This window comes from Seriola dumerili, unplaced genomic scaffold (assembly GCF_002260705.1).
Source record: "Seriola dumerili isolate Sdu_G_001 unplaced genomic scaffold, Sdu_1.0 BDQW01000242.1, whole genome shotgun sequence".
Lineage (NCBI taxonomy): Eukaryota > Metazoa > Chordata > Actinopteri > Carangiformes > Carangidae > Seriola > Seriola dumerili.
This window is the reverse complement of record NW_019174497.1, coordinates 1,113,273-1,172,072: the sequence shown is the minus strand read 5'-3', so window position 1 is coordinate 1,172,072 and position 58,800 is coordinate 1,113,273. Positions and strand designations below refer to the sequence as shown.

Here is a 58,800-nt window from a genome sequence, read left to right as displayed (position 1 = left end):
TTTCTAATACAATCATTTTGAAGGAAATGTAGCATTACATAACCACTATTGTTTTTCTTTTAATAATAAATCTAGGTCATCGCTTGAATAACATTGGCATTTTGACTATATGTACTATGTGAAACTTACTATTTTATTTTATAAAATTTCAGAGGAAAATGTTGCACTTTATCCACTTTATTACATTCATCAAATTGTCTGGTTACTTTGCAGAACATGATTTTTATACATAACACCATGATATCAGTGGTGGAAGAAGTATTCAGAACCTTTACTGTACTCCTTTATCCTTTAAGTAGTAATACTGCACTATAAAAACAAAAGTCCTGCATTCAAACTGTTCTTTTATTTTAAAGTACACTGATTATTTTCAACAAAATATACTTAAAGTATCAAACGTAAAAGTACTCATTATCCAGAATAAGCCATTTCAGAATGTTAAATTACATATAATAGATAAGTGCATTTTTATTACTGATGCATTAGTAAATATGCAGCATTTTAATGTAGCTGGTCAATATGGAGCAAATTTCAACTATTTTGTATTTAATTTATAATTATGCATATGCACAATTATGCATCATCGTTTATAAGATGATATGTTTACGCTGTAAAATCTTTATCACCAAAATAACTAATAAGTGGTAGCTTTCAAACACATAACTGAACGTAATGGAGTAGAAGCATAAAGTAGCAAAATAAATAAAATAAAAAAATATAAATACTCAAGTCAAGTACAAATATCTCTAAGAATTGTTATGATACCAATTGCAAGTAGAGTATCTGGGTAATATTACAGTACACACTTACACACTGATGGGAGTTTATATTACTATTTACTATTACAATATTAAATAGCCAATATTTAATCTTTAACTGACAATCTTTATAAAAAAGTATTTTAAATATCACAAAACAAACAAAATTAATTACTTTTTATTGTTGAAAATGGCAGCAAAGTAAACTTATTAGCATTTTCCTTTTCTCATTACATACAAAATCCAGATAGTTTGATTAAATCGAAAGATTTGCAAAGTAAAACATTTTTTTTTAAGTCAGATGAAAAAATTGCATACATGGGAATGATGACTGAGCTGAATGGTGTTGTTATATCAGTAGTAAAGATGGCATTGGTCAAAATGTGTGCTTCTTTTTAGACGTACAGAGGGATTCAAAAGTAGGCAAATTAAAAATTATATAACCATGAACAAATAAAGCTGCATAATTATAGTCATTTTAACTTAGTCCTTTTAACAATTCAACATTCACCATTTCATGCAAAAAAGGTGTACCTGGAAACTGAAAAAAAAAAAAAAAAAAAAAAAAAAAAAAATACAGCAAGTTATGACATGTCAAAGTTGCATTTCTACTTTTGAAGCATCTTTCCTCTTTAAACTGATACCACAGTTTCAATCAGCTTAGTCAAATGATGTTCAAAAGTTCATAAAATGAAATGAAGCCGCCGATATGACCATGGATATTACTGGAAAGGACATAAAAGATATAAAAAAAACAGGCCAAGGGACTGTGGCTCTGCGACAGCACCCTTCGATATGACAGTTAATTATTCACTCTTGATAACAGAGTGCAAGACTTACTAGAGCAACTGAGTCAGTAACTAAGAGTCACTGCAGTTTGAGCAACCTGAGACACTATGAAACCTACATTCTGACACTCATATTTAACAGTTAAGGAAAACAGTATATGTTGTGAACTTTGCCAAAAAATACAGTCCGTGAGATCAATTTTTTCATCCCTGGTTGTGGTCCGAGTGATCAAAATGAAGGAAGAGGAAAGTCACTTTTCGTTTCAGATCTCGCTGTCAGATGTCTCACGGTTTTTTTCCCATCCCTTGGCTGATATGTTGAAGCCACTCCTTCAGCATTTGAAAGCTTGGTCGAGCAGCAGGATCCAGGTTCCAGCACTGTTTCATGATGTTATAGACCACTTCAGGACAGCCATCTGGACAGTCCATTTTGTATCCCTTCTCCACTCTAGGCACTACATCTTTTAATGGCTACAGAAAAGAGGAAAGTTGTTGGTACAAAGTGTTCCATGGACAGGAGACAATCTAATCAATTTTGATTAAGTAGTATGAACCTTCTGTGTCACACAATTTGCAATTTCACACACACGATGTGATTGGTGAAAAACGCTTTCAACCGACTAAATAACACGGCAGATGAAGAAGTTGTTTGTTTTTTTTTAAAATAAAAAATTAAAGTTTTGCTCTTCTAAATCTTGCAGTACTTGGGAATTTATTTCAACATTTTTATTGTCTTTAACAGTTATGGATTTTTCTGTTATGTGCATTACTTAAATTAACATTTCAATCTTTTATAGAAGCCACAAAGTATATCACTATTTTCCCATAAGTATAATAATAAATATATTCTCAAGCATTAATGCTAAAGAATATAGACTGTAAATCATTGCTAATTGATTAATCTCTGACTTAAAATTCCTCCTTCATATTTTCTGTATGCCTCACAAAAAGATATTGATACTTACAATTCTTGGATAAGGCACTCGGCCAAAAGAGTAAATCTCCCAAAGCAAAATACCGTAGCTCCAAACGTCTGATTTGGTGGAAAATTTCTATCAGTTAAGAGAGAAACATAGATGTCAGAGTTTCTGTCACTGCGTGGTTGGTAAAAAAAATGGGAAAGCACACTACTCAGTATGGTCAGCATTCCCTCTAAATAACAGTGTACCTTTTCTCTGAGGGCCTCTGGTGATGTCCATTTCACCGGAAGCTTAGCAGTATCTTGAGTGGAAGAGGCCTCCTTGGTCAGACCAAAGTCACTGACTTTAGCGATGTTGTCTTCTGACACCAGAACGTTTCGGGCTGCTAAGTCTCGGTGGACAAAGTTATTTGCCTCCAGGTACGCCATGGCTTCACAGACGTCTCTGTGCAGGTGCAGAAAAGAAAAGCTGAGAACCTCAAGGATGTTTCCTTTTAAACTCTCAATCCTGGCCTCAAGTAATGTGCTGAAGAAATTTTCTGATGATACCACAAAATATGGGCAATCTTAAAGATACAGTGTGGAGTATTCTTATAAACAAACGGTTTACATTCAATGTTTCTCATCTAAGATGCGTTCACCTGACAAGCAGGCCGAATGCATTTCCAATGAGTCAACATTTGTGAAGCTCATTTCTCTTCATCTTCTCCTTGTTTACTGGAGCACTGTTGCTGTTTTACATTGCATCATAACCACCAACTGTTGATGTGTGTAACTGCCTCAAACTGAAAGACAGCTTGTCCCTCTCATTTGGTAATAATGGTTCATTTTGCAGGAGGGCTACTCCCGCAAGTCTATTTTACAAACACATTAAGCAAGAGTTTCCAATCTTAGTGAGATTTTCCTAAAGTCATTAAACCGTATTAACGTAATTAATAAATATTTTAAGATGTAAATGAGAAAAAAACAAAAATGGACAAAGCATTAGCTATTTGCATGCTGTAAAGAAATTGCTTTGTGGATTCATTAGACCAATTATAATGTGTAGTATGAATTTTGTTTCACATTCTGTTGCAGTATGCACCCCAACACGTATTTGCATTCTGATCTTCTACAGTTGCAAGAGTATCATTTCACCTCTGTGCTTATGTGCATGAGCCAAAATACACACAAATCTGCCACCTGGTCATCAAAATAGTGCTCCACGCCCCTAGTGGTCAAAAACTCCACCGTCTACCTTTAATACAGTATGACTCGAGATATTGTGGATAACTGCAGAAATACGCACAGTGCAAAATTAAGGAGAGCGTCTCCACCAAGTACTGTCCGGCCTCTGGAACGTAAGTAGTCAACTAAACAGCCCTGAGAAAAACAAACAAACGTGTGACACATTCATTACTACGTCCTGGATTTTGACAAATGATCAGCTGGTCAGACAGTCAGCCACCTACCTTGGCCATGTACTCCGTAACAATGAACAGACTCCCGTTTTCCTCTACTATCACTCCAAGCAGCTGCACTAGGTTATCGTGCCGTAGTTGCCTGAGGGAGGAGGAAGAGCACACAGACATGTTATTTTGGGGTTGTTTGTGTTTCTAAAAAAAAAAAATGTATATATATGTATATATATATATATGTATATAAATATAACAAAATATTTAATGACCCTTACGTCATGACAGAAGCCTCTGCAATAAAGGCCTGTGCTGTAGCATCATTTTTTATGCACTTCACAGCTACTTTAGTCCCTCTGTAGTCTCCAACCATGACATCTGGAACAATCACAAACAATAACAATGTGCTGTTGGTACACAATCAGGGAAACTGTATTTATCTGACCCTGAACTGAAGAAAAGGTGAAATAGGTGAAAAAATCATATGTTCTGCAAACAAAATGTATTAATCTGGTATTTAAATGTAGTTTAACCAAACATTTTACTAAATTAATCTTCATGGATATGAAAATTGCATTAGTACATGTTCATAATACATTTATGATCCCTGCAACATGTGAGCAATAAAATAAATTGGATCACTTGTACTCTGCAGTGTAAATTTAGCCAAGGTTTAAATGTGAACTTGCCTCCAAACTCTCCTTTTCCAATAACCTGCTGCAGTTTGAGGTCCTTCCTGCTCATTGACCAGCCACCTGTTGGCCATTTGAAGAGAAAACAGCATGCAGCTGAGACACAACAGGCCCATACATGCTTCTCATAGACAAAAGGGTTGCAGTGTCACAGTCACATGAATTGTAAAAGACTGAAAAACTGAGCCTTACTCCTGGAAAATTCATCCTGAGCGGCCACCGTCCCCTCCTCCACCTTTGGCTTGATTAGTTTGGTGCACAGGCCATCTGCATCTTTGGTGTAGTGCTAGATACAAACAAAGACAAATTAAAAACCAACCAGGAGAAATGAGGAGTAAAATGAACATAAAGTGGAAACGAAAGCATTACATCACTTTGGAGGAGTGTCAATTACTCATGGCCTTGTACCATCAAAGAAAATGTTTACTAGAGCACGAAAAACACCAGAACCACATACAACTGTACCAACTTCTTTAACACTAATGGAGCTTCAATAAACATATATATGATGAAAAAAATCCCACCAACATTACAGTTTAGAAGCAATAAAACTCAGTGTGCAGCGCTTCACAATGACCAGTAGAGGGCTGTCTGGTCTAATGAGAAAAGACAGAATGGCTGACTGATAAGGTTTCCCCCTAAATAGGTCATACTGAACTTACACATCTATTTTACTCTGTAGAATATTTTGTTTGCTGCTTGCCAGAAATGTTTCACACAGGAAAAGGAGTCATTTTAAATTGATATGCACTTCTGTTTTAGGGTAAAATGACTGGCGTCTTTTTGAGGTTAGAACTCTGAACCTCAGCATACTGTTCACTCTTCCTCTTTGACACTTCCTGTTCATTATTTGTTCCAGGAACTGTATGTGGTCTATGAGGTAGCACAAAGACACAGGAACTCTAAAACAGGAAAGTACACCATACATACAGTAGACTCAATATAGCACGAGAGCAAACATCAGAAGCACCTAGTTTTATTTAGAAAACAAAAACTAATATTGTGTCTTACCTCAACCAGCTGCATGAGATTTTCAAAAAACCCCTCCTCATCAATAGTGAGCTTGCCGTTGTGGTAAATGATGCGGTAGTGCTCCACCTTGCCATCGCAGCTCACACACAGGGTGTAGTCACCGGGGAAGTTGGTGCTCTCTCGCACTAAGAACAGGCCTGTTTCAGGTGGGTGAAGCAGCTGCTCTGCCCGATCCCGCGTTATCTTCCCGTGAAACCATCTGGGAGTGGAAGAGGCAGAGAGGCATCAGTACATCCACAAAATAGACCACCACAACTCAGTCACCAAAACTCATCTTAATCGCAGTGAATTAAATAAATATAAACAAAATGTTTTGAAAATGTAGCACAAAAATCCTTAAAATTATGATAATGTGTAGACTTGAGAAACCTAATGATTGAAATCTACATTGATCTTTTCTGCTGATTTCCTCTGCCTGCATCAGTCATTACAAAACATATTTCTCCTCTTATTTTTACTAATTTCTACGAAGACAGTTCGTACCTGTACAGACAGGTTTTTTTTTGTATTTTATTTTATTATACAAATATTTAAAAGTACTTTATATGTATTAAGTGCTATTATAACATATACATTTAATCTTATTACATTTTGGATAGGGCCTCACATGTGGAAGCTGGTTTATGTGGTCCCCCCTGTAAAATCGAGATCAGTGACCTTAACATCCCATTTCCAAGCTGTCCCTTTTCTATTTTTCTATCTATGTTCTTGTAATTTGTGCTCAAGTGATTATGTACTGAATATTTGCCCTATTTATTTTTTGTCATTTTGGGAATTAATGTTTTCTATTCAGACTCTGAGGGTTTAAGTGTAATATTTCATTGGTTTCTTTTGATATGATTTATGATGTTCCCTATTTATTCTTAAAATGAATCTACTTTCTGTGTAATAATTTTTGTGACCTTATGGTTTTTCCCATTGTCAACTGATTTAAATTTTTGTGCAGTAGGTCAAGGGGAATTAGCCTTAATGAACCCTAATAATATATTTTCTTTCCTTCACTTCATCCTGTGTGTGTTTGCTTATTTGTCCGTTGACTATTTGGTCCATAGTCCATGGCTGATGTTTCTGTGTGTGTGTGTGTGTATGTGCAGGCTCATTGTCATTTGTTGTATGAAATGCCTGATGAAATATAGCTACTGAATAAGTTCACCCTAAGTGTTGACAATGTGCAGGAGCTGATTTTTGCTTTGAACCAGTTGTTCTGCTTGTCAATAATCAGCTGAAAGTATTATTTTCCTTTCCCCACATCAGTCTGGTTTAATGCCCATCACTGAACCATTTCAGCTTTTAGTTTTAATTGATCTGATTAACAATTTAGACAATCAAGAATGCTGTACCATCTGAATTCCTGCCAGTCAATAAGGTAATACTGGCGAGGTCCATGTTGGGCCTGTGTTGTTGATTATTTTTCATTAGCCTTTGAGAAATTTTCATCTGTCCTTGTTTAATGGTCCACTTCATGATGTTATCATTTACCTCAAATGGGGCCTTAATGCAAATAAAATAAATACTGTTATCAATCAGAAGTATAGATTTCAGTATTTTGCATATCCACCGTGACCACTTTTATTACTGAAGAAGTCACAGAATGTACAGTAAATTCATTTGCATCTGCCTCCATGAGAAAGTTACATTTAAATATAACATAAAAAATCTTGTCGGAAAACTGAGACAAAAGCTTTTTTCTCCACTGAAATCCAAATAGCTTTCCTCTTAGTTCTAGGAAGAGGCAGATTTGTCATTTTATAAAACATAATTCTGCCTCCACTCAGAGGCCCTGTACCATTTTGCTCCCAGATTAAATACTGGTGATATTTACAATAATGAGAACAGCATTTTATAAGAGAAGGTCATCTGGCGTTCCTCGACTTGTGTCGGTTCTTTTAACATTATTATAATGCACTTGTAAAAAGGTGTTGCATTTCTACCAAGATCGTTTGCTCACAATGACCTGGTTGCATAAGTGTGCATACCCTTAAACTAATACTGGTTTTATTACAGCACTCAGTCTTTTTGGTGTAAGAGTCTCAAACATTCCAGATCCGTCAAATTGTGAGGGCCTCTCCTGTGCACAGCCCTCCTCAGGTCAGGTGGATTCAGGTCTGGGTTCTGGCTGGGTCATTCCAAAACTTTAATCTTCATGTGGTGAAGCCATTCCTTTGTTGATTTGGATGTATGCTCTGGGTCATTGTCGTTTGTAATTCCCTCCACCTTGACTAAAGCTTGAGTTCTGGCTGAAGAAAAGCAACCCTAAACCATGATGCTGCCACTACCATGCTTCATTGTGGGTATGGTGTTCTTTTGATGTGCTATGTTGTTTTGCACCAAACATACCTTTAGGTATTCTGACCTAAAAGTTCATAGTCAGTCTCATCAGACCATAACACATTTTTACACATGGTTTTGGGAGACTGGATGCATTTACATTTACTCATTTTGTAGAGGCTTTTATCCAAAGGGACAAGTGAGGGACAACACTAAAGCTTCAGTGCAGCAAGAGACCTTGGTGTAAGTTCTAAGTACTACATCTATTCAATAAGTGCAATTTATCCGGAGGTTTGGGTGCGTTTTTCTTTGTGAGAAAAGGCTTCTGTCTTGCGACTTTACCCCATAGCACAGACAGATGAAGAATACGGGAGATTGTTGTCACATGTAGGGAGCAACCAGTACTTGCTAGAAATTCTTGCTGCTCCTTTAATGTTGCTGTCGGCCCTCAGGCAGCCTCAATGACCAGTTTTCTCCTTGTCTTTTAATCAATTTTGGAGGGACGTCCTGTCCTTAGTAATGTCACTGTTGTGCCATATTTTCTCTACTCGATGATGATTGTCTTCACTGTCTTCCATGGTAAATGTAATGCCTTGGAAATTCTTTTGTACCCCTCTCCTGATTGATACTTTTCAACAGTGAGATCCCATTCATGGCCTTTGCAACTAAGAAGATGTCAAGAAAACCCTACAGGAAATGCTAAACTGGGTTAATCACAGTCACTTTAATCAATGGCAGGTATATAATACTATTTAACATGAGTTTGAGTGTGATTGGTTGATTCTCACATCTAAATATAAGAGGGTGTGCACACTTACGCAACCGGGTTATTGTAAGTTTTTCTTTTTCATAAATGGTTTCAATTTGTTTTTCACTTGAACATTATAGGTTATAGGTCACATTAAAGGTGGAAAATGTTCTAAAAATGAATCTTTCATTCTTTTACATCACAAAAACCTGTCATTTTAACAGGGATGTGTAGAGGTTTTATATCCACCTTAAGCCTGTCATTCATACAAATATGCACATGCATGCACACGGAAACTTGTCATACGGACAAACAAGGAGATTTTTGAGATTACTTCAGTCTGAGATAGAAAACAAACAACAGGAAACTGTGCAGAGTTCAAGCAGAGCTGCATTGGAAACAGACACAAGTGCACTGCAATTACAACACAGCCTGACCCAACTGTGGTCTCCATTCACATAACTAAGGCGTCGGTGCCCCGACAAATAGGCCATCTGCCTTCAGCAGCTACACAGCCATAGGACGAGGGTAAAGTGGAGTTATTTTAGCCATCGCTGCAGACACCACACAAAGCTGATGTGGAAAAAACTTTTCAGATGTACTATAGACAGCAAATAAAAAAGCCTAATTCCGTTTGCTATGAAAGTGTAAGATTGCATTGGCCATCGGAACTAAATAAGCCAGAATATTCTGCATACTCACGGCATAAGACTCAGTTTGCCTCCAGATCTTACACCTTCCCTTTTCTGAACATAGTTGGCCGGGATTGTTCCCTCACGACCTGCAGAATTTTTAGCTTTGTACCAGTTTGGATCCTGAAACACAAAATGTCAGCAATGGCTAAAATGAATAAATATTTATGTTGTAATGTAAGTAACATAACACTGAAGTCCTTCCATGTCCTTTCATATTTAGAGACAATAAGTGTCAGTGTCAAATTCACATGCATGAGAACTAAAAAGAAACACTCTATCTTTATAGGGCAGAGGTGTAGCATATGAAACGTTACCTTTGTGACGACAATGATAGTCAACACATCTCCTTTGTTAAAGGGCAGGTCCTGTTCTGATGTGCCTTTGAAGTTGTACCTGGCCACACACTCTGTGCCCTGCGGCCATGGAGTCTGTGGGGACGTGGGCAGATCCCTAATTAGTAAACAAATCACATTTTTGTTTCTCTATCTATGTTCTGACACGCAGCCCTGTTTGTCCTCTAGAGGCCTGTCTTACCTGGACCTCTGTCATGATGAGGCGGTTCGATCCTCTCACAGGTGGGGTTTTCTAGCTGCTACCATTAGAGCTGGTAAACACACACACACACACACACACACACACACACACACACACACACGCGCACACACACGCACACACACGCACACACGCACACACACGCACACACAGAGAGAGAGTACCTATGAAGAAAAAACAGAACTTACTTTAAAATATGACAAACCTCATTCAAAGGTATTCACTTAACCACAAACATATGCTCAGGAAGACAGAGAATTTGGCGTTTTGCTGTGCAGGGGTGCATAGTAATTCACAGCAAACAAGTCAGCTATTATCATATCCTTCTAGGCTGGCATACGATCAGGCAATGTCAGTAAAAATAACGTGCTAATACAGAAAGCAGAACTGACAAGTCTTCTTCTTTAAATCACACTTTCACAACTGGGGCAGAATGTTTCCGTGACGCAGAACAATAGTATCTGCATAAAGAGCGGCTTTCAGTAGAAAGATGGACCAATAACACAACTTAAAAAGACAGAAATATACTACAACATACATTTTGGAAAAATATTCTAGCTGATGAATAAAAGGAATGAAACTTCATCTGCTTTGTAGTTTTGTATTTCATATGGCAACACTGTCCATTTTGACCTAAAATGGACACACACTGGTTCTGAGCCCCAATGACTGGGCCGTGCAGGAATCATGATAGCTCTCCTCAACACTGGAATGCAAACTTGTGGTGAGATCTGACCAGGCCCAAGGGACTCATCCAGCCCAGCGCTTCTTTACGTCAGTAGAGCAGCCACTGTGACAGTAACCTTAATCACCCGAGGCAGTGTTTCCATGATACTTACACAACAAATCAGAGCAGAGGCGTCATAATGAAATGATGACCTATGGATAAAGTAATGCTTAACCCCCCCCCCCCTTCCAAAACCCTGCTTCCTCTCTTCCTGTATCAGTTCCCATGGAAAGGTGACAGGGCTCAATGGTCAGGGAAAATCCTGGCTTTGATAGCTCTCTGTCTTTACACGAGGTCACATCCTCTGACATGTCCATCACTATGAAGTCAGCTTCCTGTATGAGAGCCCAGATTTAGAATATACTCCAATATGAGGGAGGGGATCTTAGACACATGAAAAAAACAACACAATCTGCTGATTTCGTTGCCTGAACACATCATTTTAAATGCAAGTTTGTTCTCTCACAAACATTACCTTTCAGACAAAACCTTGAATAAATAACCTCTTAACAGACACCACATGTGAGACTAAAAACTCCCATGTGTCCCAGAGAGGACTGTCATCACTCAGTATGATGAGGATGTGGCACAGTCGTCCCCTATAGAGTACTGCAGCTGTCTTTCTGCATCGAGGGACAAAACTATCTGGACACATTTCCCACGCCCATCAACACAGCAGACGCCCCCACTGCGCATCCCAACCCATATTTTCTATGCTTCACTTTGACACATTCCACACTGCGCAGAAGGTCACGAGAAAAACAAGAATAAGAGTCCACAGCCACGCTTAGCAGCTTTGTGAGGCTGGAGCGATCATTGTAAAGAAAACCAAACTGTTAAATGGATAGACCAAAAATATTTTTGGCTCGTGTCATATTCAAAATGAGGTAATTTCGTCTCGTAACAGGTTTAAAATAGCTGTAAGTCACGAGTAAGTCAACCAAAGTGACTCTCTCTTTTCAAATTTTTTTGTATAAATACTTTTCTGGAGGCGTGGATTGTTAATACTACCCAGTGTTTCACAAGAAAAAAAGAATTATTTAAAATTATTAGAAAAAAAATGTTTTGCAATGTCGGCCTGGCAGTGTTGCTTGGTTCAGCACGTTGGTTAAGGCTGAATTAACAGCTATTGGATGGATTGTCATGAAATTTTGTGGAGACGTTCCTGGTGTCCAGAGGATGAATATACTTCAGTGATCACCGACCAAAGTCGTGGACCAACTGACCAAACGACACTGCCATCCCTGGAACCATGCTAGCTAAAAACTCATCTAATCTAATCTAATGTAATCTTTGAACTCCGATTTGATCCATCTCTGTATGAGTTGTAACTTGAAGCAGGAAATCACACTCATAATGCTCTGAAAATAGTAAAGCTATCAGAATTCCTGATGGCAACAGAATATGTCTGGGCAAAGTCCTCGGTGAAGGAGAAGAGTGATCTCACTAAGTGAGGAATGGATCAACTGGCCCAAGGCTGACACACACAACGGCACTTCTTAATTCATCTGTTTTGGGACAGTGAATGCATCTCAGCAGCAGGCCACCAGCAGCTGACTGGATGGGACAGAACTCAGTCTGTCATGGAGTCACATTGCCATTTCCAGAGAGCTCTACATGGAAGCACAGCTTGCCCTTTTCAGGAAGCGCACAAGGCTGCCTTTGTGAGTCAGTCGCGTTTCTGGGCTTCTGATGACCCCTGTCTCATCGAAAAGTCCATCGTCCTCGGTCTGTCCAATGAGTAGCTTTAAGCTCAGCCTCAGTTCTGCAGGGCTGGAAATACAAATTATTCTTCATATTTTACCTCGAACAAGTACAATCAACTTGCATCGACTGTTGATGTTATTATCATGAGAATTCCTCTTTAAACATAGTCCATGCTGTGTCATGCCCAACAACGGCTTGACACAGTGATTGCTGGCAGTGGATTATTACATCCGATTGAGAGATATCATCTACTACAGGAGCAGCGGTGCGTGACATAAGTTTTTGAAACAGGAAACCAGTAAGCTGAGTTACAGACTGAATCTGAATGGAGTCAGAAAAGAGCACAATCTCTTTGAAGTCCATATTTAACAAGTAACTAATAAACGGACGTGTCGCATCACTTGAAACAAATCTCATATAGCTTTGTTTGAGGTGAGAACAATTTTGCATATTCTTGGCATCCCTAACAATCACACTGTTCAAACCAGACCGGTTCATCAACATTTGGCTCTCATGCAAGTCAGTTGTAGTCTGAACTGTACAAATCAGTGGTAGCATGACTGCACGAAGCAAGACAGGACAGGAATGTAGAAATATCTTCTTTGGTCTTGTTTAAATCTGCCACTCCCTCGTCTATCTGCAGACAAAACCTGAGGTGAAAATGCTGCTACTTTTTGTAAATGCTGAGGTGAGGATATAGTGAAGTGAGGGGGACCAGAGGTGCTGTGGACGGGTTTCCAAATGTGTCAGTATCACTCGAACACACCACGGTGAACTAGTCTGTTAAAAGTTACTCTTTAGAAAAACAAGGCAACCTTCAAGCAGTTGTCCTCAGTGATTGAACAAAGTACAATTACCCCAGTACTTTACTACAGTACATTTTTGGAATACTTTTACTTACGTAGTTATATTTCAGATAAACATTAAAAAAAACAATAATCTTGGACAGTAAAATGTCTTGTTAAAGATTAAATCAGTGGCTCCACCCCTTTTTAGCTTGTGACCCCTTAAAAAACAGCATCTAGGGCCCCTTGTCACTTTTCAGATGTCTTAGATGAGATACTAGCAGTTCCACCAGGGAGACATTTCCCTATAAACTTGTCAGATTTAAATAATTGTTCACGGCATAAATTATCCAATATTTCACAATAAAAGGGAAGTTTCAAAAATGAACACAAATTTGTGTATCTAATATTTTCTTCTTCGATCAGATATATTTTATGAGCACTTGGGGGGATTTGACCTCCAGGTTGAGAACCAGTGGACTAAACTAACTACATATCTGTACATTGTTGTTGAAACTAGCTTCACCTCAAATATGTAAACAGTAAAAGGTTGCGTACATATGCATAAGTATGAACAATCTCATGGTGTCATATATGATAATATCAATCACAGGGGTCATTTTTTTATGAAACAAGTACTTCTGTGCTTTTATGTAAGTATTTTGAATGCAGGGATTTTACTTGTGCTTCAGTATTTCTACATTAATGTATCAATACTTTTACTTAAGGAAAGGCTCTGAATACGACTTCCGCCACTGGATATCCTGTAGTAGGTATGTCACAATAAACATTATGTCTGTGTTATTACAGCTCTGTACTCCTGTATGCCTCCTCCATGTGCAGCAGGGTGCCGGGGTGATCCGCCCCTCATCCTGACCCTAAAGCTTCAGGATGCTCTGCAGCTGCTTTGATGATGCTGCCCTGTTATCATCACTATTATAGCAGCAGGGTGGCAGAGCAAAGTGGAGAGTGAAGGACACAATGATTTTTGTCCATATCCACTGAGGTTTCATCGTGGTACACAAACAGAAACACTGAGTGGTGGGAAAGGAGAAATGTACAGAAGGAGAAGGACGGAGCACATGCCAACAGTTCACCCAGCTGGGCCTGACAGGCTGCAGATGTTCTCCTCGGAGGAGGAAATCACCTCTGCCTCTGGGACAACAGCTGGATTCTGGTGCTGCGATAGTGTTCGCTGAAACAACTGTGGGATCTAAGAGAGGAAGTATGAATCTAGTGGTAGGCCCTGCAGCACAAGCCATCATTGTATCACTTTAATGACTGACAGTTTTGCCTATGAGGCTCACAGGCTCATACAGAGCCTAATATTGCACCCTCTTTATCATAAATCAACATAAAACTAAACTCTGCAAAACAAGGTCGTTTCAGAGCAACAGGAAGAGAAACATCAATGGTTGTCAGTCAGGGGAGAATCCAATTTTATTTAACAACCAGGCAATACAGTAAAACTTTACATTTTAATGATATCCAAAGTTCAAACATAGTGAAGGTCTTAACGCATATGACACTTTGGGTAATTGGTGATTTTACCAAGCAAATATATCAAGAAAACACCATGCAAGGCAAAGCTGCTATGCCTGAGCAGTGGACAGACACTTCCTTGCTGCGGTGCCTTGCACACAATGCAGTGCAATGTTGCTCTGCTGATGCAGCTATGCATGACACATTACAGGGTAGCAGTTACACTTTGCTGTGGTTTCATGAGCTCTCTTCATCTTGTTTCACCAACTTAATGCTTCTTTACAGTTTTGTCACACTCTATAAGAAGAAGTTCCGATGGAGGAGGCTCGAAGACTGCCAGCACCAGACTGGTTTCAGTCTTTTTCAGAGAGTTTCTGACCAGTGAGGGAATTCCTGTCTAAGCTGCAGGGGCATCACCCTGACATAGACCCAAAAGGGCTTCAGTTCCTCTCTCTGACAAATAGAGCTTTCAGTCAACTTTTGTTTTTCTGTTTGACACTTTTGTTTTAGTGCATTGGTGGCTTTTCCAAAAGTTTTGATTAATTGTTTCCTGAGAATGACAAACTGAATGAGGAGAGGCAAAATCAAGCTGACTGGTATTAATATTCAATGAGAAACCCTCTGCAAGTCACACATTTCTGTGGGTGAAACCAGCTTAAGGGGGGCAGTAACACCTTCAAATAACTGTCAAAGATCCCAGGGTTCTGTGACAGATTAGATGCATGTGCAACATCTTTAGTCAGAAGAGTATCATGGTCATTATCTATACCATTATCTACCATGTTGTGACAGAGCTGCCTGATGTAGCTGCTGCACCACAGGAAGCCAAAGAGAGTGACCTAAATTTTGAAGGAGTACGTTAATAAGGCCAATTCTATCATGAAATCACATACTTATGAAGCCTAATTGTTTTACTGTGAAGCACTTTGAGCTGCATTCAGTGTATAAAGGTGAGTACAGGTAATCGTTTGATTATTGTGTCTTTGTCACTGAACACCTGCAGCGTCCAAACCCCAGAGCTCTTTGAAAAGCTGAATATAAGTTCATCAGAGCTTAGTCACTTTACATTGCGTTATTGATCCTCCTGAGATCAAATCTATACGTGGTGTAAAGTGAAGTAGACAAGCTGACAGGTCTACAGTTTATTTCTCAGGAAGGTTTACCACGACGCTGCAGCGCCACTGTATCTAGAAGCCATGGCCACATTTCAAAATAAAATTCTTACCTGTCTGCAGGCAAAATGGAGAGATTTAAGGCAATAACAGGTGATTCAGCTACTGGCCGACGTCCGTTTTCATGTGAGCGTAGGCAGCCAAACTACAATTCACCAAATAAATAAATAACCGTGGCTGATACCGAAGCGCAAAACACATGAAGTCCTGATGAGGAAGTGAAGACTTTCTCAGGTGACTCGAAACTTCAGCAATCCAAAAGTAATTCACTAAAACCAACCAAGACTATTGTTGTTGCGTCTCCTGTCATAATCAAGTAGTCTTAAATAAAGGAAAAAAACTGTTCTACAAACTTATCGCCGCGGTGTCGTCTGTCCCTCTGCGGGAGACGTAAAGTGGGTTGGAAAAAACGTGATAACTCACTCGGCCAAAAACTGCGGCGATGTATTATTCCCGATTCAAACTTATTTCAGTCTAGTTCAGGCTCCGTCAGAAACATTCAAGTTTTTTGCCCCACCTTGGTTTTGCAGTGCACATGCGCGTTAATGATAAACTCGCCCGGCTAAAAATAGGCTAAAAACAGGCTATCACTCAATCCATTTCAGTGAAGCTGGTTAAGGAATTTGATCATCAATGAGGCAATGTTTACAAAAACACCCACACACAAAATAAAAGCTCAGTGGGAATTTTTTTTTATTGTTTCAACCTGCACATAAGACACAAGAGGACTGCACAGTATTTTTGCACAAGAGCCTTGACAGTGAACTTCGATCCCAAAAGGAAACAGTTGTCCTGTCTACATAAAACCTCCCACTGGCTCGTTCATTTAATGCGGTTTTTACTGAATTGCAAAACGGACCTTCCATGGACTAGACCTCCTCTGCGGGTCAGACAATTTGAAACTAATTTAAATCTATCTCAGGAAGGATAACCTTTTAAACACTTCCACACAGGTGTTTTCCTGTCAAAAGGGTTTATACCAAACGGTTTCTGACTGTTCGCAATTCGTTAAGAAATAACACTATTGGTGCAGGAAATGGTATTAAGTACATAAAGCTGCCATTACAGCACAATAAGGAAGAGCCACCAAAACATGTGATTTCATGGCCCCCTGGCGGCCAAAGAGAGACAAAGCTCATCTTCACATTCAGTAACACTGTCTGACGTTTCCGAGCCAGACTTGTCTCAACAGATGTGACATAACACATCAGGCTGGAGGAATGTTGGAGAAAGGACAAAACATTTGTGCACGACAGTAACTTTCACTGAATCAGCACACAAACCCTGTGCGGACTAGTGTGCACAGAGACAATACAACACAACAAATGTAATGCAAGCATTTTTAATCCTCCTGAGATATTATCAATGCGTGGTATCAGGTGAGGACATAATACCACACCTAACACCATGTACTAAAGAGTACTGGATTTGTAGCCTCCTTGTAGTAAGTGTGTACTCTTTGAAATCAGCCTTTTCTAGACTACACTGACCTCAGTGATACAGGACTCACCTCAGAATTAAGCAAATGTTGAGGTTTGAAAGTTGCATGTCCAATAAAGGTCTGTGAACTTAACACAACTACCCCCTCTTGGAAAAAAAAAGAAAAAAAACTGTCAAGGGTTTGACTTACATTGTCAAAAAGATCTGGCATTTCAGATGCCTCTGACCCCTTTATCAAGGTCTCAAAAAGCAGCACAAAACGAGCAGCTCTTCTCTTAAATTCATTGAGTATTTCACAGTCTATGCTTTAGTTTTTACGGTCAATACCAGTAATAGTCAAATACATAAACAGGCATTCTCCTGGTCAGACTGAAACTGAAAAACTTTCTCAACAATGTCTCATCACAAAGACCCAATCTAATTGGTACATAGCAGGTACTCAGTGCAGGACGGTGCATCTTGATAATTTTTTGTGAGGTCAGATCAAGACAATTCACCCAAAAAAAATCATTTCAATCCCACATACAGAGTAATTATACTTTAGAAAATGTTAATCTTTTTTTTTCAGCCAACACAACTTTCATCAAAAAAAATGACATTCTGACCTGAAAGGTTGAAATTCACACGATCACGTAGTTTGAAACTTAAAGGACCGTACCAGTGGTTCTGAGCCCACTAATCACAAATCATTTACATTTAACATCACAAATAACCATCTGCAAACCATGCTACTATGTCTTTGAAATTTAGATGTGTTTTTTTTTTTTTTTACTGTTCCAGGCATCCATTGGCTTCTATTCATTTCTGTCTAATATGAAAATCTTTTAGAAAACTCCAAGTCTGCATTAATTCTTGTTAGTGTAACAGGAGACTTCATGTTAACTGTGGAGGATTACATAATATAGACTTTGAGTCTGTTAATTTTTATACTGTACAGTAATGAATGAAACCAATAACTATATATAACTGAAAAATACATTAAAAATGAAATTGCCTGAATTTGAATATTATCAGTAGAAATGTTAAAGATACATGATCTGTAGTTAAGGACCTGAAACTTCCAAAGACAATGGTATGGTCCTTCAGCTCATAGTCTAACTAAAATTTTTGTTAACATCTTTCCCCAAATCATCACTTGATGGGAAAATTGCTAGAGGTTTTGCAGGCTGTGGCATATTATACCACAGCCTTATTTACCATGAACAAACAAAACTTCTGACATCTGGATTCTCTTCAGTAGCTGCCCCATTCAACACTGGTTTAGTTTGACAACATCATCACTCATATAAATGACAAATATTCCACATTTGCTCCGATTAAATTTCTGGTTTATCTTAATAAAGCGTCAGACAACATTAACAAGTGCTACAAAGTATGGAAGGCTGTAAGCGAAGCCATTAGTAATGCTAACACCAGTGTCATTTTTCTGTTGTCTCATCGAGATTAATGTAATAACATTGTATTTGCATGTATTCGATGGTGGATCTGTGTTTATTCACAACATGGCTTTTGAATGACGTTAGATTACAATGACATTCAGAAGTTTTCCTCTTTAAGTCAGAGATTGTCCTATTCAATTTAAAACTGAACGTATTTTTGAATAGCCTATTTTCAAAATATCTTGTTATATCATGTAAACACAATGTTATCTATATAATTGCTGAAGCCTATCTATTTTTTCAATAAAGAAAAAGGTTTGAAGACGTTTTCCTTCTCCATTCATATACATTTAGTCCTTGTAGAACGGACTAACATACCAAACAGTGGTCCTTCCGTGTGAGGGAAAAGTCCCTTTCGCATGTTGATGAGTAAGAAACTTAAGGGATGAACTGAAAGCTGAAGCTCTCTAATATAAGGCGCCCAAACCCAAACGGTCAAGGATGGTGAAAGATTCAACTGTCATGTTAACCATTAGTTCCTTTATGCAGAGTGCAGGGGGATGACAAACTTGCACCCAAAGGGAGAATGGTACTTGATTCCAACTTCCTGGAACACCTGGCGAGGAACACCTATGTCACACAGGTAAACCCTGCCAGCTCCCTCAGCCAGGGGAAGCGGGAGGCAAAGAGAGAGGGACCACTTCGCTTCAACTGCTTGACCCTGTCCACTAACAGGAGGGTCTAAGCTGAGCACTGGTGCTCGGTTCTGGTTAGCCCAATCTGCAGCTGCTCGATACCAAGGCTGATCCATTAGGAATGTGTTCTCGTGGCAGTCCAGGCAGTTAATGATTAGGTCCACTGGGGTGTCTGGAAGGTCTGTAGAGCCAGAGAGAAAAATGTATATATCTCAAGGTACTGGTTGATCAACTATAATGCAAAATGTTAAAACAAATGTCGCGTTGATTGCTGCAAAAATAGAAGGTCAAAATAAACAAAAGTGGAAAAATATGCCCACCTTTGATACTTGACACCTGTTTGCCCCCCGTTTTGTTGAAAAGTGTGAGCTCGCTGGTGACAGAGTCGAGCATCTTGACAAAATTGGGCAGAAACAGGATGACCTCCACTTCATGATTGGACAGGTGCCGACCACAGCTGATGCCCTGAGCCCCCTGAACATGAGGGCCACACAGAAGTGCCACTGTGGGACGCTGGTGTAAATTTTTTGGAGTGAATCTGGAAGAAACATAATAAGAAAATCTAAGTTTATTTCCCCAGTTTTGTGCTCTCCAAGTGCCCACTTCAGGTGAATTCATATTTGGCATTTGAAATAAAAAGGTTCACTAATATGGAAATCCAAAATGTTCAATATTGAAATGAAAGCGACATTATGAAATAATCATATGAAAAAACATACAAAATATATGAATGCATTGTCTATTTTAATACTGTTTTATTTGTTTATTTAATATTGAACACTTAGGATCTCCACACCACCAAATAACCAACATCTACATGTCTCTGATGTTTAACTTTAACCTCTTCTCAAACTTTGACCCTGCTTACAACAATACACACTCTCTGGCATATCATGTTGTTATTTTTGAGAGCATTGTCCAAATTTTTTTTGTGTGTCTAAACCATCACATCATTCTTACCTGTTGGGCCCACCCAGCAATGTAAGTGCCATCTGACTGGCACACACTCCAGTCATTTCAAGTCTTCGCTCCAGTGAGAGACCATGACGCTCAGCAACCGTCAACAGACGCTTGTGTAGTTCATAGGATATACTGGGCACAACAAGCCCAGAGTCTGGGTGAAATAAAAGACACAAATTGTAAATTCAGGTCATTTACCCTCACTACTATTTGTTTAATTATGGTGTAGACTTACCAGTGCAGTATTCTTTGGCTCCAGGCTGTGGTACAGTAATCTGTCTGTACACAATAGGTTTGGCCTCCAGAATGTTCTCATCGTGACGGTAACGTGAAGGTGTCTGCTCTTGTGGTGTCCCACGTGACCTTGCACCGTTACGGCGCTCCGATATGTCGATCTCTGAGAAAACTGCTGCTTTGTCAAAAAGAGCCAAATTTCCTTCAAAATCAAAGTCTGTGTCCAGGCCATCATCCACGCCATCCCCAAAACACTCATCATCTCTGTGTTTCATCTGACCATTCTTCACCCCATTCTTTTTCGGTGTCACTTGGTTTGCCCCTCGACTACTAGATGACCCTGATGGGGCAGTAAATACATAATCAATCTCTACGACATATAAACCAACAGTAATATTTTGTCTTATTCTGGGTGAGAAGCACAACATTGCACTTACAGGAGTTGTGTCTTCGACGAAAACCTTTAGGCTGGCCAGGAACATCCAGATGACGCTCTCCATAGCTTTTAGAGCAGTGTTGAGGGGAGTTTACCTTCTCCACAGACCTGGGGTCACCTTTTGGGACTGCAACTGGAGCACTGCTTACCTTGGTAGATACAGAGGAGCTGTTCCTTGCATTGCCATTTTTGATATCTAAAATCTTTAGTTCCTTTATGTCAATGGCACTGCATTAAAAAAAGAAGAAAAGAGAGATTGACTGTAGTTGTGAATCAGATCAATTTGGAAAAAACAAAAAAACAAAAACAAAACATCCACGAGTAACTGTTTTAAGCTTTACCTGAATGTGACCTCGGGGACAGGACACTTGATTCCATTATGGAAAGGTTGTCTTAAGGAGATGGTTTGGCTGGACTGGTCCACAGATGATACCTCTCCTTGATAGACTCCCAGTGTTGGCCCACAGTTAATTGACACCAAACTACCCAACCAATCCGCAGCCATATCTGTACGATATTGCAAAGCAGAAGTTTTAATTAACAATTTTTGTCAGAGCAGCAAATCAATAAGATAACTTTCTGACAGTAGGACATCAGAAATACTAACTGCTCGATGTTAACGAATAGCTGTGCTAACCGACTGGCGTTAGCGTCGGCCTGTTATCCAGCTAAATTAGACGCAAACGCTCTATCTAATTAAAGACCTAAAACCTGGGGTCAACGTGTTGTACCTCTTCGGGATTGATGCGAATCAAACTCCTTAAGAACACAGATGAATAAACTGTAATATTAAGTGCTGAAAGTATATTTGTTGCTTTATTAAACTGTTAGCTTCTTAGCTTCCTAGCTTCTTGAATGGCCAAAATCTTCAGCTGCTAGCGTCTGGCTTACTACTTCCTGTTTCCGGGAGACGGCATGTTTCAAAATAAGAGTTTATACTTGTTATATTATGAACCGGAAAGTGTTCACTTACATCTAAATAAGCGAAATCTTGCACATTCATTCGGTTATCAAAAACGTGGGCTTCTACTTTTGTTTTGTTCTATTATAAAAAAGTGAGTCATATGTAACGCTTATGACAATATGAGCATTAATTGGGATGTGCACTGTTTTTGAAAGTTAGAGCAGTGCTTCTGAATAATGGTCTGACTTGCTTATGCAAAGAAACAACTTTGGATTTAGTCAGTAGCATGCAATATTTCACACTGATCTGTCGAGTATTAGTAAGCTTACAGCTATGGTACTATCTGACAACCCATCACATGCTTTCTTTACCCTTGAAGCTAAAATGAAATCTGTTAAAAACCACCTATTTAAGAACATAATCACATCAGGCATTTATTTCTCTCTCTATGTTCCAAAAGCCAATTATAATCAATTATGACTCATTTACTGTCATAAGTAATTAATCCAAGGAAAGCTATGTGTAGTATGATTACTGTTTGGGATGTGTTCTTAACAACCCATGTCAACAAACAGCCAGTCAGCAGACTTGAGTGAGATCATGTGGAGACTATCCCAGAAGTGTTAGCACATGACACACCCACTCAACTGTGTCCTGTGTAGACAGGTTACCATGGATACTCAGTTCAAGGGCTGTAGCTGAATAGCTTAAAATCAAAGCTGCTAAGCTGGGGCTTACAAGCAGAGCAGGTGGGCATTGCCAATGGACAGGAGAGGGTTTCTACAATAAGGTACCGTAAGATTAAGTTTCACTCAGTGCAGACCACAGACATCAGTTTTAGTCATAAACTGTGGTTCACTTTGACCAGACATGTTTGTATTTAGATATGGAGATATGAAGGTATAATGAACTAATCTAGATTCAAACCAATAGATTTGTAGATGACAGACCCACTGTAATAACCATGCAGTGTTAAAGCTAGTTATTTACCATCAAGCAAGCACTGGAAAACTCAAGGCACATGATCCAAGAATAGCCACACACCCTGAGCTGCCACCTTTGTGTGAAAATCTATCCTTGTCACTTGGGCAGACATGTGGGGAGATGCAGATTGTAGCCTCTCCCATACAAAGGGAAGTGATAGCTTGGATCTAGGAAGACACTCCAAAATGTTTAGACCCTCATATAGAAGTTCAAGTCCATTTTCTCTCACAGACCTCGACATGTGGGACACCAAATCCCGCCTTACAGCCCAGGTAAGACCCAGATATGCTCTTTTTGGGGTAGAACAGGTCAATCAAAGTACAGTTACATTAGAACATGTTGTTTTTCTCCTTAGACCTCAGCATGGTGCGGTATGGCAACTGTTTCTGGGTCAGGATTTCTGTCCAAAGTCAGCACAAGGTGAGGGGAGAATGTACACAGTTTTTAAGCAACAGAGACACAATAATCATCATTTCATTTTCAAGTCAGGGCAGCTGATATACTGTATCTGTTCCAGCACATCAGGCAACACCGGTGGCTTCAGACAGAATGACCCCGGTCTAAGGAGATGGCAGTCATTGTCCCGTCTGGCGCCTGAGGGTGCTACTCAGTCCTTTACTCCGTCTCCAGGGGCTGAATTACAAGCCGCCCGAGCTGAAAGTAGCTTTAGACAAGCAGAAGTGGTGCAATGGCTGCAGGATGCTCATGAGCGTATAGACAGTCAGCTGGACCGGCTGAGGGCCAGAGACGCACAGCTGAGCTACAACACAACTACTGCACAGCTACACATGAATCATAAGGTAAGTAAAACAATATTTAAATCTTTGTGGAAACAAATTCTATGCTCTATTTTTTTTTTTTTTTTGGGTGGTTTTGTAGTTTTTCTGCTTTAAATAGATGTTTGGTATTTGCCACACTTGCACCACACAGCATCCTTTCACCCTCTACTAACACAGCAGCTGTCAGAAGCAATGAGCACTCTTGAGCAGGAGAAGGAGGCAGCTGAATCATCCCAATTTGACAAGAACCAGCAATGTAGAGAGCTTCATGAAAAGTGAGTGCAACAAAAGACATGGAGAGGAACATTTGAATGACTGTAGAAAAGATTGACATTCCTCATGTGAAATTTACTCACAAGGGTCCTAAAGCTGGAGAGGGATCTGGTGCAAATGAGGTCTACTTTGGACAGAGGAAGCAATGATCAACCAACCAAAAGAACTCCTAGTTCACTTAGCCAAACATTACCAGTGAGCCAAGAAGACTTTAACAGACAGGTGTGTTAGCTTTATGTGTAATGAAAATATATGTTGTAAATATTGTATTATTCTGTGTATTCTGTTTGTCACAAACTATTTTTACATTTGTATTTAATTAAGGAGAAGCAGGAAGTTGATACAGAGCTGTGCAGGCTGAGAGAGGCTCTGAGAGAGGCTGAGACGAGGGCAAAAACACAAGAAGAAGAGCGAAATCAGGCACTCCAGCAACTCCAGACTTCAGATGAGGTCAGTTACAAAATATATGAGGGAAAAAATCAAAATCATCAAAAAATCAAAAGTCTAATGTCAAATTGTGTCATAAAAATACAAACTTATACTTCTGCAGTCAGCTGCCCTGCCATTCTCACTTCAACATATTTATACCTTTAGGCTGATTGTCTTTTGCTCCTGTGTATCTAGACACAGAGGACGCTGTTGAGTCAAATAGAGGAGATGAACCAGAGGCTCAGCCACACTGTATCAAATCACACTGAAGCGCAAGAGCAGCTGAGTGAAGCTAACAACAAAATCAGCCAAGCATGCCTGGTCAGTCTCCTGTCTCTGATTCAGTATCCAACACAATAAACATTCACATAAATAATTATTTCACCTAGAAAAGCGTCTTTCCAATTCTGCTCAGGAAAAAGCCATCCTGTCAACTCAAGTGTTAAAGCTGGAGGATAATGTGAAGGAACTGAAGGCCAAACTGACAGGGGCTCTGTCTGACAAAGATCAGCTGATCCAGGTGTCAGATATAATCTCTTCTGAGCTTTATGTACAATGTCTGAGATCAGAATGTCATGTTTTAGTAGTATGACTGTTTTTTTTGTTTTGTTTTTTTTTTTGCATCATACTTACCACCATACCATCATATGTTTTATAGGAGAAGGTAGATCTGCACCAGAGGACACAGGTCCTGGAGCTGCATCTGGAGAGAACACAACCAGGTTCAAAGGATCAGGAAACTGTTCTGATGAAGGAAGAATCAAAGGCCCTCAGAGAGGTGGAAAACTCTGAGTGGTCATCTTTTAAATTGATTAAAAAAAAGTTAAAATTTTTCTGAATTCTTCATGAAATTACCCCTGCTGTGTCTTTTCATCAGGTCAATGAAAAGCTGACATGTGAGCTTGAAATGATCAAGCAGAAGGTAGAGATCTCACAGTCTCAGCTACAGGAGCTAACAGCAGAGCAGGTCGTCAACATCAAACAGATCAGAGATCTGGAGGCCGAACGCTCTGATCTGATCACACAAAAAGAGGAACTGCTGAGCAAAACTGATGAAGGTGGTCATGAGATGAAGGAAAAGTGCTGCCAGCTAAGGTGAGATGTTAAGCACATGCTCTTTCACAGCATACTGAAGATGCAGTTTAATTATCCTCTCTTCACTAAAACCTTCAAATTATTTATCCAGGGAATCTGTGGAAGTTTTGGAACTAGAAAAACAGACACTGAAGGATCAGTGTCAGTGTCTGGAGGCTGAGCTGCTTGACAATGAGGAGAAGCTACACCTGCTGGAGGAAGAGTATCGCAAACAAGATGCAGTGAGAGTCCAACACATTGAGGAACTCAAAGCTGTGGCCTCACACTGGACTGAGAAATGGCAAAAGGTGGCTTTGACCCTGCAGTCTACACAAGAGGAGCTCGAGGAACTCAAGAAGAGCAACTCCAGAAATGAAGTAAGACTATACCTGTAGCACTCTGCTACACACCCACTGGTTTAAGGACATGTATAATAATTTGTGTCTGATGTTTTGTTTTTTCATAAAAGTTATATTATTATTTCATAAAAACATTTCAAATCACATCTCCTTCTTCTCCTTCACTGAAAAACTCCAGAAGAGATGCTCCACTGAAGTTTCCACATCACACTTTCTTTAAATTGCACATTGGACCAGGATTGGCTCCAAAAAAGTTTTGATGTCACAAAATCATATTTGTATTTCCATATGTCAAAGTCAAATTTAAGATGAGCACAGAAGAAACATCAGCAGATGAATGTGAAAGCGGTTTTAGTTTCGAACTCTGCACATAAATCATTCTGAACTGTGAATGTCAAACATCTAAGTGAAATAACAATTGACAAAACACACACATTAATTAATTGCTAGGTCACACATCATATTTTCCTACCTGGGGAAGAAATAGAGAATCTGCTGAAAAGCTTGTGCCTGTGCTCTTTCTTTCTCAGAGTTAGGGCACATGGATGTTCTAGTAGATATATATATTGGTTATACAGTATACCTATACAATTTTTCCCACAGGGGCAATGTGACTCCCTGCTCAGGGTTGAGCTTGACGCATGTAAACAGGAGCTGGAGCTGGAAAGGAGCAGAAGTCAGGCGCTGCTTCAGAGATACAAGGCTGCAGGTAAAAGTTAATATACTTGTCAGCAGTCTGTGGCAACTGCAAATATTCTCTACAAGATTACAGATGTGTGTGTTGCTGGCACACAACTCCAGAGAATAAGTGTTATTTTATTCTTTCAACACAAGGGGGCGTTAAACTGCTGTGGCCTTGTTTTTGCAGGTGGTGCAGCTGTGCGGACTAAGGGCAAAGAGACAGTGACAGAGTGAGTGGATTTTGATGAGATTTTCATTTTCAAAATGCACTGTCAGCAAATGCTCAAAATTAAATTCTGTGTTATCGTGTGTACTATATCTTTTTATCAGCTTATCAGAATCCTCTTTGTTATGGGAACCGACATCAGACTCCCACAGCAGCCAAAAGAAATCCCCTCAGGTAACAAGATGTTCCCCTCTTCAATGAAATGAATTTTCAACGCTTAATAAACAGGGGGTCATACACTAATGTATTTTTCATGTAAACATGCGTTGAGAGTAAATATTTTATGCACAGAATATTGATGGTTAACTCTCATGATTAATAGGTTTGTATACAAAGCAGTGAGGTTCAAATGCTGAAGGAAAAACTGACAGAAAGAGAGAAGGAACTGAGGGAAAAGTAAGCTTTTTTTATTTTGAACTGAACTTTCTATTAAAAGATTTAAATGGATGAATGATCAGTTGAGAATGTAACAAGTTTTCATCCGTTCTTATTAAAGGGAAGACGCTTTGATGAGTTTAGAAAGGCTAAGAGAGACGGAAAAAACTGAAGCTCAAATCCAGGTTTCTGCTCTGGAGCTCAAGGTACAGTCACTACAACCTGATCAAACTATCAATGAAATATACACATCTGTGTGAACCAGCGGCTGTGTCGAGAGGTGAATTGACTAGCTCATATACTCTCTTTGTCATCTCTGTTTTTCATGATAGCTCAGGAAAAAGGCCTCTGAAGTTAGTCAAGAAAGTGAGGGCCACACAAATGTCTCAACTACTGACTCACTAAGGACCCAGCTAGAAGGTATGACACTGCTTTTGAAAATACTTCTGATGATATTGTGTTATTTTCCTCATTGTTTCGGCTCAAAAACCTCTTCCTGTGTATGTTTTCAGAGAGCAGGAAGAAGGCGAGCCAGCTGCAGCAGGAGAAGATGCTAGCAGTCCAGAAGCTTCAAACGCGAAAGCAGCTGTACTCGGTAAAGTTCACGAAAGAGACACCACCAAAGATGGCCTCCTGCAGTGGTGACGGACATAATGAATTACAGATGCCTTGTCTGCAGGTTAAAGATGAGAAACCACCTGTTGAAGGCAGGAAGGATAAGACTGTCTGTCCGGTTAATCTAGAGACAGACCAGCAGAGGAGAATGGTCACTGAGCAGGTATCAACGTGATTTCAGTTCACCTTGTTTTATCCAGCAGCGTGGCTCTGGATGCCAATTCCAGGCTATCTATCCACCACTTTGTCAACAGCAACAACCATTAGATGGATTGGCCATAAAATTTTATAGAGACATTCATGGTCCTAAGAGCACAAATCCTACAGACTTGGTGAGGCCGACTTTACCTCTGGCGTCACCATACAGTTGATATTTGTGGTTTTGAATGAAAAGTCTCATCAACTATTGGATTGATCCCTCTCAGGATAACTTTTAAAAATTTAAGTCATCCTCTAAGTTTTTTTGTAACGGCATTTATTTAACAAATTTGGTAACAAATACCCACAAAACTAATGACATTCACATCAGCCTCAGCTAGACTTGTGGAATCTAAATACATTTACTCAAGCATTGTACTTAAGGAGGTGCGACTCCTGCAGAATTAGATCAATAACACAAAATATAATCAACAAATAAATGATGATCTTTTAGTATAGGTTAACACATAATTAATCCCTGGGAGGAACTTCACCAGCTAACTTCCAATAAATAATTAAAATTATGCCAATCAATATCAGCTGCAACATTAAAATGATGTGTGTGCACATTTATGCAGTCATAATCCAGTGATATACATTTTACTTGTAACAGAGAATTTCTACACTGTAATATTGCTACTTTTAAAGTAAAAGATCTGACAACTTCTTCCATAAAATGGTAGCATGCTAGCATAAACAAAGTCGTCAAAGGTAAGCATCACATGCTAAACATTTTCATGTTAGCATTGTCATGGTGAGCATGTTAGCATGCTTAAGATTAGCATTTAGGACAGCTGTGCTCTAACCTTTGTCTTGTTTAATACCTGTTGTAAATGACAACAAAACTTGTAATAGAAATATATTGTATCTTACCATGTTTTCAGTTGAAGAGTTTGTTCAAAGAGCGAGAAGGAAAGGAGGTGGGAAAGGTTGACAACACACCAGCAGCTGCTCAAACTAGAACCTCCTCACCTCAAGACGGGAATCCCACATCTAAAGCTGTAAGGTTAAGAATAGAAGAAAATGTAAGAATCCTGACAGCAGTGAAATGGATTACACTAACAGCCATGAACTCAAGTTGTGTGTTAATTTTCATTCAGACTGCAGTGGACAGATGGGGCTGGCAGCAGAGCTCGGGTCTGATGCCAGTGTTTGAGGAGGACGAGGAAGGCAGTGACCAGGAAACCTGGCCTGGAGAGGAGGAGGAGGAGGAGGAGGAGGAAGAGCCAGCAGGAGAGGCTCATATTGAGGAAACCTCCACAATCAGGGACACCAGGTTAGGAGTGCTTAAATTACAGAAAGTAGAGGTGTTACCAGGTTGAAAATCCATGAAGAATGTGTCCAGTTTGTCCATAGGTCCCTCAAACGTCTGAATCTTGCTGTCAAGAGCACCAGCTAAATGACTAAAACATCAACATAAACCTCAAGCCAACACATCACTCAAAAGATCCTCTATGTTTGTTTGACTGCATGCTACTAAGTTTCATAAATGATTTATCCGCATCAGCAACAGATGCAAATTAATATCATTAATGGCATAATCGTGGCACACAGATGATATCATGAAAGTAACAGAGCTATGCCCACATTGATTCATTACATATACACACACATATGTGCAGACAGCACTAATCCCAGCTTCTGCTTTAATCAAACAGCATACAGTACGTGGGGAGGGGTGTGAGCCCAGCTGCATAACCACTTAAACTCCATGTGAAACGCAGTTCAGCTATAATCTCACATATGACCCTTTCTACTGGGTAAATAATCGGATTTGGAGCTAAGGAGTGAATCGCTCGCCTGGAACACATCTGACCCAACCATAAGAGGATGGGCAAGAGTTACAGTATGACACTGTCTTCCACTGAAGGCCTGTGACCACCACTGTATGATAACAGAGAGGGAGTTCATGACATCCAGACATAGTATGAGAAAGACTGGTTCAAAGTCATTACAAATTCATAGATGTATTATACACAAATAAATGGAATTACATTTAAACATATATTGCAAATTTTGTCTTGTAAAGACTAAAGTGTTTAAAAAAGGTCTTTAATGTGAAAAATTCTTTTGACCTATTCTGGCTGCTACCAATAGAAATAAATATGAAATTGAAATAATTTAACATTTTGAAATAGGTAAATATATATACATATATATATATATATTTGGAGGCATTCAACCAAAATGAGAGGAGATCTGAAAGCATTCTCTCCTCTGCCAGATGTCAGCTAAGAATCCAGAAAACAGCTATCTGAAGGCAAAACATGAGAGTCTGCTTCAAGGTGAAAATGTGCATGAGTCAGTAGTGTAGACGTGTGTGTTATGATCTGTGCCTGTGTCGTGTTTATATTGAACCTTCAGGAGATACTACAGGATTCTTCTTTCTTTTTCTCAAACAGGGACATATACAGAAATGACCATTACTAAACTGACTCACGAATATGGAGCATTTTATTTAATAAAGCTACTTTTATCAATACTGATGACATTCATTGATGGATAAATCCCTGTTTTGAATGAATTAACCCTCTTTATCTCCCTTTGCTTTCTATCTTTTGCATGTGTAGAATACTTATTAGACTTGACATTTGGAAATATGGATCTTGGTCTAATTGTGTTTCCCTTATTTCTTTTGATGTAAGCAGTAAGGTTCAAGCTCCTAATCCAGGATCTTCACACTGCAGCAGAAAAAGTACCAGACACGTCTTCGGATGTTGAAGGGCCAATCCTAGCTCATTCTTTAGATGAGTGTGACCTGCAGAGGAGAACAACTTCCCTCTATCCTGATGGAATATTCCTGGCTCAGCTTGTGGATATCTGTAGCCCTGATGAAGATGAAGAGGAGGGAGAGGACAAATGATGTGTCTTGCATTGGGAAAGACTTGCTGTATACAAATCTGATACTGTATGTTTTTTACACAACAGAAATATAAGGACTAATTCAAATCTACAATTTAAATATAATCCTATGATAAGATGATTTTTGGCAGATGCTTTTTTTCCGTAACCAAAGATTGTGATGTTTTTGTAGCTCAGTCTAACAGAAAGCTGCTTTGTGATGGAAAATAAAGCACAACAGCAACAATCTGAGCATTTTTACGTCAGGCAATAGTGTTTATAAAAGCCACCCGGCTACGTCAGGCAAAAATGTGTTTTATTTATATGACATGATATGGTTCCTCACACCATATTTACATTCAGAATATCCTACAGCCAACAAGCTATTCCTAACGTGTCTCCAAAGAACTGTGGAATTACAGATATGCATGAGAGTATATAAAGTACATTTGTGTGTAACACATATTACTCATACATCAAATAAATGACAAAGTGTATTTTAGTCATGAGGGCTGAACTGCTTAAGGTAATATTTTACAAATACATTATTCTACAAACTCTAAGTTTACATTGCCATTTTGTGCACTTACAGTAATTTTCCATAGGAGAATTCACAGATTCATATAAATAAGGCCATGTTTAAAGAGTTTATTGCTTGGTGCTCAGAAATCCATCCATTAAAACTGCATTGTCCGTAAACATCAGCTGTGAGCACTTCATGTCAAAGTTTGTTCTGGATGCCCCACTGAGTTCACACAGAGTGTCAGGTCCACTGGTCATGAAACAGGTTTTTCAGCACATGTGTGTCAGAGCTCTATAGTGGGTCTGGTTGAACGTTGTGCCAGCGTGCCTGCTCCACCTGCAAGCTGCACATGTCCCTCCAGTGAGCACGTCCTGCATCCGCAGCCTCCGCACCGATTAACACTCGACCAAGAACTTTACCTTCTGAACGCACCTGATTCGTGAGGAAGGAGCAGACTATGAAATCCACAGGGAAGTTACAAAACAGATAAATGCTGTTATTCACAAAGCACATTCTATTCTGTAATTGTGAACTCCCAAAACAATTTTTACCTGCATGATTATGAACTCGAGCATGAGGGGCAGCTGGCTGATGTCTCCTGGAGGAAGGTCAAACAGGAATGAAGCATTCCACACAGTACATGAGCCTCCGTTAGTTTCTCTGCTGCTGATCACAGTTCCCTCATGATGCAGATTGATCACCACCCGGTATTCTGTGCACAGAAAGTGTGAAAAAAAATCTATTGTAAAATAAAAAGTAATAATAAGTAAACAGTAAAACAACACTATATGACAATGGGACAGGTCTAAAAAGTCAAGGTAGTCCTTACTTGTGTTAACATACCACAGAGACGAAAAATAGGGTCTTGTTAATTTTTGATATTGTATCAGTCTTATGTGGACCATGAAGTCACAGACTAGCACACAAGCACGTATTTTTTAATCCATCAATGTCTCTGTATTAGTTTAGTTCTGTTTTTATATCTAAAACACACAAATCACACCCCACAAGAATGTTTACACACTGTCCAGCTACAAAAACTGGATAAAAATGACAAAAGTCTCCTGTAAATATTACATTAGGTATGGTCGAGCAAAACATGGAGCTAGAATGCATAAAATAAATATCTTTTTCTCTGTCTTCAGCCAACGTAATGCAGTCCTGTCTGTACTCTATATTGTATAAATATTCATGAACAAACAAGAAGAGATTATATTATGTGACATACTGCAAATGAAACAGATATCATAAAATCGAATGGCTCTGTATGCAGGATGTGCTTGTCGGCAATAAAAATAATGCCGAGACAGGCTAATGCAAACAAAGATTAGATCTGTCAGATCAGAGATCCAGAGGAGATTGAAACATTTTCCTGAGGATTGTGAACAGTGAAGGATTAAACCACAATGTCATTATAAAAAGGGATGATCTCCTGCTGCACTCGGGTCCTGTAAGACATCATTTAATCCACAAAACATTAAAAGCAAACATAGGGAATTATTTTACCTCTGCCCCTGAAAGGCAAAAGTTAGGTCTGTCCACGCATGCTTACATAATGCTTCTATGCATGATGTCCTTATGGGATCTCTAAGTCAAGTACACATTTTGTCAAATTGTAATGACAACAAATGTCATTTTACCCAGTGCTGATGACGTGTGGATGAGCTTGTCTAGGTTGTCTGCTCTGAGGACTGAGGTTTTGATGCGGTGGGCCGGAGTCTGATACAGAAGCAAAATGAAGATCTGTGGAGGGCCGCTAAGCCCCTTACACATCGGTGCATCCTGGGAGATCAAACTCTGCAGTCGGAGGGCAGAAGTTCAAAGGGAAGAGAGGGAACCTCAATCAGGGGGAAATACAGCATGAGGATTTTTGTGTTGTAACAGACTAAAGTCACAAGCCTAATCTAAGGATTCATTCTAACAGTACTGACCACAGACATCATGCTCAGTTGTCTCTTACACAGAAAAACAAAAAACAATAACACAATACAAACAGTAACTCTAAATTTGCTGCCATTTCTTCCCTCTCTTACTTGTTTCAGCAGTTTATTTCAACTGGTAATCTCCATGCCCGGCTGGATTACTAACCAGGCACAGCTGACAACTCCTCAGGTCCCCCAACCCCTAGGCTGACTGCGTGGCTCTATATAGAACTTGAATATAGAACTTGAATGTTCATTTAAGGTCAAGCTTAAGTCCTTAAAAGGGGCCCAACAACAGATTTTTGCTCCAGGGCTTCTCAACACATTAACATGGCCATACCTGTGTCTGTCTTAAAGATAAAGTGCTCACAGATATTAATTGAAAACACCACTACCTTTTTTAGTTTCCTCCTGTTTGTGTTCAGTTCTTTTGTGAAGTGCAATGGATGCTCTGCTCTCCAGTCTTTTCCTCCACATTCAGCCTCCAGTTCCCCCAGTACGGTGCCTCTCAGGCTGTGTGCTTCCCGAGTGTATACAGCTGTTCTGAAAGTGCACCTCTGGAGCTCTTTCACAGAGCACACCTTCAGAAGCAGCACCAGGCTGTGTGGCTCAGGGCTGAGGCTTGTCTTGACGGAGGCTTGTATGGGACAGGGGTACAGAGGTGGCAGGCTGCCCAGCACAGACACGTTCTCCAGTCTGTGAGACGTCCCACTGAGGCTGAGGACGGTGACTGTCAGGGTTTGCTGCTCTGGAGAGAAGGCCATAGTGAAATGGAGGCAAGGTTTTGGTGATATTGGCTGTTTGCAGCTGGCACTGGAGCCATAGCTCAGTGGAGCTAATGGGATTTGTTCTTCAGGCATAGAAGCAGAGACAGCGCTGGGGCTGGTGAGCCTGCTGTGTTTACTATAAGATGCACTATCCCCAGTGACGGTGCAGCGTCTCTGCAGAGCCTTACATGTTTTGGATAATAGTCCCAGTTTGGGAAATGTAGGAAGAGATGCATGACTGGGATCTATGGGTTTATAAAGGGGTGACGTTAGTGGTGGTGTGCTGAGTCGGCGTAAAGAAAAATAAGACTTTGGCTGCTCCTTCCGTTCAGAGGCAGCTTGAGCTTGATTTGAAAATGGTAGAGAGGTAAATTCAAACTCAGAAGGGGCAGGGCTAGCGAATGTGGATGGATACTCCAGTATATCTCCATCCAGCTCTTCATATTGTGGCCTGGATGCTGTTGTCACTGCCGAGGGAGATGGGCTCTGGGCAAAGGCCACAGGTTCAGCAGGAGCTGGTGCTGATGTCACAGGATCTTTGTCTTTCACTGGACAAATCTGACTTTTCCTGCAGCATATAATACATCCCAGGACCAAACAGAGACAGAAGGTGATCAGTCCAACCAAAAGAAGAATTTGGAGGTGAACTGCAGACATAAGAAAGAATAAGGCCAGTCAGATGTTGGCAGTTTAGAAACTGTTGTAATTTACTCTCATGCAACTCCTGGATTACATAACACAGTACATGAACTATTTTAGCCCCTTTGCCTGAGAGCATAGACCTCATACTTCATGTTTAAATACTCATTTTTTTCAAGTCTGTCTTAAAACAATATTCTCGTGCCTATATGTACATTGAAAAAGTAATGTCCTGTTGAAGGTGAGACCCCCATCCACAGTCCTTGATCTGTGTAAAAGTGAATCATATGGTAAGACTTCAGTCTGAGTTAGTCATATGAGATGATTATCTTCTAAAGCGATTCAAGATCACTTTACAGTCAGTATGGACAGGAGGAATGATTGCAGTGACCAGTAACTCTTTTAAAGTACTCATAGGCATATGAGTATTGTTTTAGACTTGAAAAACATGAACCTATCCATCAAGACCGTACCTTCTAGTTGTTTGGTAAAGAGAACCTGCACCAGGAGCCAGAAGAAGAGTATGACCATGATGCCCTCAATCATACCCTTACAGCAGAAGAGCAGCACAGACTGCCAGAGAGGCTGACCTGGGTACTCTTCATCATGATAAGGCATGGTGCCAACAGGGAGTTAACAGTCTGCAGAAGGCGTTCCTAAAGAAATGTCCACAGAAGCACTGAGGTCCCAGTAAAGAAGATCATTGGCTTGACGGATGAAAACACATTCCGGCTTTCAGTGTCGGTGATATGTCCCTTTCTGCTTTAGAGGATCCGTCAAACCCATTGTTTTGAAAAGCCAAAGGCACGAAACATCCATATCCCATTAAAACATCCTGAATATGAATCACAAGTTTCAGGTATGAGCAACAAAATAATCAACAACACCTGCACATTACATGATGACACCAGATTCCATAAAAGAGAGCTGTTACTTCCACGAGTTATATTCAAGCAGTCTTTAACAGCTGTAGGTCTAGTTCCCAGTTCAAAGCTGGAAAATCATCCTTCTATCCTAACTTTCTACATATAGAGCATCCCAGTCTTCATCCCAGGACAGTGATCCCCTCATCTGCAGTGTGACTCGAATGATATTATGCCTCCCTGGCTGGCGGGGAGCGTGGGCGGAGATATCCATCTCGTAATACCTCTGAATTGTGCCTGTAGCATCTTTCTTCTACACTGTTCCAGATGCCAATCCAGCAATGTCACTATAGAAAAACTATCCCAACAGTAAATCCTGCAACCCATCCCCCGTCCTCATCCCCTGACCCATGAGCTCTTATCTCCATTAGTCTAGCTTCTACATTTGGTCTGTCACTTATGTAGCAATTACAAACAAATTAATTGACAAGTAAACCCAGGGCAGCAGAGTTAACCTCTCAATTGTTCATTGTGAAAGTATTGAGAACAGAGACATCAAAGGGATGATAAAGTGGAAATACTGAAAAATGCACATATTTATGGATGTATAAAACCCCGAGCAGACTGAATTAGTCTGTGGGTCTTTTACAGAGGAGGAAATGCTGCCCCCATCTGGCCACTCGCGTATGTATTCTTTTCATTTTTGTTTGTACTTTTCAGTGGTTGAGGAACTATTCAGATCCTTTACTTAAAATAGTTGTAATACTGCAATATAAAAAAGCTTCCTTCCAAGAAATAGTTCTGAAAAGTAAAGGTGCATGAGTATCATTAGTTCTCACAATGCAAAAAATGGTCCTTTTGAGTGTTATACTATTACATATTGTATTGCTGGATTATTATTACTGATGCAAGGATGTGTAGTATTTTAAGGTTGTAGTTGGTCAAGATGCCACTAATTTAAACAGTTCTATGGGGGCAGGGCTAGCGAATGTGGAGGGATACTCCAATATATCTCCATATATCTCCTCCAAAGAACAGAGTCACGAACAGAGTCACAAACACAGCACTCACGATTGCTTTATTTATCATGGCCACATGTCCAAGAAATATGTTAATCAAAGACCAAAACAGAGTTTAACATCAATCTGGATTTTTTACAGATGTCAAGTTCATAGTGACATTTGTTTGCAATGATATGTCTACTTGATTGTCCACATACAGTATATTTCAGCAGATGGCTAAATCAACACATGCTGCATTAAGTATTGCATATTTCTCTAGAAGAGTGAGGTAGCACTGTTTCAGTGTTCACTTGTCAAAAGCCTGAGGTCATTAACGATACATTCTCTGCGTTTATACAAATACAACAGATAGAGTCGAACAGTGATGAGTCCAGAGGACATTCCTGAGTCCAGAAGAAATTCCCAAGGAAGTTACCAATATGGGAATTCAAATGAGGTAAATGTTGTATCACTTCTCTCTTAAATATTGTCCCCCTCAGAAACCTTATGTCTAAAATTTTGCCTTTGATTCAAAACTGACAAGAAACAAATGTTTTGCACTTTACAGGCTCCGCCAAATGATTAAATAAAACATTTTAAGAAGAAAAAAAATAAAACAGTATAAAACATAAAAATTAAAAATTAAAAAATCCAACAAACCTACAACAAAATTCTTTTAAATTCCATTTGATTCTTTAGGAGACACAACTTCTGGAAACTGATTATGTACATAATCCCTGAAAGCTGCTAGGAAAAGTATAAACTAATGTTTCACTCAAATTGAACCAAATTTTTACCAGCAGGGATTAAAAAAAAAAAAGTGGCTTCAGCAAAAACCGTTACAGACAAAGCTATGACACTAAGCTATGGCTTTTTGGTCTTCATTAGCTGCACTCTAGCAACCGCAATGTTTTACTGACGACTATGGAAAAAGGCAGCTACAGACCTGTTTGATAATTAACTATAAATGTAGCTGATACCCAAAAAACTTGGCATTGGTTCTCACTGTGCACTTTTCTGCTCTAAAGACACTTCTGAACATACTATAAAGCCTTTTACACATTAATGGGGCTACATTTAACAAAAGTGTCTGACAGGCACTAAGGTAAACTGTGATCTGAATCTACATTATAGTCAGTTTGTAAGCCTTTGAGGTAAAATAACAATGTCCTTTTGACAAGAATCATGTAAAGCATATTACGCTCTCAAAGTAATGGAAAAAACAGAATGGCTTCATGTGTTGCAGCTGATTTTCCCTACAGTTTATATAGTTCTTGTCTGACAAGAGAGGAATATTGTGTAATCATTTTGCTCAGAACAGATTTAAAAGCCAGTGAGCCTTAATTTGGTCCCTTTGAGGAGGTGGAAGAGGAAGAGGAGGGACTGTGTGAGGAGGAGAGGGCACTGAAACCACTCGTTCCTGCCAGAGTTACAGCCTGTGAAGCCACAGGAGCAGCTGACTTCTGGGCAAACAGTGTTCCTACAGAGCAAAGATCACATAAAGGATCAGTATATGATTGGATTGTTATATTTACACAAATTACACATTTCAAGGTAAAGTTGAGTGTAGACGTTGCACACAGTGCTCAGTAAACAGAGGAATGGAAGTATATCATTATAACACTACAACAGAGAAACAAGCTGGTACAAAAAACAGATGCAAAAGACAGTAAACTACAGTAGTAGACTGATACCATCCTCATGTCTTTACACTACATACAATGCTACATACAAATCTGCAGCCAGCAGGCGATTATTAGCTTAGCTTAGCAGAAAGACTGGAAACAGGGCAACAAAAAAAATCTGGGCGCCGCCAAAGCTCATTAAAATCAGTGTGTTGTTTTTACACTTCAGTCTTTGTAGTGATTAAACAAACAGGATATAGTGTGTTAAGTAGTCAGCTTTAGAGGTGCTGGTAGGCAGATTTTTTTTTTCATTTGACAGGGCCAGGTTAGATGTTTCCCTGTCTCCAATCTTTAGGCTAAGCTATGTTATCCACTTGTTAGGAAGCTCATGTCTGTTTTCTCATCTAATCTCATCTCTTGGTAAGAAAGAAACATATCTCCCAATATGTTTAACTTTTCTTTTAAGTACTATAAGACAATAAACTGAGATTCTAGTTATCTACTTATTAAATACAGAGTGATGAATAGTAAAGTGCAATCTCATAAGAATGTACATCTTTTTCACAATATACTATACAATAAAATTGACAAAAAAACATAAGTATATATGTGTAAACAAGTAAATTATGTGATTTAATTTAAAAATATAAAAATATAAAAATACAAATTTCCTAACTGCTTATTTTCTTCTTTCAAAGAAAAAAAAACACAGGAAGGCAAAATCATGTTTCCCTTTAAAATGGAAAGACTTACCTGAATAAATAGTACCGTTGACCTCCACAGATACACTGATACTGGCTGCTCCGTTAGTGGAGATACTCAGAGACAAATCCTGTTTGCTCTCTGTGGGAGAACAACAAACAACAATTCAAATTAATGCGACTTTTCCTACGATCATGTTTAGTAATTATAAGGTCGGTAAAGTAAAGGCAACTCACCACGTGCATTGTTGAGCTTGAGGTTCACTGGGTTGAAGTGAGAGGCCATGGCCAAGAGGTTTTGTTGGAGGGCCTGCTGCATGAGGCGCTGCTGCTCCTCCGCCAGCTGCATCATTTTCTTCTCTGGAGTGTTGGCTGGAGCTCCTCCCACTCCTCGCTCCAGCCTCTCTCTGAGATGCTCTAATGTGGCAGCTTGTGCCAGCTGCTGCTGCCCCAGTGCCAGAGCCATGGGCAGCCGGCTGGGTACTGCAGGGGTGGGGGTCTCATCTGATTGGAAAAAATGTGAAAATCATTAGAAATGTCATGGCAGTTTCCCTTTAGATAAAATGGTAGCAGTTCATAATATATCCGAAAAATAATCCTACCTATGTATCTTGCATTAATAATGAAAACAAAAATAAATGTCATTATCAATCTGCTAAATGTGCAGGGAGATTTAAACCGCTCTAGGTCAAGTATCCTACGGCCACCTGGTTTACCACAGGGCAGCCACAGTAATGGAGGCAGGGTAGCACTTTTATGGCTCAATACGATACGACTTTACAAGTAAAATAGTTAAACAGTAGCTGCTTTAAGAGTCCAGTAAGTGTTGTCTAATGTCTTGCTATAAAACAATATGGAATCTGAGCTGGTTGTAATGGTGATCTAAGGAACACCAGGTTTTTTCTTTGAGACAACAAGATGAAGAATTTTCTAAATAAACGGATACCAACACTCAATCCAAGTAAGGTCATACCTGTGTTTCTCTTTAGATTTGGACTATGTATGGATGTATTCAGGCCATTGTGTGTGATCGGGGTGGTTTGCATCGTGGGAGAAGAGAGGAGGGCGTGTGGGGCGGAGCTCGGGGAGGGGGGGAAGCGGTACAGGCTGTTGGTGTAGCTGGGTCGTCGACCTTCTCTGCGGTTGCTGTCGATGGCAGCCTGCAGCTCACCAGGAGAACTCAGGCCCTTCTTCTCACACTCGAATGGGTACAGGTACTTCATATACCTAGCAAGGAAAAGTTTCAGTGTTAAAGATTTTAAGCATTTAACAGATCCTCTTTAAACTAGATTTACAAACTTGTTGCATTTAATACATTAGAAATTCCTTAATCTTTGTAGAACAATAAATGAAAAACGATCTTGTACTTGTGCTGCACCAAGCATGTGGGTTTGAAATCTAACAAAGAGGGTAAAATCTGACATTTCCAAATTACTGTCACATGTAGACCTGCACACATAATGAAAACAATTCCAAACTAACCCAAAAGAATGTGTGTTTCATTTCTATAAATGAATGAATGTGTATGATTGATGAAATGATTATTGGAAAATTTTGCTCAGTGATTTAAATGTATCCATTCGTAATTAGTAATATTCCATTATTTAAAAGGATTACAAATCTGACAGCAAGCACTGTACTAACTACCAGATTATGAACTATCTTTTCAAAACATCTTTATACTAAAGGCTGAAAATATAATATTATTATTAAATCTATAAATGTAATAACGTGCTGGATACTGTAATGCATTACTTCATAAAGGGTGCATCACATATAACAGATGAGCAGACGGTTATTCCATTATCAGTGACTCTACTTATTCATTCTGAAGCTCCTTTTATTCCTCTGAGCTACAACATCGCGAGCTTTTCTGTTTCAAATCTGAGAGACACCTACTGGGTGCGGAGGGTGAAAGCGGCACTGGTGATCGACGTGGGGAGGTTGAGACCTTTGGTGATTTCCCTCCAGATCTTCTTGTTAATAACTTCCACCAGGCCTCCCTTCTCTGTCACGAGCTTATAAAGTCTGTACAGGTCCAGCACCTGCTTCGCCATGATGGGGATGCGGTTCACAGGAGTTCCTGAATAAATGGGAGAATGTACACAACGAAATGTAGCGACGTTCTTTGATTTGTACTAGTTCGAGTGGTCTTCTAAAGGAAAGAGGAGGACGTGGAGGACATACTCTGATCTTCCCTCCTGAAGGCCCTGAGGTTAATGTTAGATAATATGGCTTAGCATGTACAATCTGCATGAGTAGACTGGACTAATGAAGCTTATTTCAGATGGATGGGGGTGGGGATTCCACAACGGCAGATTTGTTGCTGCATTTATTGGACAGCAGGGGGAGGAGTGATTTTAGAGTCAGCAGTGTCTGTCAATCACCGGGATGACATATCACCCCTTCAATCCCGATTAGGAGAAAAGCCAATTATTGAAGGAGGCTAAAAAGCAGTTGTAAAAATAAGATTAGTTTGTTCTTAGGATAACACGTGCCACAAACAAACATTTGACATGGCCGTGAACCCTGCCCACATGAGTAAAGATTGCTGACAGTGTCCTGCTGCATCTACCTTTGTTTGACTGGGATCTGTTCATGTTAGAAAAAGCCAAACCAAGCTGGAAATGTTTCTTTAACAAACTCAGCAGTACCAAACAACTATATGGTAAAAGCTGCTGTTTAAAAGACAGCATAAATATATTTATCTAATAAAGAGTATTGCAATAGCATTTTTATTGTTAGATGTGGTTTATGATAGAGAATGTCATGTTTAGAGTTTTTATCCAAATCTTCTTATTAAAACCTGAGTGTTATGTATCTTATAGCTTTACATGACATTACAAATAATAGTAAGGATCACGAGTTATACTAATTTTGCCAAAGCACCTCAATTAAATAAATACTTTACACAGATATATTATTGTATGTTTTGTTTGCTTGGTGTGACTAGTACAACCTGCAGGACCAATCATTCAACATGCACAACTTGGCGTTTGCTTACATGCCGTTGTGGACCAAAAAAAACTTTTGATTTTTATCAAAATGATAATACAATTAGTGTCCATCATGTAACATTAATGTACAAGCCTACAGCTAATTTATGAAGCCAGTTTTAATATATATCATTTGGCATTTTAAAATCTAAATCTTTTTCATTTTAGGCACCTGCATTTATTTTGTTAATATTATAATCTAATTTTAATCAGTCAGTCAATAAGTTTTCTGGGGTATTTAAAACCATGTGTTTAAATCCTTTATTACAATTCAAGCATGTCTCAGAATTCAGTTACACAGTAAACTGTGATCGATTGATAAGATGGTATCAATAAACTTATATATTTCAATGCATTTCTAAATATTTATCATATTAACCTGTTAGATTTTCATTTTATTCCAAAAAAAAAATAAGTCAATTAAGCCTAAAGGCAACCTCTTTTCAGCTTGTCCAAAGATCAGTAAACTCTGACAAGCGGTTTATGACTCAGGGTTTAGTGCTAACGTGCAATGCTATGTTCACTTGCAGTTGAAATTGAATTACACACAACACAAATCCCTGATAAGGAACTGAAAAGAACAGTGACACCACTTATGAACATCGATCAGAGCTTCCAAGGCCATGAAGAGAAACAGAATAAGGATGTATGAAATCGACATGGAGTCTCACCTCGTTTCTGCATAAAGACAAAGAGTTCATCAAGAAATTCCTTCCGCTGTGGTTCATTATCCAGCTCATAAAGCTGTAAATCAAAAACACACACACAAAAAGAAAAAAAAAAAAGAACATCAAGCAAACAAGCTAATCAACGTTTATTCTGTGATTATCTCTGGAATTTTTTTGTTTATGAACATCTACCAAATCTACTGACCTTGGCAAAATCTCTGGATGGTTCTCCTCTTAATTTTCCTCCGTCAGTCTCCTCAGCCCAGATGGCACTTCCTCTCTGTGAATACACCCACAGAGAGAAACATCAGTCAGCAGCTTGTCTGATTTTTATGATGAATTTAATAAGGACGATAGAGCAAAAAAAAAAAAACTAACATGTTTATGAGCTATTTTACCATTGCTTATTTCAGACCAAAAATGAATGTACATAGGATACTGGTGTTACTTTATATAGTGACTGCCAGACATGCAATGTATAGAGACACAGGATTTTTAAAATGGGATGTTGTACCCGTCATGAGATACCATTTCTATTTAAAGCCCCTCTCTATATATGTGTCACATTTTCCTCAAGGTCCCTGGACTTTGTGCTTTCCACCTCCCGTGTCCAAACCTGCTTTTTTCCCAGCACTGAACCCACTATCAGAGTGTCCTGCAGTAAACAGCTGCGCACAGCAAAATGGACATTAATGAAAGGCCCCATGCTCATTAGGTAGTTTAAAGTGACATGTTATTCTTCCATCACCTCCCCCTTACCAAGACAGTTGAAGGTTAAAAATGTCAGTGGTGGAGGGGAGTGTGTGTGCAACTGTGTGGAAAAGCCTGCTGAGAGGTTATTGTCCCACGAACGCGCATGAGGAGCTGCATGATGATGCAAGTTTGAAAATCAAACATGATGGGTATAAAGTCTGATGAAAGGTCTGTCATTACAATTATAGTGAGTAGATGATGTGTTTTTCTAGTATCCATTTTATCTGTACTGAAAACTGACATTACATTTAATTTATTTAAGGACTGTTGTTGACACAGTTGCCTCTTGTGAAATGTTTGCTTTCCTCTTGGATATCTGTTGCTGGTTTGCTTTCTGTAGGCGTATAAAGGGCATTGCTTACATGTCTTTCAGTTCATGCTCATGTTTTATATCAAAACAAGCATGTGTATTTTAGACAACAAAGCATGTTTTCCTTTTTGACAGGATCAGATGCTTCAGTTATCATGCTTGAGGTTAATAAAAATAATGGACCATTTATGTCTTTCCCTGTTTTGCCTCATACAGATTTCGCTTGATATTTGGATTTAAATTAATCATTTTGTTCTTTAAACACATGATCACATTCACTAAATGTTTGGCATGGCAGCCTGATCAAAGCTGTGGCTTGGATTAACAATAACTTTTCAGTCTTTAAGCCATGTATGGGGTTCCAGTCCAGCTGTACCTCTCTTCCTTTAATGCTCAGGATATAGAAGAAGCTGAACTTTGATTGTAAAACCAATATGTTGTTTTAAAAAAAAAGTCCAGTAGCACCTTTTTCTTCTGTGGAATCTAAGTTGGATGTTGACAGGTGCCTGATGAGTCTGTTTTGTCGATCGTTTATTGCATTGATTGTTATTTTTTTGTGTATTTGCTGGTATGGTTCAATAAACAGAAAAATGCACTAACAAAGGTGATCAAGGGCTGTAGCAGTGCGACTGCTACTCTACATAAAAGTCTCTCTGACTTGTACAACAAACTGGTGTAAAAGAAAACCGAATCCATCCTGCCTGACAGCACCCACCCCCTGCACCTAGAGCTTCAGATATTGACTTCAGGTTCGTACTTCAAATACAACAGATACAAACACACCCTTCGTACCCTCAGCCATTTCACTGCTAAACTCCAATAGAAAAAGGTCAAATCAGCTTGACCGCCCAACCATGCTTTTGATTTTAGTAGAACTTAAATATAAGAGTATTTTTATACCCTAGGTTTTTTACTTTTATTATACTGTATTTAATTGTGTTGTGTATTTTGATCTTGTGTTGTTACTGCTGCACAATCAATGGCCCCCTCTGGAGACAAATGCCATTCGACTTGACTCATGTTTATAGTAAAAACACAATTCAAACTGCAAATGCTGGCGAACAATCAACAGCTGCGCGACAGTGTGAAGTGGCTCCTTACCATTGTTGTCGGATGTGCCCCCACAGCCGCAGTTCATTGGAACCGATTTAGATGTTGTTTAAAACTAATAATAAAGAGAGACTTTTTTTGACCCGACAACAACATATAGTGGGGTTGCTTTTTCAGCAATAATAAATGTATGATATCGTCATAGTAATCTTTTATCCGTTTAACTCAGTGTTAAGCTGGACATTTTAACCTTTTCTCCATTACTCTTAGCTAACATTAGCCTGTCTATTTCAACCTTTTATTCATAATTTAAATGTTTATCTATTGCAAGACTTATCCCTTATGTTTAGGTATTTTAACCATTTATCTATCACTTTTAGCTAACTATTTAGCTTCTCAATCTTTACTGCAGAGGCTGCGGTACAAGTGCGGCCTGGTTGGGCATCGCTGTTGTAGGGGACACCTGTAAACAACAACTCTCCTTCTGGAAAATTATTTTCTATTCCTCTGTTTCTATTTGTAAAGAGCTGTTGACACATCTAATAGCTTTAGCTTACAATCAATAAAAAAAAAGGACTACTCCTGCAGCAGCCTACTGGTGTGATGGTAGATAAACATCCCGGTCTTTTCACCATCAAATAGAAATAAAACCCATCCCCCCTTATTGATGAGCAAGTGAGACCTACTGTGGCTCTATTAACAAAGAGCTTTCAGTTAATTGCTCACAGAGCTTTCACACATCCAGCCCTGGGATTCCTGATAGCATTCAGTATGTAGGTCAGGAAAAGGTTTCTTTTGTTTCGATAAAAAAGGCTGGTTTTTATTAGGTTTTTAGATTATTTTATGTATTTAAATGACAAATTATAAGGTTCATTTGTATTACCACATAAAAGTAGTTCTGTGTGTGAACAGTGTAAAGTAAAAAAAAAGAAGAAAATGAATCAATCTTCATTTGGAAAAGTCCCATTAAAATAGTCAAAGCACTAATACTATCAGAAACTACTTCTTATAATGAGCTTCATTAAAATCATTGAGCTGCTCCAGCAGAGCAACAGTGAAAACCTATCCCTCACCAAATTTCAATGTAACAGCAGGGGGGACCAAATTTTTAATCCAAATCAAATTATTGGACCTTAAGTCACCCGAATAAGTCAAGATCATTTATCTGGCCCCTTGCTGTGCTGGGAGCTGGGGCTGAAAGCAGACATTGGATCTTTGTCCCCACCCATGCTAAAGGCTTTTACAGTGAGGCCACACGCAAGGAGTGAACAATGGCTGTCCAGCATAGCAAAGCTTGTACAGCAGGTCCCCCACTAACTACAGATGTCTGGTTGACAAAATGAGTGAAAGAGAAAGGAAAGTAGGTTCGGAAGTGAGCGACAATTCAGACAAGGAAACAAGTAAAACATCACAACTATTTTAACCAGCCACAAATGAACTTGCAGAAAATCCCAGTTCAGCCTATTTGTAACAAAGTGAACGTATTTAAATGCATGTCACATAAAATAGCTTTGTTATAAAAGGATGTTGAAAAGCTGAAAAGGGGCCCTGTTATGAAATTCAATTTAAAAAAATACAAGCATTAATCGAAAGGGTAGTTAAAGTACAAGCATGTTTAATCTATTCTCTGCTTACAGCCTGCAGACTAAGCTTGCTAAACTCAATGATAAGGCTAATTAAGTCTAATAAGTCTATTTATATTTAAGTCTCACTTTGATGTAACGGTTAACAGGATTAATTGAAATACCAAGAGCATCCAAAGAAGAGACTTCATATGAAGCTGTTCACAAATCTTGAGGCACACAGGTCACAGCAGAAACATCACCTGCTATTTGTTCAATTAGAGTTCAAGTAACACCTGAGCTGTTTCTGGTGATTTGGGCGAACTGAAATTAAAATGAAAAGTCTTACATCTCATTATTGTGCTCGTTGAAATGTTTTTAATGCATTCAAGGTTCTTTGTGCTGCACTGAGAAAAAAGAAACACATCCCCGCTGCAGTGGCCATATAATGTATTGATTACTTGCAGCTAAATTAACTTGCCATTTAGTGTTGCCAAGCGACAGCTAAATTATGCAAAGATATCCACTGAGCTGCAGCTACATCAGCACTGTGTTTTCTGACCTTGTTGAGATTTTAACAGAGGCTGATGACCACCTAACTTTTTGTATGTTCATGGATCTTCACTTTTAACCAACAATCAGGCAATAAAAGGCAAAGAAAACATAAGAAAATATTCAACATCTCTAAATAATCAACAAGAGATGTGTAAACTCTCGATAACAAATACCAAAAGCCCATTCTGCTCCACTGAAACTACTGTAAGTAAACTTTATGGGTAGTTGCTTGCTGGTATGCTGTGAGGCACTAACCCAGCCGTCCCTCTGCCCACAGGCCTCATTAATCATAATGTATTGTATTGAGGTGGGGCCTTTTCAAGGGAAACATACACACAGAAGAACCAATCAGATCAGCCCCAGTAAAGAGAAAAAAAAAATCCCACGAGGAGACCCTCTGTTTCCTATAAGTAGTTAAACATATCTGCTGGGAAACATGCTCGTAAATACTGGCTTCGGGTGTCATGCTTAATACATTCTTTTTACATGCTTAAAGGAGACGTGGCTGATAAAAAAGAGGAAAAAATCTTCAACCCTATCCAGCAATTCCTTATTCTAGTTAACCCTCAAAGCCAACCCTGTCCTTAAATACATACTTGAGGCCGTTTCATTAATCCTCTGCTCTCAGTTTAACTCCATCTCTGTCAGTCCTTAACCAGCTGCTTTGAACAGTTAGGTTTGGACCACAGCCAAGACCAATTAACTCAGGCGATGTCGAGAACACTTCTTCGAAAGTGTGAGACATGAGGTGAAGTATGGAAGAAGGCGAGATCTCTGGCCTGGACGGTAATTAAACGCTATCAAGTTTGGGCATCTTGCCAAAAGAATATGCTCTTTCCTCCACATGAGAGAGAGCAGCAGGCAGACCAGGCAGCACTGAGCTTGACTCACAGCAGGAAGAAAGAAGACATTGGATCATAATAAGAGGCAGAACACACACAAACTGAAGAGGAGAGTCACAGACGTTCATCTGCTCTTTGTAAAGATTAAATGAGGCTCTGGCTACTGAACAATGTTCCTATTATCTAGACAATATATCCAAGAGAGGACCGAGATATTACAATGGATTTTATGCATCTGTAATTTATGAACAAAAATTTCCTAAAGTTTGATCTAAAACACATAAAAGAAACACGATACAACCCTTGATTGTGAAATTCTAATTTAAAATAACTTACTTGTTTAAAGGGCTCGTCATAGCCCCAGTCAGTGAAGCCATTGGGTGATGTGAAGGCGTGTTGTCCTGCAGGAGACAGCAGGTCCTTATCTTCATGCTCCTGTTTTATTGCTGGAGCTGGAGATTCAGACATTTGCTCCACAGCAGTTGATTGAGATGTGGAATAAGGAGGGAAGGGGAAGCCAGGAAGCTGCTGGAGTCTAGGCTTCTTCACCTGCTGATGAGGCCCATTCTCCTCCTCCTCCTCCTCCTCCTCATCATCATCATCTTCCTCCATCTCATTGTTCTCCACCATCTCCTGTTCCTCCTCATCCGTGTCTTCATCTTCTTCACCCGGATCCATTCTGCTGAGACGGGTGCTCAAAGCTTGTTGAGCATCTTGATATGTCTGTCCATCCGCTTTACCAAATAATGCAGGGTTCAGTCTGGAGCCAGAGGCTCTGGCTGCAGCAGCATGCTGAGCAAACAGGAGCTGAGCTTGAAGAAGATGTTTCTCTTGCAGGTTCATCTCCAGTTTGGCTTCTTGTTGTCTCTGCAGCTGCTCCATCACCGCCTCCAGCTTCACCCCAGCAGGACTGGACTGAGGACACCCAGCTGAACTGCCCTCGTCAGATAAGACTGACTATGGACAAAATACAAAAATCACCACAGGAGGAATTTCAGTGAGAAAATGTCCTATATCACTTCAGTTGACAGTTTGATTAGGCGTTTGTGCTTCCCTATGCTGCAGCAAACAACCCAAGCTTATAAATAATGGAAACTGCATTCAACAAGTACAAAAAGGCTAAAGGAAGCAAATTAAACTTTTACCAAACTGTTGTTTAAATATGTTGTCTGAATAAGCTAATAGGCCAGTTGTTTTGGATGCAAACAAAGATTCAAATGAACCTGAAACTGTCTGGGCCTCTGGGAGCACATTAACACAAAATGCATTGATTTAGGTGACAATAAATTAGTAGCAGGACACAAATGTTTCTCACGAAGATTTTCCGTGTCTCTCTCTTCATGAAAAGGTACCTCAGTAAACAAAAGAAAGAAAGAGCTCACGATACAAATCGATTTTTCGGTTTTATAAATGGAAAATCAACTTTATTTCAAAGTGCAGATAAATGCAGACGTAACGCCTGCTTCGATAAATATGAAAAAAATGTAAACTCATCAACAAACGGCAAAGAAAACCTCATGGTAAAAGTGCAAATGTTCTTAATTACGTCCACATTTATCGTCATTTGCTTTGTTACTGTAACAAACACGAGTGGGAGCGTTAGCCAACAGTCGTCGACACTCACCATTTGCGCCTTTGAGTAATCCATCATCGCCAACAGGTCTTGTCTAGTTTTTCCTTCTTTCCTCCGGCAGAAACAAATCGCGTCGCATGACCAGTTTCTTTTTTTTTGAAGACAGAAAAAGGTTCTTCTGATCAAATGTGATTTAAAAGCCCCTGTGGTGTGGAGGCCGTAATGATCGGAGCAGGAGGAGGAGGGGTGAATAATGCTCTGCGCTTTTCCTCCCTGGTCACTGCGCATGGAAACTCAAACATCTTTGATTGTCTTTGGCTGAGTGGCCTACACCCCCAACTTGGATGAATGAAAGGCCCGCCCCGTGCGTAGAGCTCGTAAAGTGGGTTTTCTTACCCACATCTCTCTACAACTACCCGCCCACTTCACAAAGAACCCCCGGCCCCCTAAAGCTGAAACCACTGCTATTATTCTACACATTTATGTGTTTATTACGGCAACACGACCTCCGCCCAAATATGTCGACACCATTTTTTAGCCCGGAGCTCCTTCACCCAATTGCAAATGGATGTGACCTTTATGTGTTCTACTTTCCTTTTACTTCACCGTGAAATTCGTTGCGTTTCACAGTAGAAATAAGCGTGGAAATTAATTCTGTCGGTACAGTCACGGTTTATGAGTCATTGTTCTTTTATTTCCTTTTGACCAGGATCAAATAATCTGAAAATAAAGTACATATGCTTGCAGACAAAATGTGAATGGCCTTAGGCCGACTGAGGTCATGTTTCACCTGAAGTCATATTTTCAGTGAATTCTCCAAAGGGTCCACGATTTATTTGGGCCCATCATATGAATGTGTGTGCTGCGGTCTGACTAACTTGGTGGTTTGCATCAAGTCCAAACAGCAGACAGGTTTATCCTGACTGTTTGTTGGCCGATAAACCAACTTTAACTTTAAATCGTGGCACCTTGATGAATATCTCATGTGCTACTCTTCTGAGCAGTCACATACCACATGTGATAAAGTGCCTTCCTGGGAATCAGTGTTTACAGTTCCTCACACCCTTCTTTAAACAGCCCGAGGCAGATGCAGCTGACATGAGCTACTGTTTTCAGGATAGGAGTAAAAATCTGCAAGACTTAGGTTTCATTAAGCTAAAGATGAGAGCTTAAGGCAAAACAGTACTTACATTAAGTCTAGCAGTCACATGAAGCAGTCATAGATTTGGGCATACACATACAACCTAAACTGTGCTTTACTTAAAAACAAGAAATAATAATATAGAAATAATATCTTTCCAGTATGTTCTTGTTGGTGTTTGGGTCTCCAACACAATAAGAGTCAACTTGGGGCTTCCTTGTATCTGTGTATGTGTGTGCATATCCAGTTAAAGGAAACAAGTATTTTTCAGCTTGTCAACCAATATAAAAATGACCTTGGACTTGTTGATACTCTACCTCCAGTTTCAATTAATAACTTCCTGGCCAAGGGTGCAGCTAAAAAGATGAGATGACTTACACAAATTTTGTTTATAAAAAAAATATATATTTTAACCAACTTAAATGTACACTGTAGGTCTGTTGGCTTTGCATTTCAATACTGATGACTATAATTTAAAGAATCACAATGTCACAAAACTCCAACTATAAGTCCTCCCAATGACAATGACCTGTAAGAAGCATTTCCGTTTCTGCTCTATGAAAATAATTTTATAAATGGCTATTTCTGCAGTATTCCAGCTATGTGTGGATAATAACATTACACCATTTGCCATTTGAACAACTTTATTTAATCAGCATGTAAATTTTCCCTGAAATGAAAACAGATGCAATATTGACTGAATACAGTAAAATGATTTTTACATTCATGTGAAAACACTGCTCCCTGGTGGCAAAATGTGACTCTCACAAGAATGTCTCGACACTGAGACAACATGCACTGAAAAGTGACGCTCTGTTCTCCATTAAAGCAACTTGAAAAGAAGTATTGCTTCAATATGTACTCAACTACTTCAAATATCCAAAAATACTTGTGACACTCAATAAAGATACAGTTTCCTTTATTAAGTTCATAAATATTTTACAAGCAAAAGAACCTAATAAAGGCCAAATTAAATATCACATGTATTATATTAGGCAAACATTTAAGTACAAGGGTTTTGTGTCCTGGGGATATCCACTGTCAGACATCTGAAAAAACAACCAAAAGATTCTGTTAGACTGCCATCTTATCACAAACATGAGAAGGAAAAAAAACACAGGGCTATTGAGAAACTTTTAATACCTACTCATTCACAATTTGTCAATGCCGAGCTCTTCAGGTGTGGAGATACCAAGCTCATCCAATATTGGCTGCAGCTCCTGGATCAGGTACGGGTAGATCTCTTTATTAGGTCCGGCTTTGTGCTGAGGAAGTAACCATGGTAAAACCCATCACTCATTAATTTATGACCGCCAACTGCAAATGATCCTGGTTTGCAATATCCCCTGAATTATTATGCATCTCAGAAGCTTTCCTCTCACCTTCACAGCTTCCAAAATTCGGATAGCGCTGGCTAAGTCGTCCAACCGCCGACAGGCTCTCAGTGCTGCCTCAAGAATCTTTGGCTCAGGTACCAGATCATAACCAACCAATGTGTTCATCCCTGAAAGAAGGAATTAACACTTTTTAATTGGAGAGCAGAGACAGAAATCAGACTGCACACCACATTCCTTTGATTTAGTCTGTTTTAAAAAGGATAATGATGATGATATTCTATTATTTCCATGTGAATAAACTCATGAAATGACCAAAACCAATAATGAACAAATCCCACTAAAAAGTATTTTCTGTGTAGACTGATGCACTCTATCTTATCTTATCTGATATTGTATCCCTCTGAACCACAGACCTCAATAAATGAGACACAGTTAGAGCTACATGCCTCTTACATTACAATGAACATGGGAAGTGTAGCTTATTTTAAGTTGTTCCCACACACATTGTCCTCACGCTAAAAATACTCAGTAGCACAGCAAATTTGTATTAATCCACGACTAAAAATAGTCCCAAATAATTTCATACATTATTTGAGTAATGTTTGCTAAAAACGACAGCCTTTTTAGGAAGCTACTGCCTGTTCTAAAAATGAAACTTCATAGTTGTGACATGCTTTTAAAAGATTGAGGCTGATAGCCACAGACAGAGTAAGGAAGTCAGAAAGTACTGACAGTAATGACACGTGAACGGTTTTGGTTATTTCATGGGATTTGCTGACAAAATATAAAAAATATGGAATAATCTTTTAAAGTGATCTCATAGACAAAACTTTTTTAAGTTAAAATTGTAAACCAATCAAATTTGCAACACTACTTAAAAAAAAAACTTGCTGCTTGCATTGTCATATAAGTTTCAACCACAAGGACTGTCTGCCGTTTCCTCAGGTTTCTGTTCTTATGTTTTACCCGATAAAGAGCCGTTCCCACTCTGCCCTGCAGCTCAAAATGTCTCTTCAATTGTGCTTTTATCTACAATGGACTGTTTGGACCGAACACAACCCTGCGTTAAAAAAATAGGGTTTTTTTTGTCGAAGACGTCTGCATCGGCACACTTGTTGATCAGAGTGGTCTGATTCAAATGAATGAGGAAGCGACATTTTTGACACTGTGCCACCTTGACCAATCAGAATGATACAAACCCATCAACTAAGAAACTATGAATCATAATTTAGTTGATTTTAGACTGTATTTTACAAGTTCTGTATTTTATTCAGGCAAAGTTCTTGCATGGCTGCTTGTCTAGTGAACATGTACATTACTCAGAATAAGTTATTGTTTGGTGTCTGCATTGAAACTAGGGTAATCTCTGGTAATAAATTAACACTAGTATTGATAACATGGCCCTTGTATTGGTGTGACTCAAAATCACACAGACAAAAGTCAGCAACACTGATCTCATCTGCAGAGAATCAGTTTAGTCAGTCATAAGTACTACTTTAAATTTGACAGATTTATTAACTCAAACTTTTTTAATGTTTACCCTGTTTACATTTCAATAAAGTACATTTGGTGAAGTAGTTCATCACAGTAGTGTATTCATCATGTAAATCCATTATCGTGATTTCTCCAAATCTCAGCCCAGAACAAATCTCTCCTCCTTAAAAACTCTATTGACTTAAGGTTAATACATTTGTATTTACTTTTGAAAACAACTTTCTTATTCTCAGGTCTGTTATAACAGTTAGAGACTACTGTACCTTTCCTCAGCTCCCATGCGTCAATGTCTTGCTTGTTGAAGTAGGTGACCCAGCGGGCATCAAACTCCTCATCTGTCTCTTGCTTCCCATGTGAGTAACACCTTGAGGCCAGAAGAGCTGCACAGTAAAAGCAATCATTAGGCAAGTGACCTGTCACCAATAAAATAAAGCAGTGGCATCTAGTGTCAGGTGGTGCAGAGGGGCAAACAGTCTGCAGTCAAGGATATCTACCCTGGGTCAAGTGGGAAAAGGACAAATGCTGTCTAGTAATGTAATGCAGCTGGATTCTTGCCAATGCCCTGATATGACTGCACCTATCAGGCTGAACACACACTGAGAGGAAATTTCTACCTGTACTTTGATGCTTAAATTTTTTTTTTTTTTTTAACAAAAACGTAGTTAACATTCATTGTGGTCGCCTTGAATCTTCATTAACTTAATTCAACTTTCTTGACAGGTAAAGCTAAAGAAGAAGTGTGGTTGTCAGAGCTTTGGCTAAAACATCACAACGTCAGTAGTGAGGTGCGTTTCCTGATTGTTGTTGTCTGCACCAAACCATTGCCTGATGCCAACAACACTAACTCAACGACCTGCCAGTGGGTTGAACACAGCCATAATCAACTAACCTAGTTAGCATGTTAGCAACTAGCTTCGGCAACACAACCACAGGGCCCGAGACTGAGCCTTCAAACTGGGTCATGGCAAGGACAAGGACACTACCGAGCTGAATACCGGGGAAATTTCAGAGCAGCACACAGTCTGATGATGTGGCTAGAAGCGGTGTTAAACGAAAGTATACATAATTTGACCTGAACATTAACACATTAAAAGTGCGGTGTGTAGTTTTAAGCGATAGTTACACCGGCTAAGCTATTATCAGCAAGCTCGCCGCTATGTGCCGACAGCCACGCTTGATTTCCGCTACAACTTCACCCGACTGTTTCACACACTACCAAATTACAAAATAACATTTAGAGGTAACAGCAGAATGAGCAGATACCTTGGCACCCTGGCTGCGTACGGGTTACACTCCGGACACCGGAGACAGACAGTCGGACGGCGGCTCTGAACATGATGTGGGACTGCCAGCTACACGTACCGGTAAGGTTTGGCAGGAGGAAGCTAACGCTAGCTAGCTTAGCCCGTCACGTACGCGAAACCCCTCTGCGCATGTGCGAGCTGCAGCTCATTGATTCTTTTTTCTGTATTGTTGACCTGCTGGTTCTGACGTTGACCTAGAAATAAAACATGGAGTGCCATACATTTACATATACAGTAGGCTATTGTCGAAACGTGTCAGGCATTAAAAGTAAAGACATGATTTCTGCGAAATGATTTCTAAAAATAATGCCATGAATATTTTTTAATTATAAATTAACTTTATACAATGTGCAGTAAACAGAAAAAAAAAATCAATATTTGTTGTGACCAACCTTTGCCTTTAAAACAGCACCAGTTGTCTCAGGTATATTTGCCATAGTTTTGTCTGGTAGGTTGTCCCAAGCATTGAAACAGGTCTCCTGTGGATTTAGTCTGTCTTAGTGTGTTCTGTCTCTTCATGTGATCCCGGACTGACTCCATGAGATCAGGGCTCTGTGGAGGTCAGACCATCTGTTGCAGGACTACTTGTTCCTCTTGTCTCTGAAGATAGTCATTTATGACTCTCGCTGTATGTTTGGGGTTGTTGTAACTGCAGAATGAATTTGGCACCACCTAGACATGTCCCTGATAGTACTGTGTAGTGGATAAAAATCTAAACATCTAATGTGCCTAAAACCTTTGTACAGTCCTGTACAGTCAGTTGGCAGTTAAGGTACAGTTGAAAGTAGCGCAGTCAAATACAGAAGTCAAGTGACAAATCCTACCTTCATGAAGGTTATAATCATTTTTTATTGAACTTGTTTTAGTGAAGCATTGAATCATCTCTACGGTCATTTTTGAGGATGTAGTCTGTGGTGCTGTTGAACTGTATTACATTATACAGAGAGATATTTCTGATAATTAGCTGACTGTCATTGTTATGAATGGGGTGGAGTGTATATCTGTCTTAATTTTAAGAAAAAATGGTCCCTTATGGAAAATGGATCGACATGTTCATACATACATTAATTCTCTCACAGAAAAGTTCCGTAATCATAGGATATATTTTAGTGGGATGCTATAACAACTCAGCAGAATTTAAAAAATACAACACATCTGCTAGAAAACGCCATGTCAAAATGGTATATAGCACAGTTAATGTCATTGTGACATTACTTTCAATTACCGTGTGTATGAAAATGTGCTGCACAAATAGAGCATTACCTTCTCTTGCCTATGACCCCACTGATAAGTACAACACAGTAGTTCCTACAGCAATATCAGATTTTTGGGTTGGGTTTTGCCTGTAAGTTATATTTTCTCGGGATGAGAATGAAAGTTCAACAGTCCCATGCTTGTGCTGTTGAATACTATGTTTTCCCTAACACAGAGCCCTAACTGACTTGGATCAAAATTAATTGAGCACTGGCAGTTTTAAGATGATGTTCGCAGATAAATAGATTTGGGTTTATAAAAATCCAGGTTTAGAGGTTTGAACTGCTTTTAGTGTATTTGTATTTTTATTCAAATAAAAGATGCATATACACTTTCCAGCACAGTCTAAAACATAAGCTGAGATTTATTTCATAGCTAGTTTATTTATTCCAGTGATGACATATCCATAAGTATATGAAAGTCAACCATTAATAAAAAGATTTTTGTCTTGTGATCCCTTATTATCCCTTATCCCTAAGCATAATAAAGACCATAGATGCAAACCTTGATATTTTTATTTACAATGACTTTGACCAACTTTGTTGACATTTTGCATCAGAGTAAGATCAGATATTTCTAATATATAACTATTTACAATGTTGCTAATTGTAATTTCATCACATATGTTACTTTTCATAACAAAATGTACAAAGTGTTGCAAAAGACAGATTTAAATTTCAACATGCACATGTATTGCTAAAAATCATCCAGAGTATCATGACCTTTTTAAATTCTCAGTGAAGCTGCATACTGATGAGATATTGTGGATTATGAATTAAGAGAATGTATTTCGTTTTTTGCCATTGGAGTAACCGACAGAAACATCAGAATATACAAGTTTAAATTCAGAGGTATTTCGTATTTGTAGGCAAACATGATGCTGCTAAAAAATTCCTCTGATCAAGCCTAATAAATGAAATTTTTCAGATATTTCACAATTTTGGATGTTCAGGGAGAACATACACTCCACTCATCCAGACAGAGTCTCTTGGCTGTGTGCTGTGGAGAGGGGCTGAGAGCCGGCCTGAGCAGAGCTCTACGTCTCTCTGTCTCCTCTGCGGGAACACTGGGGGATTGTGGAGGTTGGTATCCAGGCTCCTGGGGATCCAGAGGGTCTTTGGAGAGCAGGATACAGATGGCAGGGACTGTCCTCTGCATAGTTGTTCCTGGTGCTCCCTGTTGTGGACTCTCCCAAACCTCATTCACTGTCTTGTAGTAGAGTTTGGACACCTGATGCAGCCCTCCCACTTTGCGTTTCAGGATCTCCACACAGGTGATGGTCTTGGTGACTCCCCTACCTGAACCAGTGAAGACCACCTGTCTCAGTGAGGTCCCGTTGTCGTCTCTTCCATCTTCTTGCATGCGAGCTGTTACAAACCGCAGTAAATTGCGGATCTTGCTTCCTTCTCTCACTCGCATGTGCAGAATGTCTGCTGCTAGGCCGGGGATGGGATAGGGGTTGCTGTCCTCTGTGCGGCTGATTCTCCTGAAGTTGCTCTGGCCAAGTTTTGAAGACAACGATGAAGACGGGACTGAAGGGTTGAATGAAGCAGACTGTGGTTCCATTACAGTGCTGCATGCAGCATTTGAACTCCTCATCTGACCTCTGGGTTCAGTCTTTGCTTAGAAAGCAACAAAATAACAGTGCAGGATGCTGTTTCTGAGCCTGCAGCCTTGGATTATTTGCTTTATTATTGCACTTGCATTATCTTGATCTTCTCTCTGTCTTCTGTCCATGCTGCATTTCCATTTTGTCTTCGGAGCACTGAGATGACAGCCAACAGAATGAAGAGGGCATTTCTTCCTCTAATCCCATTGACGTGAAGGAAAAGATGTCCTTGCTCTATTCAGCACTGAGGACAGCTGATGCCAACAAACACATATGAGGCTCAGAGAGAGACATGTAGAGTGGGACATAGTGCTCTTAAAGGCACATGCAACATTTAATAATGTCTGTCACATTCTAGTTTGTTGGTTTTGGAGGGAAGCTTTTGTTAAACCCTTAAGGGCTTAGAGATTTTATTTGCCCATATGGTTGCTTGAATTATATGGATGAATTAAGATGAGTTAATAAGATTTAACAAGGCATGTAGTTGAAACAATTCTTTGTTTCAACCGAATTGGTCTTGATTGCCCCATTTTGCTGATATTCACAATGTGCATTCTTGTAGATATTGCACCAGCCTGCAATCTCACTTGGGTAAAGATATAGAGAGAGATTTGTAAGAAGTATGGCAACATACAGTATATCATGTTGTTCGTGACAACTTGCACTCTGCACTATCATCAAAGTGCCATATGGTCCTTAAGAAATCTCTTCCTTTGGGCTATTACAGCAACTTCACAGTTCTCCTCCCTTCAGTCCATCACCTGCTGAGCTGACCCAGAAAACGCTGGCTACATAATTTTGAATCAATGACATTTATGAGGACAGTCATACCTTGGAGCTGCGATGTTTTATGCCAAACTTAATTATGATTATGAAAACCATAACTTGGAAGAGAAGATCTCTATCCAGATGCAAACAGTGGTGTTTTCATAGCTGCTTTCTTCAGAGGGGCTGAGCTGCAGGAGGAAGTCAGGAGGCAGCTGTGGGGCTCATATGGAACCAGTACACTGTTATAATGGTGCATTTCTGCCTCAGAGGATGGTACGCACCCTCTTGTTATTCACTGATTCGAACAATTAGCACAAAGGTGAGATTCTTAGTACTGCCCATATCATTCAGAGCAAACTGCAGCTGGTTCCCAGGAGAATAATCCACTGACCGTAAATGTCACTTAAATGTTGATTAATTATCCATCAGTGAATACATTTGATAATTGATTAACCCTTGGATTTTTTTTTATATAGTTCACTGGAAAACTCAATTGTTCTTTGTGTGAGCTTTTCTTTATTAGTATAAAGCACATGACATATCTTATATTTGTGTGTGACTCCTGTGACATGTGGTGTGTGTTGTAGTTGTCTAGTGTTGTTTTCACTCAAAGGAGACTTTGACACAGACCCAACACTGCAGTTCTAAATGTGCTCACATTATCACCTAATTTAAACATCTGTAGAAGTCTCCACATTTTAATTACGACTGTCTTAATGGGGTTTTATTGGCTCTGTGTTATTGATGAAAAAGCTCACATAGGGATTTGTTATTGGTCACACTTCCATCTTGTGGTACAAACCATGTATTACACAAATAACGAAACATATCGGACCTGGTCAATCTGCATTAACAAGTAGAAGAAAAACATTTGATCTGTTAAAACAAAATGAGCAAATGTTGTAAACTTTTATTTAAAAAATGTGTGGTTATAAAAATTGT

The 58,800-nt window shown here is 39.3% G+C and overlaps 7 protein-coding genes across 9 annotated transcripts; 1 reads left to right on the top strand and 6 right to left on the bottom strand.

Annotated features, from left to right (window-relative positions):
* Positions 1-920: 920 nt before the first annotated feature.
* On the bottom strand, positions 921-9,973 carry LOC111229549 (tyrosine-protein kinase CSK-like). The gene is made up of 12 exons (XM_022755905.1): positions 9,829-9,973; positions 9,609-9,722; positions 9,302-9,414; positions 5,563-5,782; positions 4,744-4,837; positions 4,549-4,614; positions 4,138-4,237; positions 3,917-4,007; positions 3,754-3,827; positions 2,715-2,910; positions 2,512-2,598; positions 921-2,017 (listed from the first exon to the last, which is right to left on the bottom strand). Exons 1-12 carry the CDS (start codon positions 9,841-9,843, stop codon positions 1,832-1,834), a joined length of 1,356 nt encoding a protein of 451 aa, XP_022611626.1. The 5' UTR covers positions 9,844-9,973; the 3' UTR covers positions 921-1,831.
* A 6,417-nt stretch (positions 9,974-16,390) lies between these two features.
* Positions 16,391-21,727, bottom strand: LOC111229548 (enhancer of mRNA-decapping protein 3-like). 2 transcript variants are annotated; one of them, XM_022755903.1, is made up of 7 exons: positions 21,595-21,727; positions 21,205-21,370; positions 20,865-21,091; positions 20,429-20,767; positions 20,194-20,347; positions 19,554-19,771; positions 16,391-19,414 (listed from the first exon to the last, which is right to left on the bottom strand). In XM_022755903.1, exons 2-7 carry the CDS (start codon positions 21,366-21,368, stop codon positions 19,080-19,082), a joined length of 1,437 nt encoding a protein of 478 aa, XP_022611624.1. In that variant the 5' UTR covers positions 21,369-21,370; positions 21,595-21,727; the 3' UTR covers positions 16,391-19,079. The 2 variants fall into 2 exon arrangements, with proteins under 2 accessions (XP_022611624.1, XP_022611625.1); XM_022755904.1 differs by having other exon boundaries at positions 21,205-21,727.
* A 2,277-nt stretch (positions 21,728-24,004) lies between these two features.
* LOC111229758 (centriolin-like) lies at positions 24,005-29,082 on the top strand. The gene is made up of 17 exons (XM_022756228.1): positions 24,005-24,025; positions 24,128-24,253; positions 24,428-24,553; positions 24,648-24,752; positions 24,891-25,010; positions 25,110-25,327; positions 25,419-25,683; positions 26,269-26,374; positions 26,534-26,576; positions 26,677-26,746; positions 26,895-26,968; positions 27,069-27,153; positions 27,280-27,367; positions 27,460-27,542; positions 27,627-27,725; positions 28,645-28,761; positions 28,861-29,082. The coding sequence occupies exons 3-17, from the start codon at positions 24,461-24,463 to the stop codon at positions 29,080-29,082; spliced, it is 1,788 nt and encodes a 595-aa protein (XP_022611949.1). The 5' UTR covers positions 24,005-24,025; positions 24,128-24,253; positions 24,428-24,460.
* Positions 29,083-31,415: 2,333 nt separating this feature from the next.
* LOC111229757 lies at positions 31,416-35,070 on the bottom strand. Its single transcript, XM_022756227.1, has 5 exons — positions 34,926-35,070; positions 33,442-34,460; positions 32,765-32,921; positions 31,676-31,836; positions 31,416-31,556 (listed from the first exon to the last, which is right to left on the bottom strand). Exons 1-5 carry the CDS (start codon positions 35,068-35,070, stop codon positions 31,416-31,418), a joined length of 1,623 nt encoding a protein of 540 aa, XP_022611948.1.
* Positions 35,071-36,387: 1,317 nt separating this feature from the next.
* On the bottom strand, positions 36,388-49,026 carry LOC111229625 (AT-rich interactive domain-containing protein 3A-like). Its single transcript, XM_022756024.1, has 9 exons — positions 49,003-49,026; positions 47,715-48,335; positions 42,512-42,586; positions 42,310-42,382; positions 40,542-40,725; positions 39,616-39,869; positions 38,880-39,146; positions 38,695-38,784; positions 36,388-37,796 (listed from the first exon to the last, which is right to left on the bottom strand). Exons 1-9 carry the CDS (start codon positions 49,024-49,026, stop codon positions 37,657-37,659), a joined length of 1,728 nt encoding a protein of 575 aa, XP_022611745.1. The 3' UTR covers positions 36,388-37,656.
* Positions 49,027-50,718: 1,692 nt separating this feature from the next.
* On the bottom strand, positions 50,719-54,334 carry LOC111229626 (cytochrome c oxidase subunit 5A, mitochondrial-like). Of its 2 annotated transcripts, none has more exons than XM_022756027.1 (5): positions 54,187-54,334; positions 53,187-53,303; positions 51,475-51,596; positions 51,236-51,357; positions 50,719-51,141 (listed from the first exon to the last, which is right to left on the bottom strand). In XM_022756027.1, the coding sequence occupies exons 1-4, from the start codon at positions 54,257-54,259 to the stop codon at positions 51,244-51,246; spliced, it is 426 nt and encodes a 141-aa protein (XP_022611748.1). In that variant the 5' UTR covers positions 54,260-54,334; the 3' UTR covers positions 50,719-51,141; positions 51,236-51,243. The 2 variants fall into 2 exon arrangements, with proteins under 2 accessions (XP_022611748.1, XP_022611747.1); XM_022756026.1 differs by having other exon boundaries at positions 51,240-51,357; positions 54,187-54,332.
* A 2,095-nt stretch (positions 54,335-56,429) lies between these two features.
* Positions 56,430-57,047, bottom strand: LOC111229756 (ribonuclease P protein subunit p25-like protein). The gene has a single exon (XM_022756226.1). The coding sequence runs from the start codon at positions 57,045-57,047 to the stop codon at positions 56,430-56,432; it is 618 nt and encodes a 205-aa protein (XP_022611947.1).
* Positions 57,048-58,800: the final 1,753 nt, after the last annotated feature.

Bases quoted from the DNA above. Each gene is read 5' to 3' on its own strand.
- LOC111229758 (XM_022756228.1), top strand. From the start codon at position 24,461: ATGAACCAGAGGCTCAGCCACACTGTATCAAATCACACTGAAGCGCAA. The intron at 25,328-25,418 runs GTGAGATGTTAA...TTATTTATCCAG, and splicing joins GAAAAGTGCTGCCAGCTAAG to GGAATCTGTGGAAGTTTTGG. The intron at 26,577-26,676 runs GTGAGTGGATTT...TCTTTTTATCAG, and splicing joins GGCAAAGAGACAGTGACAGA to CTTATCAGAATCCTCTTTGT.
- LOC111229626 (XM_022756027.1), bottom strand. From the start codon at position 54,259: ATGTTCAGAGCCGCCGTCCGACTGTCTGTCTCCGGTGTCCGGAGTGTA. The intron at 51,597-53,186 runs GTACAGTAGTCT...TCCTTCTTTCAG, and splicing joins CGCATGGGAGCTGAGGAAAG to GGATGAACACATTGGTTGGT. The intron at 51,358-51,474 runs GTGAGAGGAAAG...TTACTTCCTCAG, and splicing joins GAATTTTGGAAGCTGTGAAG to CACAAAGCCGGACCTAATAA.
- LOC111229548 (XM_022755904.1), bottom strand. From the start codon at position 21,368: ATGGCTGCGGATTGGTTGGGTAGTTTGGTGTCAATTAACTGTGGGCCA. The intron at 21,092-21,204 runs GTAAAGCTTAAA...TTTTTAATGCAG, and splicing joins GTCCCCGAGGTCACATTCAG to TGCCATTGACATAAAGGAAC. The intron at 20,768-20,864 runs GTAAGTGCAATG...CTGCCCCATCAG, and splicing joins TCGTCGAAGACACAACTCCT to GGTCATCTAGTAGTCGAGGG.
- LOC111229756 (XM_022756226.1), bottom strand. From the start codon at position 57,047: ATGGAACCACAGTCTGCTTCATTCAACCCTTCAGTCCCGTCTTCATCG.
- LOC111229549 (XM_022755905.1), bottom strand. The intron at 4,615-4,743 runs GTAAGGCTCAGT...AATGGCCAACAG, and splicing joins TCAGGATGAATTTTCCAGGA to GTGGCTGGTCAATGAGCAGG. The intron at 4,008-4,137 runs GTAAGGGTCATT...CTCCTCCCTCAG, and splicing joins GCAGAGGCTTCTGTCATGAC to GCAACTACGGCACGATAACC.
- LOC111229757 (XM_022756227.1), bottom strand. From the start codon at position 35,070: ATGCCTTATCATGATGAAGAGTACCCAGGTCAGCCTCTCTGGCAGTCT. The intron at 34,461-34,925 runs GTACGGTCTTGA...TTATGTCTGCAG, and splicing joins CTTTACCAAACAACTAGAAG to TTCACCTCCAAATTCTTCTT. The intron at 31,837-32,764 runs GTAAAATGACAT...TTCTGTGCACAG, and splicing joins CCACACGTCATCAGCACTGG to AATACCGGGTGGTGATCAAT.
- LOC111229625 (XM_022756024.1), bottom strand. From the start codon at position 49,026: ATGGATTACTCAAAGGCGCAAATG. The intron at 42,383-42,511 runs GTCAGTAGATTT...TTTGATTTACAG, and splicing joins CATCCAGAGATTTTGCCAAG to CTTTATGAGCTGGATAATGA. The intron at 39,870-40,541 runs GTAGGTGTCTCT...TTTCCTTGCTAG, and splicing joins GCTTTCACCCTCCGCACCCA to GTATATGAAGTACCTGTACC.